We start from the raw sequence: 70591 nt of genomic DNA, 5'->3' as shown, positions 1-70591 counted from the left end.
CGTTATAGTCGACAAGGAAGTCTTTGTCGAAAATATGTCAAATATTGATTGAGTGAGCGACAACAAAAATAATGTTGTTTTTTTGAAAGTCGACAAGAAAATCATTGTCAGTATGCTAAAATATTGAATGATAAGTAACAACCACAATGATGGTGTCAAAGTGATGGTCGACAAATGATGCATTGTCGGAAAAAAAAAATGTGCCAAGAATTCTCACATAAAAGAACAACAAATTTGATGTCGGGAGTATACTTGGAAAGAGATTCATTGTCAAATGTTTAAACACAATGTGATTGGCCTATAGGTTGTGGCAATGTCGTTTCTTCTCTCAGGAAGAAGAAAGAAAGTTGGGATGTTTAGGCGTGATTGGCCTCACATGTGAAATAAACACAGTATAAAGAGATTTAAATGTAAAGGCAGCCTTCTTAAAGTATACTGTGTTATGCTAGAAACCGGATTTCACGATGAAGGCTGGGGCGAAAAAATTGTTGTGGGGATCGTGCCTCTGACCTATTGTCAGGTCCGAAAAAAAAAATCAAATAAGAAAACTCAATCTAATCTAACAAATATTGTTCGAAAGCCAGACGAAAGGAAAACAATGGATGGGATAAATCAAATACTGACCTTAGAGTGCCGAGGGAGAAATAGATAATGGTAATAATAAAGAAGAAGGATCGCAATAACGTCGAACATAAAACCTAAGGTTGTGATACCATGTAAAATTATAAATCCAGCACTATTAGAGATGAATCAAAGGTATATCATTGATTGATTGTTCATGTAATTATAGCTTTACAAAGGAGGAAATTAGCGTAATGGAATAAACAAGAATTAGGAAATCTAATCACAAATAAAGGAAATTAATATATTTATGTGTTATTTTCCAAATGGCCCCCAACTTTGTGACCAGCTTCCTGCCTGACCCCCTACTTTACCAAATATTCTCGTATGGTCCCCTTTTTCCGTTATCTTTAACTGTCCGTTACTCTCTCTCCTCCATCTCATTTTCTCTCTCTGCCAAGTCACCTATCATGCCACATCATCATCTTCTCCGGCAGGGGTTGCCGGTCGGCCAAATTTCCGGCAGGCGACCTTCAAATATTAAAAAAAAACCTTTTTTTTATTTTCTCTCTCCACTCTCTCTCTAGAATGTTTTTTTTCCTCACCCTCTCTCTCTCTAAAAACTCCGGCGAAGGGAGACCTTCGCCGGAGTTCTTCACTAAACAGATTGAGATCTGTTCTCTGTTCTCGGTATGTTCTTCACTAAACAGACCAAGGTCTGTTCTTCAAGAACTCCGACGAAGGTCTCCCTTCGCCGGAGTTTTTAGAGAGAGAGAGGGGGTGAGGAAAAAAAATTTCTAGAGAGAGAAAATAAAAAATAAAATTTAATATTTGAAGGTCGGCGACCCTGCCGGAGAAGATGATGATGTGGCGTGATAGGTGACTTGGCAGAGAGAAAATGAGATGGAGGAGAGAGAGTAACGGACAGTTAAAAATAACGGAAAAAGGGGGCCATACGGGAATATTTGGTAAAGTAAGGGGCCAGGCAGGAAGCTGGTCATAAAGTTGGGGGCCATTTGGGAAATAACCCTATATTTATTTACAAAGAGGGGTTGATGAATTTGGAAGGAGATTTTCCTTGTGTTGGATACTGACGCAGCGGAAATTTCCTAAAAGAATTAGAACTTCATCTAAAACTTTTAAAACCTAGAAAAAGCCTTTAGATCTCCGTCTTAAGACTTGTAGAACCAAAACTAATAAGATTAAACTAAAATACTGAATTTTATTGATCAACGTGAATTGAATGAATAAAACAACTCCTAGATCCCTCTTATATAGACTTAGGGTTTCCTTAACCTAATCAAACTCAAATAACAATTTCTAATAAATAAAATACTACTTTCCTAAACCTAATCAAATTCTAATAACAAATTCTAAATAAATAAAATACTAGAATCTAAAACCTAAAAGGTTTTGTGAAAATATAAACTGCTAAAAATAATAATTCTCTACGAACAAAAATATTATACTACTAAAATAACTAGATTTTAAGATATCCAAGATACTTGGAATATCTCATGAAATCTCCCTGCATTAGTCTCCTCCACTTCAAAGAAACTCGCCTCGAGTTTACTGATTTATTGGAAGGTTGTTTTGAATGGTACACTCATGAGAAAACTTTGTTGTGAATTGTGCATGGGAATCACCAAACTATCAGATTGGACGAGAGACTTTATTAAGTCATAGAAAGTTTTCTGACTATAATCGTGATGTGATTCAAACTCCTTTTTCACTCCAAAAGTAAACTTGTATAGATCATGAGTATAGTGATTGAAAATTACGAACTTCGATAAAGACTTTCTAATAAAACTACTTATCCATCCATGTGAAACAATTTGAGATTCGCAAAATTCTGAGAACGGATCTTCGTATGAAGGAAATTCAACTAGACTAAAGTCTAACTTGCGAAGTTTTTCACCTTCTTTTGAATCAATTTTCTTTAACTCAATTTTCTGAACAATTTTCTTTGACTCAATTTCTTGAACAACTTCTTTTATCTCAATTTCCTAAACCAATTCTTCAGAACCGATTATTTTATTGTGTAAATTGATATTAGGAGACTTATCCTTGAACACAATAACGTCGGATTTTGCTTCATGAACAATATTGTTTGGATCGTCTATGGTGACAATTCGTGGTGGTTGAACATTCTCTAAGGGAGTCATTTTTACCTTTTTAATAGTTAAGTGGGATTGTTCTACCCTTCGAAATCCAAACTTCCTATATTCTCGTTCCTGAGCTTCAATTTGTAGGGCCAAGTTGTACGCATCTTGAATAGTTCATACTGTAACTATCCCCACTTTTTCTTGCAAACTAAATTTTAATCCGCTTAGAAATTGATGGGCCTAAAAGGTTACCCTAAATAGGTCTACACCCGCAAGTGCACGGGTGTCAAGTTGTAATAAATTCCGGTAAGACCGGTTCGTTCCTCAGAGACTAAGTGAAACCTATTCTAAGACTTGGAAATAACACGGTTTTTGGTTTTGATTTTGGTTTTATGATTTTGGTGATAAAATACTAAAGTACTAAAACAAATAAAATAAATGAACTCAAATTGGGGAGAAGTCTAGGATTTTGGAATCTACTCTATAAAATCACTTTTTGGAACAAATACTTAAAATGATTAATTTTCTTTTCCTATAACTCAGAATTTCGGTTAATGAACTAACCTAATTCCGGGGGATGTTTTTGTTAAAACCGATAAATCATAACAATGTAATTGTATTTATTTTGAAAAACAAACCTCTAAACTATTATCTATCAAGTGATAAGTATACACCATCAAAGGATTTAACCTAAGCATGATGTATCAAACCTAAAAGTATAGATAATGAATAGAAAAGCTATTTAACAAACTAAAACAAATTAAACCATGAAGCATAATAAAGAATAATCAATCAAAGATATATCTCTAAAAGATCAAAAATGAGTTTCATCGTAAAATCCTAGATGAGAGATTTAACTATTCATGATCAAAACAAATATGACAAATAAGAGAAGAAAGGGAAGAACAACTAAACTTCTTTTTGCTGATTTCCTGTCTGGCAGCCAAACGCTTCTCTGGAGAAAATAATTTTCCAGCGTCAATGGAAAATGATTTTCCAGCAACACTTCTTGACCAAACGCGGTCTTCTTCTCCAACAGAATATCTCTCTCTACTGTTTATTTCAATCTAGAGATTCAAAACTTTGAATATTCACACTACTCAACTCCCTGTCTCTCTCACAAAGAAGAAAATTGAATAATTGAAGATGAATAATTATATTAAATGAATAATTATAAAACAATCATCTTTCTCTACAAATCACTTTCACTCTCTGTTTCTGTCTCACTTTCTCTCACCCTCTGTTTCTATTATTTCTCTCACAAAAATAAAGAAAGCAGTAGAAGATCATGGTGATTCAGATATATCTCTCTTAATTTCAGTCTATTTTCTCTCAATCTCTATTCTGTTTTCTTTCTCTCACTAAAATAAAAAACAGAAGAGGGAGATGAAGATGATGATGATGGTAATAACTCTCTGTTTTCCTTCTCTTTCTTTCTCTGATTTTTCTAATTTAGTTGAGCTTTTTGACCCCCCAAAGATGAGATACCCCTGATTATAAGATGAACCTCTGTTTTATACTTCCATGGCCGGGTCTCTTTCTCTAGAAATATCTTTCAAAATAAACTTTCCTTTTCTGTTATTTCATGTAATCTCTCTTTCATTACCTCTCTCTCTCTCTAGAATCTGATTTCCTTCTTAGTGAAATAAAGAACATCTCCCACTCTCTTGAAAATATTCTTCCACCATGTATCTCTTTCTCCCTTTACTGTTAAAGATAGAGACTAGCAAGGAAAGGAAAGAGATGGTGATCCTATTTTGCTAATCTTCCCATATAAACCTATGCCTCATTCCATTTTATCTTTCTGCCCAGATTTCTTTCCCTCTTTAATTATGAATAAGATCAAAAAGAATTAAGTAAGAAATCTTACCCAAATATAGTCAATTGACTTGATATCTTTTTGAAAGATTAAGGAAAAGATGCCCATTAATGTGGCTATTCCCGTGAAACTGTTGGGTAGGGGTCCCGTTTTGCTATCACAGTGTACATCAAGAAGAATGGATAGGCTGCCCACTTGCTAGTTGATCCGTGCATGCATGTGACGTCCGTTAGATTCTCTCGGCTTACGGTAATACCACTGCTTGCATTGCAACACATCCGATTTCCACATAATTCCCGAGTGCCTCCCCTTGCAGCCGAACACTGTACCACAATTTTAAATTCCCAGTCTGGATGTGCGCCAAGTGTCACAAAGTCAACGGATTTGGAACAAAACTTTGATCCGCTCTATTTCGCACATCCGGACTCCGATTTGACTTCCGCTTTCGCCTACGGGTCCGTCTTGAACTCTATTTTCACATGAGCACTAATATTGACCAGAATACCCTTGTCATTAAAATGACCAAAATGCCCCTTAAGTATGTCTTTATCACGACGTTTTCGCATCGAACTCCGTAAATGAGACCTGAGAAAGAAAATCAAACAAATCATCAGAGTAACCGCTCGAGATGGACTAACTAACCCGAGTTAAGAGATTCAGATGGGACATTTTCATGTCTCATCAGAAATCGATTTGCTACAACAACTTCATATTCTATAATTTTCTCCATATTATTTCTTTGAGCCAATTTTGAAAACTCCTCATATATAGTACTCACCCACCGAACGCAACCCTTGTCTACAGTTCTGGTAAGTCATAAACAGGTGTTGTTGATAATCAGGGGGTAAGAACCTCTCCCTCAGGTTTTCTTTGATAGACGGCCAATTCTGGATTGGAGCTCTTCCTTGCCCCACTCTTTGACGTTGTAACTGATCCCACCAAACATCAGCACTTCCTTTGAGTCTACAAGCAATAATGTTTACCATATGTTCGCCAAGAACAGTATATGACATATTCACTTGCCGCTCAACCTCATGTAGCCAATCAAGGAACTCTTCGATCGACAAATAACCATTGAAGAGTGGTATTTCTTCCTTGATTTTGTATTCATCGTAATCTCTACGCGGGTATAACTGGTTAGGATAATAGTTACCTTCGTTTTCTTCCTTGCCAGCATATTGTCGAAGTGGTTGCGCTCTGCCTTCGTTTCCGTTAACAGCTTGGTTGTGGGTGAATCCCTCAACACGTTCTCTGTTAATAGGTTGCCTAGGGTTTGTATTGACATTTAGGTTGTTAATCATTTCCATCACTTGGGATAGTTGATGACTCAAACCGTCAATTTTTACCCACATAGCATTGTTACCTCGTTCACCACCGAGGGTTGTGTTTCTAACCTTGTCTTCTGCCATTAAGTCAGGAGAAACCTCGCTCTTGATGCCAACTGACGCAGCGGAAAATTCCGAAAAGAATTAGAACTCCGTCTAAAACTTTTAAAACCTAGAAAAAGCCTTTAGATCTCCGTCTTAAGACTTGTAGAACCAAAACTAATAAGATTAAACTAAAATACTGAATTTTATTGATCAACGTGAATTGAATGAATAAAAGAACTCCTAGATCCCTCTTATATAGACTTAGGGTTTCCTTAACCTAATCAAACTCAAATAACAATTTCTAATAAATAAAATACTACTTTCCTAAACCTAATCAAATTCTAATAACAACTTCTAAATAAATAAAATACTAGAATCTAAAACCTAAAAAGTTTCCTGAAAATATAAAAGGCCAGCGCTTTAGGGAAAGCTAAATAGTTTCCGGGGTGTGAAGACTTGGTCAAAAATTGGTCAATTTTGTTTGACAATTTTATTTTGTAAGTTGTTAGAGGGAAAAATAAAAACATCCACCTCACCTCCCTCCATCTCACCTCTCTCTCCACCTTACATCTTCTCTCTCTCCTCCATCTCATCTCTTCTCTCTGCCCCCTCATCTTCTTGCCACTTCACCGGCAAAGGTCGCCGGCCGGTCAATTTTCCGGTCGGCGACCTTCAAACATAAAAAATAAAAAAGTTTTTTTTATTTCATCTCTCCTCTCTCTAAAAAAAATATATATGTTCATCTCCTCTCTCTCTCTCTCTCTAAACTCCGGCGAAGGGGGTTTCCCTTCGCCAGAGTTCGTCCGGCAGACTTTGAAGGTCTGTTGGAAAGGTCTGTTCCGGCAGATCTGGAAGGTCTGCCGGAACAGACCTTCAAGGTCTGTCCGAGCAATTCTGGAAGGTCTGTCGGAAAAGACCTTCATGGTCTGTTCCAGCAGACCTTCAAGGTCTGCCGGACGAACTCCGGCGAAGGGAAACCCCCTTCGCCGGAGTTTAGAGAGAGAGAGAGGAGATGAAAAAAAAAAATTTTTTTTTTTTTAGAGAGAGAGAAGAGATGAAATAAAAAAAAACTTTTTAAAATTATGCTATAACTCAAATAACTATTACAAAATTATTTTAGACGAAATTACTTAAACACCGTTCAGGATAATTTGGCAAAAAGAATTCCACTATAAGTTGACATTTTTATATGCTTAGGCGACAAACAACCATTTGACTTTGTAAAGCTGTGAAAAGCAATGATTGAGCAGTAATTTGGTTATTTTACCAAAACAGCTAATCATGCTTCTCATCATTAAATTTTTTGTTAATAATTATGTACACCAAGTTCCTATCCAAATTTTGATGATACTCTAAAACGCGGCATTCTCCGGACTCCAGCATGTTAAGATCCTCCTGATTAAATGTTAGAGAGATCTATAAGATACGATTATATTATCAAATGCATACGTGGCTCTATTCTATCAAACATTTGATATCAGTGGTGGTACCTAATTTGGACTAATAATTAAGACCCCATCACGTTTCCTTCTTCTTTTTCTCTCTGATTGGTAATTGGTTTGCTTGTGTTTGAATTCAGCAGGCATATTATTAAAGATTGGAAGGAAGAAGAGAGAGACTAATTAACTAAGTTCTCTCCCTCTCTTCTTAAGATTCTACTTGTTAATCTGATCTAATCTTCATAGAGAGAGAAAGAATAGAGAGAGAGAGAGAGAGAGAAAAACTTAGAGATTGATGGGGAATGCTCTGAGGTTTCTACAAGAGAATTGTTGCAAGCCAGAAGCAGCTCATGGATCACCACAACCATTAGGTCCTCATGGTACAACAGCTCAGGGTGTTCCAGCTCTAGCTCATGATCTCTTTCACTTTGAAATCACCTCTCAGGTTTCTTTTATTCATCAAAAAGTCGATCGCCTTTTTTTAATTAAATTCCATCTCAATTGGTTCATTAAATTAGTAGTGGGTGTTAATCAAATTTGAATTTTTATGAATTTGAAGGTGCCTGAAGGACTTAGTCAACATGTTGTATCATCCAAGAAAGCTCAGGCTAATTGGTACTAGTACTAATTATTTCTTCTTCATTTCCAACTCTTAAATCCCCTTTGTACTACTATAATTAGAAACGCTAGATCCGATTTCTTTCTTCGATTCTTTTTTTTTTTATTATGTTCCATCTTGTTTGTAAATGGAAGGTACAACAAACTATCAGAAGCATGGAAAGAGTCAAAACCATCGCCGAAAACACCTGAAGAAGCATCGAGGCTCATCATTCAGACATTAAAGAGACACAAAAAGGCAGATGTAGAGGTACTTTTCTAAAGAAGTATCGTCATCTTAAATATCTTATGTTAACATTTTAACAAACATTTATTAATTATTTAAGGAGGATTCTGTTTCTATAGGGTCTATTAATCTTCTATGGTCTTCCTCTTCCCCAAAATCTGGTTGAAGTTCCTACCCAAGCTCCTACCGGAGCTCCTCCTCCTCCTCATTCACAACCTGAAGGAGTCAAGTTCGAACTCCATACTTTACCCGTGAGTCAATCTTCTATAACTTTGTTTATAATGCTGAATAATCCTAGAGTCAGGTACCCAAGTTTTATAATGCTTTCCCTCACATTCTCTTTGACAATGCTTTATTAAATTGCTAGATCGATACAAAAGCAGTGGCAGATGGAGATACAGTAACTGTTTACGTTAACGTCACAGACCCTAGGGAAGCACAATGGCTTCCGAAGGCTATACAAGTCGCAGCAGCACAACGCTCAAAGGCACGAGCTGCTAGAGATTATCAAAAGGCAGATGCTTTACATAAGAACATTGTCGATGCTGGTTACAGGTAGGTTCCACCCTCTGTCATAACTTGAGCTCTCATAGACACTTGGTCTCCTCATACTGAACTACAATTGTACTTGCATTCTATGTTATGTCATATAGGGTCATAAGTGGTGAAAATAATGAGGAAATTCTTGCCCGAAAATATCGTATTCGATTAAGGTAATTCTAAGTCTTTTGTGGTTTGATTCATCTTTCCAAATGATGAAAATCCAAATCTTTGTAAGTCTTTTGTGACTGGATTCATCTTTCCAAATGATGAAAACCCAAATCTTTCAATTCTAATAACATTCTTCTTGGGTAAGAAATCAGGGGTATCGATGCGCCAGAGAGTGCAATGCCATTTGGGAAGGAAGCCAAAGAAGAGTTGGTTAAGCTCGTTGTCGGGAAGTGTTTGCTCGTACAAGTTTATGATGAAGATCGTTACGGACGAGTTGTAGGAGATATTTATTGCAATGGAAAATTTATACAGGTACCATTCTCGTAAACAAATTTCATTTTCATCAAATATTCTGAGTTGCAGATAACCTTGATACCTCATTTTTGCTCTCAAATAGGAAGCAATGCTTAAAAAGGGGCTGGCATGGCATTATGCAGCCTATGACAAACGCCCTGAACTTACATCAGTGAGTAACCAGCATCCTCTTGGATTTTTGGTAGTAACCCTTCTCTCTCTTATTTTAACATAAATCTACTTTTCGGTTTAGTGGGAGAATCAAGCTCGAGCCGCTAGGCGTGGACTTTGGGCGTCTTCAAACCCTGAAGAGCCATGGGAATGGAGAAAAAATAGGCGAAATGGTAACTGATATCTTGGCAGATACGAAACTCCGAATCTGAAAAAGTGAAATTCCATTCCCTTGTAAAATTCAGCTTGGTTCAACTAAATAACCACAAGGAGCCAAAGGATAGGAGTTTCCTATTTTTAGCAAAAGGCTTGGTGAGACAGAAAAATGACCAACTATTTCTGTATACTGTATAACAAATGAACCGAAGATTTTTCAAGTGTAATTCTTTTATTTTCTTTCATGTCCTTTCTTTGAGGCTGGTAAATTTTCTTAACCAATTGAACACCCATAGTTTCTTGCACATAAAATTAAGATAGCTGAGAGGAGAAATACACTTTCTTCAATTGATTGGCGAATAACATGCATCTGTTCTGTTTTATGGTAAGAAATAATAGCAACAAAACCCAGTTACCACTAATTGTATACAAATTTACTGTCGAGGTTGCGGATAAGAAGTACCAAAGGAGGGAAAAAAGAACTTGCAGAAAAGTTCAGCAGCCTTGAACTTGTGAGTTTCAGATGAAGATCGTAAATTCGTAAGAGAACTCCGAGCAGCAGATACTGTAAAAGAAGCAAAGGTGAACAAATCAGTTAGTCCACAACATCAGTGTCTTAATCAATTCGAAAATGACATTAATCTTGAAATCCGTATTTCTTTAGAAACAAGAACAGTAATGATTAATTGATTTAGAAAAAGGGTTACAAAAACATCAAATCGATACAACAGTAGTGACTAAGTAATAGTAAAAATTGCCTCCCAATAATGTGTGAAATCTCTACGAGAAAGGAATAGATGCCAATTGCTCTTCTTCTTAGCCCAGAAAAATACAAGAGAAAGAATAGAGGTGACTATGTTCTCCCAATTACTCTCATCTACCTTGACATTCCACAAGTTATAGCCTTCCATGTACTCCACATGATCGAATGTCGGAGTAGAAACCAAAGTTTCATTGCGGTTTGAGTGAATTGGAAAGTCGCCCCAACCCTGCAGCAAGGTCTTGATGTCCCTAGGTGGGATCCTGATGTTAGCAGTCTTCAAGAAGTTCCATACCTTACAGTTCTCCTGACAGTGTAAAAGTCTCGTTGGTTCCCCTTCTTAATTGTATGATAGGCGAAAATACTCGGTAATAACACTCCCAAATGATTCTGTCTTCTTGTATTGAATAACACGCAAAATTACTAGCGTCTTGTTTGCTTGATAGAGCGCAAATAATTGAGAAACAACTCCTCTAGAGTATCTTTGGAGGTCCAAGCATCCTTCCAAACTTAATTCTCTTATCATCTCCTACTTGGAACTTGACAAGTTTGGAGAACTCCTTGTGGCGATTATGGACCCCCCTCCACGGTGCAGCCGTAAGTCTGTCTAACTTAGTATCCCAAGCACACCATTGAAGACTGTATGTTTCGTTGATAATTACTTTCCAAGACCATAATTTTCCGAAGAAAATCTCCATAACCATTTATCAAAAGGGCTTAAATTCATGAGCTGCATATTCTTCATACCTACTCCACCTTGATGAAAAAGGTTTAGAAATTAACTCCAAGCAACCCAATAAATTTTCCTCTCTTCCAACTTGTCATGCGATAGAAAATTTTTCATCTTTTAGTTTCAATAATATGGACCATTGATCTTGGCATGGAGAATAAAGATAGACAGTAGATATGCAAAGCCACTTGCTTTAACGAGCCCAAGCTTACCTCTTCAGAAAGGGACTAACGTTTTCAGGCAGATAGTTTTTTATTGATCCTTTGAACCGCCTGATCCCAATGGGAGTTCAACCGATACACTCACCCTAGCGCAAGACCCCCGAATGTAGATGGGAGATGGTCTACCCAACATCCAAAATGATCAGCCTAAGTATGAACCTCCTTCGCTGCACTTGTAAGGAAGAGTACATCTTTGAGCTTCGAGATTTGAAATGTAGAGGCTTCCAAGAAGAAGAGGGTAGTGTCTGCAAATTGTAGATGAGATATCGTAGTACCATTATCATTCACATTAGAACCATTCAACCATCCTCTCGACTCGGATCTATTGACCACAAAAACTAAGGACTTCACCCACAAATCCATACTTTTTCAAGTGCCTTGAAATGGTTTCAAACCACATAACCACGAACATTGAGTACCTTCCAGTGAAAAATGTATAATGCCTCTGCTACAAGGATAACCTCAAACTAACAATTTCTATGAATTTCCTACGCATTAAATGTAAACAACTACACTTTGAAGTGTAACCTTGTTTTCAAATTTCATGGTTATGAGTTATGACACATTAACTCTGTCATTTCCTCGCCTGTTACCTTAATGATGCTTCTATATAAGAAAACAGAATACATCTTGTTCTTTTGGAATCTCAAATAACAGGGAAATAGGCAAGTTTGTTCTTTCTACTTCTCATTTAAGTTTATTACGGCTAAAGACAAGATGACGGTCTTCTCTATCTTAACAGATTACAATAACAAGGAAATAGGAAGTCAGAGATCCATATTTGCGTGGTAAGAGAGAATTTAGAAGGAAAACCCTCATAGATCATATGCTTAATAAAGAATTACTAGAACAATTTCCAAGGAAATGCAACTTGTATCAGGCAACCGAAAACAAAATATCATCAACTGCAGACCTTCAAACACATTTTAATTCAGGAGATGAGTACTGTTTCAAGATGTTCAGTGTTTAGGGTTTACAAAAGAATGATGTATATGGTCAGTGAGAGAAGGTGTGGGAATGGAAGTTCCAGTGCAGTTTAGAAGCGAAAGAGAAATGCAAGTTGAAAACAGACAACATTGAAACAATATAAGCTTAAAGTTCCACTTACCAACTTCATAAAGAATACCCTATTTCGGTTTGGCCTTTGTCTCGTCTGAATCTGAATCACTTGCATTATAACCTAACCAAAGAAGAATTAACAATAACAGAGTAAACCACTAACACAAAATTCAAAAATGAAGACAAAAGCTGATAAAAATGGAGATGATATTAAAACCCTAACCTGGTATTTTGTAGCTGACCTTCCAAACCGTTGAGCGACTCTTTGAAGCTATTGACATCCAAGCCTTTCCCTGAAAACACCCCAAAACGAAAAGAAAAAGAAAATCTAAAATGCCAAAAACCAGAGTAAAAAGATTTGATCTTTTCTTCATCATTCAAAATGAAAACAGAAAATTGACCTTCTGGGCATCTTTGGTAATTCCATAACCGGCGTGGTACATCTGACCGACGAGGACCTGCATTCCAGTGTCTCCGGCCTTAGCTTCCTTGAGTGTATCATGGAACCACCGTCTTGCACAATCAGAAACCACTTCCGACAAAGGCATACGGTTTTGCCTCTCCATTTTCAACTTCAATTTCTCTGAATCCCCCAAGTTATTGTCTGATTTGGATGTTTCCGGCTTAAAGACTCTGTTTACAGACTTGGGTTTTGGGCGTTTTGAACTTCCTAGACTCTCAGCTAGAACCCTAGATAATTGGTGTAACCTAGTTGAAGATGGAATTGATTTCCCCATAAACAGATGATAATAATAATAATTGTTTGTTTTAGGAACTAGGGCAAGAGAGGAGGATAAGATGATTATCTATTTTCTTCATTTAGGCTAAACCCAAAAGAAAAACCTAGATTTGGAACATGGGTTTCCTAGAAATGGAAGATTAAATCCCTTACTCAGAAACTGAAATAATTGGCAGGAAGGGTTTGTATGAGCTTGCCTTGAAAGATGAATTCGGGACGAAATAACCTCGGGCTTTCTAGATGAAGATCCACAGTTTGGCAGAAGAAAGTAGACCAAACTTTAGCGCCCTGTGGGTCGCCGCAACTTAGCGCTGCTCCATGACATGCGCTGGGCCCCGTTTTAGCTAACTTGCCCCTGGTGCAGCTTAGTACAGGCTTACCTGCGACCAACTTTTTCTATTTAAGGAGAATTTATAGGCAATGTTCAATTTTTTTTAAATGTTATTACCATACAAGTGTACTAAAAGAAAAAGTACATTTTTCCATGTCCTAATTCTATTCTTCTTCCGAGTCTATTTCGCTAACTTGTCTACAGGGGAGTTCATCTCTCTTTTGGTATGTCTGAATAAGACGCTATCAAATCTGCTCTTGATATCCAGAATTCTTCGGATATGTATCAAGGATTGCCGCTGTACTGGATTTCTTTTGTTTTGAATATGATTGATGATGTTTATATTGTCACTTTCTATGATTATTGACCTGTAATTGTGTCCATCCGCCCGCAAGAAGCAATGTTCAAAGTTGTTAAAGGCAATTCCTATTTTGGTTACCTTCATCATCTTCTTCGGGGAGATTTGCCGTTTGGACCCCCTTTCATATAATCCACTTGCTGTTTGGACTCCCTTTTTCCAGAGTTGCATTTTGGACTCCCTTTTGACATAATCATGAGGGTATATTCCATCTAAGAAGTTAGACTTTTGATAATTCCAAAATTAACCTTGTATAATTGATATTGCACTTAGGACCCCCTAGTTTATTTAACCAGATAACCCGATGTTTGCCACGTGTACATAAAATCGACGGTCCAAAATCATTACAAACAAACCCGTTGGGCCAACCCTTCTCTGTTTAATAAGCTGCTCGTCTCTATGAAAGGGAAAGGGGAAAATCTCTGCAACCATCGTGTTACTCCCCATTTTCACGAGCACGGATTGGTGAAAAAATCTTGGTTGAAGATGGTAGATCAATGAAGCATCATCAGGTAATTTTCTTTTTAATGCACTCTCTCTCTCTCTCTCTAAATTTCGGTTTTCTTCTTTGCCCTAAGAAATCAGTGAAAACTCTTTCTCTCTCTATATATGTAAATTTCGTTTTTTCCTCAAGTCAAATGTTTGTATATCTTAATGTTTGTTAATGGGTGAAGATTTCAATTCCTAAGATACCTAGCAAATTATTTATCATTTCGATTAGGTTAGATTTTTGTTTGATCATTTGGCACTTTTTGGTATTATAGAAACCAATTTCCACCAAGATCCAATGCAAAAAAATCCTAAACTGAAAAATGAATCAGCATAAGAGAAGAAAGAAAGAAAGAGTCAAGAATAGAAAACAAACCCAAATCAATCATGAAGATGAGTGAGAAAGTTTATTTGTGATAACTTGAAGGGTTATGATGATTATAGCCAACATGAAAAGGACCAGCTTTAATAGAATGACCAATTTCATTTACTACTATGAGACATGAACTTATCCATCCACATAAACCCATCCATACTATTTTTGCTATCAAAATATGAAAAATTAGGAGTTATCACTTGTAATTACTTTATTTTATTCATTTGTAATTACTTTATTTTATTCATTTGACTTGATTTCTTTCTATCGAAGTATGAAAAATTAGGATTCTTTTACCTCATCTTTATAATTACTAACTTGATTAATATCATTGTCTCTAAAAGGATTTATCACTTGATTTTATTCATTTTACAAGGGTAATTGTTTAATATGTGATCAATTTGGTCATGAATCATTCCATTGCCTGTGGATGTACTCGAGATGCATTAACGGCAATTGCAATGGAATAAGAAAATTGGGGATGTCGGCTAGACCTCATTCATTTGGAAGGAAGTTTTTTTCGTGTCAATTTCCTGATTGTAGTTCATTTCAATGGTTGGATTCTGAAATCGCAAAAACAAATATGCTGGCTTCTTCGTCGGTTACAAGATCTGTATACCAAGAAGGTTGTTACGGTTGTGGGAAAGGTAATCATAAGTTGGAAAATTGTCCATGGAATTTCTCTCCTTGTTATGTCGACGGATGCACCGGCAAAATGAAACTCCTAATATGTAAGAAGATTCCTAACAATGGTATGCCATTTCTGAAATGCCTAAAGTGCGACAAATTCATGTGGATGTCTGATGCACTCTCAATGAAGAACAAATCGAAAGTAGAAGTCAATGTTGAAGATATATGCGAGGAAGTCGTAAAAAAATTGAAATTGCGCTCTCAGTGTTCTTAGTCATGCCCGTTGTAAACTTTAGTTATGTAAGGATTAATAGTTGATGTTAGTTATGTATGTGTAGACGTTAAGTGTGGATGTTATATGTAAAATTAAAATTGCACTCTCGGTGTTCTTAGTCATGCCCGTTGTGAACCTTAGTTATGTAAGGATTAATTGTTGATGTTAGTTATGTATGTGTAGACGTTAAGTGTGGATGTTATATGTAAAATTAAAAGTTATGTAATAGATATATTTTTTCTTGAAATTGTTCTTTTTATCTTTCATTGTTTGTTTAGTTTTCTGGTGAGTGGAACTTGATTCCATGCTACTGTTTTCAGTGAGATGTTTCATTAGTCTTTGCAGTACAGAGACCAACAACGACTTCGAGTTTGGCCAGGCCATTAAGAAAGGGTACATTAGGTTCAAAGTGGAACTTGATTCTCTATCATAATAGGCCCTCACCCAAGTATCCAAGGACTCTCTAACCAAGTATTCATGTGCTTCAGGCTTTAGACTTTTCAACTGATTCATATAGCCTACATGTACATGTTTCCTAAGTGTTTGCCCTGCTTGCCACATGAGACTATGCAACGTGGTATTCCGAAAGTACCTTTTGAAATTGGCATACATATGTCTTAGACAAAATCTTGAATTAGACTTTTCAAACACTACCCTAACCGAATTGACTAAACCCTTCTGCCTGTCACTCATAAATGTCAGCTTCTTAGGATGGTGTGTTAAATGGGGTTTTAAGGCTGTCAGAAAAGTTGTCCAATTCACTTCATTCTCAACACCACAAACCATGATGCCTAATGGATATAACCCTCCTAAAGCATCTATAGCAGTAGCTGCAAGCAGTTGACCGCCATATCTCCCCTTTAAGAAACACCCATCCAATCCTACAATAGGCCTACAAGAGCTGACAAAACCGTCAAGTGAACATTTGAATGCCACACAACAATACTTAAACTGTCCACTAGAGTCAACACCATACTCTGCCACACTTCCAGGGTTTGTCTCGTGTATCTTTGCACACAACTCAGGTATGTATGAAAAAGACTCTTCGAAATTACCCTATATTCTCTCCTTCAGTATATTCACAGCTCTCCAAGCTTTGTAGTAGTTAATTTTTACTTTGTGAATCCTCATCATACCTAGGGCTAAGTTATATGGCCTAAAATGATTAGGGTTTTCTCTGCATCTTGCCTCCATTGCATCCGCACAGAACCTCACTTTGGCACATAGATTGATCCCGTCAGTGAGCTTCTGGCATGTATGCACATTGTGGCAAAACCTCACTTTCATAACCCTGTTTATGGGGTTTTTCCTACAACCATTGACTCTACCGTAAAGTTTCCATTTACACGACACACTCTCTTTTCCTTTCACTTCTCTTGTCTTCCCTTTGCACCCAATAATAAGCTTAAAAGACTTATTTTTCTTCCAGTCTAACAAAACTTTATTGTAGATGGCATATGCTCTAATACACTGTCTCAGATGTCTAGTATTCTCAAATAACATACCTGCTTCAAAACCCTTCCCTTTAACCACGCTTTTAGCTTGAAACTCCCTCCCAATGTCTACTTCCTGCAGTTTCCTTGTTTCATTCTCAAATTGACCATATTCTTTTTCTTCTTCATCGACAACAAGTTCACTTCCATATACATTGGTTTCATTCTCTCCACCTTCATCTGATTCTTCATCTATTTCAATTTCATCATTTTCATCTTCATCCTCTGACACTTGCCCCATCTCTTCATCCTCATTATATCCATCATCATCAAACGCAAACCTAGATTTAAAAAGCAATTCCTCATCCTCGCTTTCATCGTTAGTAGGAATCCCATCTAAATTGAGGCGTGTGTTGTCTTCTGGATCAGGCTCTGGCTCATAAAATTTGGGAATAACTTTTTAAGGATCGACACCATCAAATTCAAATCCTAAATCAAATGAGGGGATACCGGGATAAGCTGGCAAGTTAAAGGAGGGTAATTCCCAATCTCCGCCTAAAAAAATATTTAGAAATATGAAACAAGTAATAATTCATCAAACAAATTAAAAAATAACTTACTGCATACTTAATATACTCACATGAACTTTGAGTAGACATTGGTGGTGGTGTACTAGTCTCCATAGGTGGTAGTTGTATAGACCCTTGCGTATACACCATATTCGTAAGTCCCTCTTTTAGTGTCGACATTTTCCTTCGTAGAATAAGAAAGATCATACAATATATATTCAATATGTAAAAAATCTAATTACCAAAATTATGTAAAACTAGTTTTAAATCCAATAGTGAAAATAACTCAACTTGTAAACCAACCATCATAGGAAGTCGAAATTCAAACTAGAACATGAAAAGACTATCAAGTTATAGTTAAAACCCACTTAGAACTCAAATTTAAGTTAAATGAGGACATGAAAAAGAAACCAAAAATCAAATATCACAGCTAATAACTGAACAAACAATCAAAATCAAGTTCAAATTAAACCTAATAAAAAAACAACCTAGATCTTCTTCCACTCTAGTATAAGAAAGATGATATCAATATATTATTCTATCATGACATTCTATACAACAAAATTAAACCCCCAATTGAAGGTTTCTCCCAATTTTAAGAACCCTAATATTAGAACATACCTAATTCTAAAAAAAATCCCAATTTCAGAAAACCTAAATATTTGAACCTAAAATTGTATGAAGTTCATAACTTGTAGAAAGGTAAAGCAAAAAAACTTACAGTTTAGTAGAACTTGTTATACATATATCCCAATTGATTACTGCAAAAAATAACTCAAAATTTGGAGCCCAATCGATGTCGACAAGAAAAACCCTAAAATTTTATAATGGAAAAGATGAAGGTAGATGGCGAAGATGAAGAACATTAGTAACCACTTACTCGACTGGTTTCCTTCTCCCACTCGTTCTTGCTAACTGCTACAAAGAGAGAATCGAAGAAGATGGAGGAAACTCGGTTTTGGGCTCCCTTCACTCCAAATCGATTTTTAGTGTTTAGATTGGAATCGGGTTCAATCACCTAGGGTTAGACTCGCGGGTCATAATTTAGGGTTAGTTAATATTAAGGTTAAAAAATGGGATGGGTTAGGTAAGTTTGAGGGTAAAATCGTATTTTTCACTTACTTAGGGTAAAATAGTATTTTTCATTTCAAGATTTTTATTGTGCTGTTATATTTAACTATTTTTTTGAAAAAGGGAGTCCAAAATGCAACTCTGGAAAAAGGGAGTCCAAACAGCAAGTGGATTATATGAAAGGGGGTCCAAACAGCAAATCTTCCTCTCCTTCGACCTCTTCTTGTTCTTCTTCTCATTTTCTTCCTTACAATCATCTCTCTATAGGGCGGCGAAGGGGAACCTCCCCTTTGTCGGCACATAGAGAAAGATGGTTGGAAGGAAGAAAAGGAGAACACGAAAAAACAAGAAGGAAGGAGAAGTAGGGGTGGGAGTCGGTGCAGGTCGGGCCGGTCTGGTTCATATCATTTATCTGGTCGGTTGTTCGGGCTTTGGAACTCTCTGTCCATTCGAGTTTTCGGGTTTAATCAGACGTTATTTCAAAAATCTCAGTGTCCAAGTCCGTTAAACTTTTTGGGTTTTTCGTGTATCGGGCGGTCGGGAATCAAATTTTCACTAGAATTTCGAAATATCTCGGTCGAAATAAGAAAAATATATCTATTTCCATGTCTACCAAAATTTCCATCAAAATTGAAATTCAAGTAAAAACGTCTTATATATTACATATGTGTATATATATTATATAGTCAAAATATTTTTTAAAAATATCAAAGTTCATTTAATCTATTTTATAAATCATTTTACGGGGTCACTACCATATTTTGTCACCTTGATCACCACTACTATACAACCGTCACATCCACGGTTCAGCATCATTTCTATGTGTAGTAATATATAATTATGTGTTATATATATATATATATATATATATATATATATATATGTATATATATGTATATATGTTATACATACATGTCGAGCATACATACAATGTAAGTAGGTATTATCGTATAAATGGATGACATTATTAAGCGGGTTATTCAGATAAATATTAACGACTCGAGCTCGGGCGGGATGCCGAGTAGCACTTCAAAAGTCGAGCCCGACCCATTTACTTCACCAAGTCGGTCGGACCAAACCAGCCTTCGAGTTTCGGGTGCCATGGGTTCTTAAGGACTCGGGTACTCGTGACGGGTTTTAGATTCTTTGACTTTTTTCCCAACCCTAAGGAAAAGATGAATTTTTTTCCTTTTTTCTCAGGTCGATAGCAAGAAATTATCAGTCGCCCGACGAGATTATGTCGTAAGAAGCGAAAAAGAAGAGGTGGGTGACAAACATCCTCAAATCTGACCATTGTCTCTTACCATACCTTGTCATCTTACCATACCTTGTCAACTTGTTTTGACCAAGTTTTGAGTAAAAAACATTGCCTTTTAACATATTTGGGCATTGCGTACAAAACTTCCCTTCTAGTTAAAGCTAACTTGTGTCCTATTGTTTGTTATAGGGAAACATAATTATACATTCTAGGGACATTAACCCCACTTTCGTATCAATGTAAATTTAAGATAGGAGAGTGCTAATTACAGCCTTCAACAAAAAAAAAAAGAGTGCTAATTACAGACTTGACACCAGAAGTCTCTGAAACTACAAGTCCAAGGTCACGAGTGCATGACTTTAACTCAGTGATTACAGAACCATAAAAAGAAAAGAGATAAACTCGCTCATAGTCAGACACACTTATGTGTAATTATAAAACAATACCACATCTTTTTTTTAGTATATGAAATGATATATGGTTCATCAAAAAAAATGATATATGTATAATATATAGTCTATGATGCATGCTTATAACATTTTATCCCACACCAAATATTTTGTGGGTAAAATACCAACCTATCTATTATTTAACACATTTTCCTTCCAAATACAAAAATGAATACTATACACAGCTGACTAGAAGAGATTTCCGATTCATCTGCTCAGCTCGATAAGTGAAGGACAAACCGACTTTTAATCTGCTAATGACGATCCTCTTGAAAGCCTTGGCTACTGGTTATTGTTCAAGAATCACTCCAACTGTCCTCATCTTCATCGTCATCACTTCCAGCCAATGCCTAATTTTACATATCAATATTCAAAATTGTGAAATTAGTATATGAACTTTTTAAGCAAAAAAGAGAACCTAATGATCAAAACAAACCTGTCGAATAGCGTTGGCTTTCTCCAAGATAGCCACCACCTTCAAATTTGTTCTGGGACCATGAATACTGGGTCTCGTCGCAACTGCTGGCTTCAAGCTGAAAGACTGGTAAACCCAATAAAAGTTTTTCAGTCAAAACTTACAATAGCTACATGTAATGTTTCAGGGAAAACAAATGAACTGTATAAGAAGAGATTAGTAAGAGATTTCTATGTCATACCTTGTTTCTTATCTGCTCTAGCAATGAATTCCTATCATCTACTTTTGGTTCAGGCTGAGGTAGTACTCGCTCACTAACCTTTCTCAACTGCAAAATCAAACCGCACTCAAATCAGCTCATAACACCACTATGGCTGGCAAGCTTGAAATTGTGAACTAGGCTAACCAGTTACTTACCATGCTTTTGTCATGAGAAGCAACAGCCTCGATGAGAGGGTCTCTAGGTCGGGGGATCTTGGTTCGGCGAATTCCATTTGGCCTTCCATGTTCTGTATCTGCAATTTCTTCTGTATTTAAAGAACCATGTTTTTCGTCTTCTACAGATGGGTTCGTGAATGAGTTTGGATGCTGCACCATTTCTTCCTCTGAAGTCAGAGAAGCATTATTACTGGGTTGTAGAAATTCTCTTCCTGACATCTGGGGACCTTGTAAAGAATTTTCCTCGTCTGTAGTCGGGAGAGGTAAAAATGGGTTTACATATTGTGCTGATCCCCCCTCTAATATTGGAAAACCCTGCCGACCCTCTTTTGCCGTGGCTGGTGATAGTTGCCAGAAAGGATTAAAACCAGGTTGAGGAACTTCTTCTGATGTTACGGAATCGCGTTGACGTTTTCCAGCCCTCTGTTCCATATGAGGTAGAGGTGGGCAAGAGAGCATCTCCTTGTTACTTTCTTGTGGAGCAGTGCTGTGTGAAGATTCTAGTCCTGGTACACTTTTCCGTGAATCCAATGGTTGACTTTCTTTTGCTTCAGGACACAGTGAAGGCCTAACATATGTCTCAGAATTTTCAAGCTTATGATCTCTTGCAAGTAGAGAGAAATTCCCATCTGGTGGTTGGCTGAGAGGGTTTACGGCAATGACATCGGAGTCATCAGAAGTAATGTCATTTGAAGATTCTGGCGGAACAGAACAAAAACTAACTTCATCAGCTGTAACTTCGAGACCTTGTTCTAAAAGAGGTTGAAGTCCTGTGCTAAGATGAATTGATGAAGAAGTGGTCTCTTCCATACTTTCAGAAAGATGACTTTGCAGTTGCTGTTCCATTTCTAACTCTTTGTGACTTTCCCTGGACGTTGGAAGACCATTTGTGCCATCACTTGCATTCAAAATGTTTACAGACGTTTCGGGTAGTGGTGGATTATAGTGGACACCATGGGATAACTCAGGATCCGAAGACTTGCTTGACTCTACATCAGAGAGCTCTTGCGCGTAACCTGTAGGGCTGTCTTTTGATCCGTTTACATCACCTGATCCAATAAGATGACTGTCAATTGAAGCCTCGGTGGATTTAAGCTCATGCTGGTTTGGATCCTCATTGTTATGGCATTCATTTAGTAACCTTACATATGCTCCAGAGGAAGAATCAATTGCTTTATGACCAATAATTATATCCTCATTAGCAACTTCTGTATGAACTGAACCACTTCCTAAAGTAGCGGGCTGTGAGTGAACCTCCACCGAAGCAGACTCTGAAGTACCAGAGTTAATATACCTGGATGAGGAGTCTAGAGAAGCATCATTGTGAGGAAATACTAACTCGTCGCGAGTTCTATTAGGCAATACTACTAGATTATTACTTGATGGTTCTACCCCAGTACAATTAGTGGTATCTGAGGTTGAATTCTGTTCAGCAGATGGCACTTTACATGTTGTCTTTAGAAGTTCCGGCTCATCCTTTACTACTGACAACAGGTCTTCTGACTTTTCTTCAGTTGAAGAAGCAACATATTCTGTTTCCTCACCAATGGAATCACACTTCATACCACTCATACCATCATGTGTGAAAGCCATAGGCAGACATTCAGGTTGTGCTGTGGCTGAAGAAGCTACTGGGTCTTGTTCTTCAAAGCACCGTGCTACAGTTGGCAAAATAACTAAATTTGTTTTGTCAAGTTCATTTGAAAAAATTTCAGCTTTACTATCTTCAGCAACTTTTGTTGGAAGCAGTTTTAGAGAATCATTATCATCATTTTCCTTTCCAGAATCAAGGTCTAAGATATTGTATGGATGCACCAAGGCCTCGCAAGAACCATCAGGATTACCATCATCTAGTACTTCCACAGTCTGCCTTTTCAAAGGGATTTCATCATCTCTCACTTCGGAAGATAGATCTGAGTTTTTAGTTAGACAAGGCATGGCACCAATTAGATCAGATACTTCCAGCTGAGGTGCTTTCATACTTTCTCCTGGACTTACATTAGAGCTGGTATCACAAGATGCTTCCGCAAATTCCAATGAGTACTTGTGACCTGATACTTGTCCGTCGGTATCAGAATGGAGTATCCCCTGTGGAGATGTAGGTATTATAATATCACCAGTATCAGAGTGCTTTCTGGACCACATATCACTAACCACGTCTGATAAAACTTCTGTAGGGGGATGCACTTCAGCTGCTGCATTACTGTCTGATGGTACCTTTTTTGTCAAATTGGTTGAAGTACTGGAATAAGATAAAGAAAACCTATGTTGAGTGAATAAATTGTTTTCGTCATCTGACAAATTAGAATTCTCAGCCGAGTAGGAATCTGGGAGCTGAGTTTGATGCTTACGCCGCCCTTCGTCTGCACATGAGTCCTTACCCATCTCTCCAGTCACCCTGAAGCCTATTTCATTCTTGGGTCTATTCTCAGTCTCTCTTTCCATTTCAGATTCCACTATAGTAAGGGCATCTACATACTTATCTATCTCATTGGGAACACTATCAGAAACTGTACTCGCTTCAGTAGGGGTATCCTCGTCAGCCCCTAGTTCTGTTTTGTCCACCTTATGAAGGGTGGATGGAATAGTCTCCACCTTACTATCAGGAGTTGAATCAGCCAACCTCAAAATTCCTTCCTCCATAACATCCTCATCCAATTCATCAAAAGATTGCTCTACACCCCGTCTAATGAGAGATTGAGCTGCACTTATATCCTTTTCCTCTAATTTATTCTCAGAAATATTGGCAGGAGTCTCATGTATCTCAGAAACTAACTCACCAGAATTATTGGATTCCATCGTCAACCGTAGAGGACTCACAGAACTTTCATAAGGAAACTTGCTCTCAGGTGAAGGAGTACTCGCAAATCTCTCCATGTAGCTTTTCCCAGATTTGGAATCAATCAAGGAGCAATTTGACTGTCTTCTCTTCAACTTCACGCGATGCATGGGGGAATTATTCTCGGTCTGGCTACGATCCATTGACAATAATTGGTGCAATCTGCCAAAATGTGACTGAGTTAGCAACCCAAAAAGGTCATGGGTTTTTAATGCTTTAGAAAAAAATTTGGAGCCTCACTTGGAATGAGTTGGCAGGACAACTTCTGGAGTTTCTCCATTCCTCAGCCGCAGTGCTTTCTTCTGTCAGATAGAAAAAAGCCGATTATTACTGATTAGACATTGTTGTCATGTTCTCTAAGACTCTAGGGTATATGCTTTTATCATCTCCTCTTACAGACGGTTTAAATCTAATATGCCAATTCAGATCAGAGTTGCCCTAGCACTAACTTATCTATCTGGTTTATGAAAAACAGAATTAGAAACAAGGAAGGGAAAGAAGTGTGGGACTACTCCTGGATGAGCTCTAGAGTAAGCAGAACGACTGTGTAGTGATTCATTCCCATCTGGGGTTACGAGTAGGGCGACACCTACCTCAGTTGTGAACTATATCTAACACAGAAGAAAACTTTTTCGAAGCAAAAGAAGTAAATCATATCAGTCATCAAGGATATAATTGATTTGATATCTCATCTTGCTGATACATTATAAGGTCCTCTAAATTCGAAGTTAAGACCCTTTTTAGCTTATCATTATGGAATGAGCAAGTGGTTGCCTGTTAACTTATTTACAGTACCTAGCGATTCTAGCCTCATGAAAAGGCCTAGCCGTCCGGAAAATCAAATTATAAACTACAACTTAAAGTAGAACCCCTACTCTCCTCAGATTACTATAAACAGAATAGCCCCTCAAGTCAGATGAAAAGTTTGTGTGTACAAATTCACAAAGAAGCAAAATCAACATAATGTTGTTTCTCTTCTTGCTTTTCTAAAGGCTATTACCTTGATTTTACGAGCTTTATTTTCTCTCTGATTTTCAGTTTGTATAGTATTAGGAGAGGTGCTCTCTTGTTTGAAAAATGAAGGATCACTGTATCTCTTTAAACATGCCCCAGCACCCGCAACATCAAACCTGTGAGGGAGTAACAAAAGCTTAAGAGTTGGTTGATGTAAATTTGATTCCCAAGTTTAAAACCTCAACTAATCATACTTGTCAAGCAGAAATAATCGAGGTGGACCTCGACATTCTTCATAAGAGTCCATAACAAATCGAGGAAGATCTCCTCGAGCGACCAGATTCTGGTCCATTCGAAGATTAGGGCGCCAGTCAACACCTGCAAATGCAAGTAAACAAGATGTCCATTAATACAATTCAACATCTGAGGATTACTTAAATTTTAAGATTTCCTATTCTTGGATGCTTTTTTCCGTTAGGTTTACCCAATGCTAAAATGCCACGACAACCCTAAGCAACTGCAAAAGGTAGTCTAGAGAAGAAATAAATAAATAACTTAAAAAATATATCAATGGGTCACGGGGAGCTATTCACTACCAAAGCAAATGAATGACAGATTAATTAAGCTTCAAGACGATAGAGATGCACATAAAAGTACAACATTTTAGAGGTTACTGGTTATCTCATCAATCATGAATTAAATTACACAATCAACCATTAATTTGAAGCACATGAAGCATATGCCTTCTACTAGTTCATGAAATCAGCATGTACAAAAGGCATTTCTACTAATTCACGAGAGAACACAAACCTGAATTGTAAAGAAATTCTGAATGACTAGTTCGTGAGAGCAATGCCTTCTCAACTGATGGAAACTCTCCCTCTATTTGTTGGAGACGATTCATGAGTCGGTGGCCTCTAGCAGAAGTCGCCATCACTTCTTCATGAAGGTCATGAAATAACTCCGACGCAAATCTATTGGATAATATGAACTCAATCAGACTCATTAGATTGTCGTTCGGTGAAACATACAAATACAGAAACTTTATTATTAACTTCCAAACTATATTAAGATAGGCCAACAAGAAATAGTCACAAAAACTATTCGCTTTAAAAGAATAACCGAATCGTCCTATATACATAATCTAAGCATAGATATCTCATTTGAGCCATAGCCATTCAAATTCTATAAGAGACAAGGAAATATTATTTCTCCAAAATCCCCAAATCAAAGTGAGATTCCAAGAAGAAAAAAAAACTCTCAACTCAAGTTCTATTTAAAGCTCAAACCCCAAGCTTCCATTAAGTCAAATTTAAGGAAAACCCCAAACTCCAGAAATCATTGATCAACATAATTCCAACTTTTAAAATGGAATCCTGTAAACACAGATAAATACACCCAAATAGAACCATGAAAAAAAAATTGCAGTCAAACGGGGACATTCATTTACATGTCAGACTGCAAAGATCTATAATATTCCACTTCTGTTATAATAATATTGCCAAAGATGTATGGGATTATGAATTCAAACCCTAATTTCCCTCAAACTTCACTTTTGACACCATAATTAAGAGATGACAACTTTGAGGGGCAAAAAGGATGAAGAATATGAGAGAGAGTAGACATACTCAGCAAGGTCTCCCAACTGACGCAAGACGCCAACAAGACCAGCCATGGCGACGCCTTCAAGAAGCGCTTCAGGATCATCTTTATCGGCAGCTTTGAAAAGCTCCGGATCGGCTAAAGTATACTCGTTTCTTATCTCGTACCTAGTCAATGGCATTTCTTCTCACAGAGAAATGATGATAAAAAATCATCCAAGTGCTTTCCAAAATCAAGCTTCTTCTTCCCCAATTCAGTGATCCTTCGCCATTAAAGCTCTCAAAATTTTGGAAGAGAGAGAGAGAGAAAGAAATATGGAGTAGGATTTTTATTGAGTAATGTGAAAATAATGAATGAACATGAATATACGCATTGGCAGAGGGTGGGGTTTTGGTTTCTAATGATAAAATACAATACTTACTCCAATCTCTCAAATATTTTCACCTTATATGTACTTTTAAGTAAATTTTCAATTTTTCTCAAAAAAAAAAAAAAAAAAAAAAGTAAATCTTCAATTTACTGGTATTTTTTTACTCACTCACATTAATGTATAATTATATAAAAAAAAACATTAATGTATATGTATCTAATTTAGAAATATAACTTATTGCTGATAATACGTCCAGACATAAATACGAGTGGATTCCAGTTAAGATATCCCGATCGAGATATCTCGCTCAGAATCCAGTTGAGATTATAAAGAAGCATATATTTATTGATCTATAATTTAGGATTACAAATAATTGTTTGCCATATTCTCTTCTAAAGAAAGTCTAGTATGATCGACTTTGAACATTTTCAACGTAAGTCAATTTGGATATTAAGATGGTTTGTCAATTTCTCAGAAAAAAAAAAAGATGATGTGACACTATTAAATCTTTTGGATTTTACATTGGAGATCCTCTTAAAGATGCTGTTATTGTCTGAATGTATTTTCGTGTGATTTAACTCTGAAGCATCCCTCTGGATGAGAATTAGATAACTAGATTCCACTTACTAAAATTTGCACCATGTGATGTGATTTCCCATACTAAACACCTCTCCCTAGAAATCATCCTTGAGAGCTGAAAAATTAGAGTTCTCCTAAATGGGGTCATGTACATGTGAATCCTCACTTCTTTATTTGTTTAAATTGCATTGCAAGTTGCAGCATTCCAACTAGGTTGCGTTTTTAGAGCTAAATCTCAGCTGGATATTATTGGATCTGACAAAAATAAACAGCATTCATTCTTGTGATCATTATCTTATATATATAGAATTATTTTCCCCAAAAACAAACAGTACCCTTTATGTATATATTTGCCAACCAAAATATCCTCAAATAATATTTTATGTTAGGATTAAGATCAACCATGTGTTTCTTTTAGTATGTTTAGGACCAATACAATATGTAGATTAAAGGTGAAGAATCAGATGAATTTTGATTGTATCTTTAATTAGTGACCTAAATTGAACGCCTGCATCTCTTTACTAGCATGACTTTGTAATTAAGTTTGCAATTGATAGTATGTACTAATTGAAATAAGGATTTTTGTATTTAAGGTCCAAAAATAGGGGGGGTAATGAGTCATATATCCACTCCTAAACCAATAAATAAAATTAAACCAAAATAAATCGAAAATGTAAAATAAGTCCAAAAATTCACTATTTGGTGGGTCCCATGCATCATTCTTGTAATTTTTTCTCATTTTTGCCCTTTCATAAATATTTTTTAACCATTGGTAAACCAAAGGTTTATAATGGTTAAGTTAATACAATTATGGTGGACATTTAATGTTAATCTTTATTTCCAAAAGAATTATTTTACTAAAGCAACCTTCCAAATCAATGGATATTTACCTAAAACTACTTTATCTCTCCCAAAAACTAGTTTCACTTTCTGTACCTCTATGTTCTTTGAATTCAAGAAAATATATTGTTTCCAAAACTTATAGTTGTCTAAATTAACCTACCATTTCAATGGATATTTACCTAAAATGAGATGCTCTCTCCCAAAAAAACGAATTTCTCTCTCTCTAACTCTATGTTCTTTCAACTTCAAGAAAGTATGAATCTGTGATTTGGTTTTTATCTCGACCTCGATCCAATTAAACATCTGTAATTTCGTTTGTAAGGTATGTTTGACTTCAATTAATTTTTAGAATCTAAAAATCCCTACTAACACAATCTGTATTACTATAATCTTCTTCAAAAAATTAATTTATTTTAACAAAAAACTTATTTGTAATATTAATTTTTATCACTTGAATGTTGAAATCTCTATCACAGTTGACAGTTATCTTTTTCTCATAAAAAAGTTTTATAGAGTAAATTTGTTTTCCCTACATTTTGTGTATTTTAATAGCCTTTTTTGTATTATAATAGCAATATGTTGAATGAATTTGTTACAGATGTCGTCAAAACCAAATACCACTTTGTTAGAATCTTATCGATTCTAATAGCATTGTTTACATTCTACTAGCATTTATTGAATGAATTTGTTATAGTAAATTAAAAAGCAATTATCATTTTTCTAGCATTTTATTGTTTGTAATAGCATTTTTTACATTCTATTAGCATCTGTTGAATGAATTTCTTACAGTAGGTTAGAAATCAAACACTATTTTCCTAGCATGATTATACTGCTAGCATATTTTACATTCTATTAGCATCTGTTGAATGAATTTGTTAGAGTAGGTTAATAAGCAAATACTATTTTTCTAGGATCTTATTGATTCTACTAGCATATTTTACATACTACTTGCATTTGATGAATGAATTTGTTAATGTAGTTTAATAAGCAAATACTATTTCGCTAGCATCTTACTGATTATAGTAGCATTTTTTACATTCTAGTAGCATCTGTTGAATGAAGTTGAATAAGGTAGTTTAAAACGCAAGAATATTTAATGCTTTTATATTATTTTCTGCAGCTATTCAATCACTCCATGGATTTTAGTGATGCAAATACTAATGGGTCTTACCTTAAGAATAAAATAACTAAGCCAGAAGCATGGGGTCCAATTTTTACCCACGTCGGTCAAGAGTTTGAGGGTGGGGTTCAAGCCTTCCGAGATGCTATTGGTCATTACTCTATCAGTACGAAAAAAAGTTACAAATTTATAAAGAATGATCGGTATAGGGTTACTGTTGGGTGCCATGGAGATGGATGTCCTTTTAAGGTGCACGGATATGCCCCCATGAGATCTCCTAATATTTTCTTATTAAAGGAGTTCAATTTAAATCACATAGGCTGCACTGATTTTATTCTAAACTCTTCGAAGGCAAAAATATCAAGCAAACTTGTAGGAGGTCTCATAGCCGAAGATCTTAAGATCAACCCTAACAAAAGCACTAAGGATGTAGAATTGTCATTTCTAAAAGACTTCGGACTTAACTTGAGCTACTACTTCTCTTACAAAGGAAAGAAAAAAGCCTTAAGCACTGTATTTGGGCAAGAAGAGGATTCATATTCTAAATTAGAATGGTATGCTTCGGCTATTAATCGAACTAATCCTGATAGCATAGTTGATCTCGAAGTTGACAGCATAAACCGTCGATTCATCCGCATTTTTATTTGCTTAGGCGCATGTCGAAAAGGTTTTATGCATTGCCGGCCCGTCATATATGTTGATGGCACATTTGCAAAGTCTAAGTTTCAGGGATGCATTCTCGCAGCTGTAGCGAAGGACGGAAACAATGGTATGTTCAGAGAATTCTTTAGAACAATTCGTTTCTGTTACCATTTCATTAATATATTGTAACACTAAGGTGGTTTTTTCAACATTTTACATATATGATAGAGCAACTCTTAAACTCTAATTGAATTAAGTTTATTCTGTTACATAAATTTTTACTTCTATTGATGTTTTCAGGCATGTTTCCTCTTGCTTACGCCGTTGTTGATAGTGAAAATGATCAGAACTGGGAATGGTTTTTCAAAAACCTACACAAAAGTGTTGATCCTAACACCAATTATACATTCATGTCAGATCGACACTCTGGAATACTAAAAGGTGTTAAGGGTGTCTTCCCCAATTCGTTGCATTCGTTTTGTGCGTGGCATTTGAAAAACAACCTGAATCTAAGGGTGAAAATGGGGCTAAGAAGTCGGGGTATTTCCAGTCATTACTATTTAAGGCAGCACGTGCGGTACCTGAGTCAGAATTTCACAAACATATGGCATCGATGGTACATATGGGCGGGACTAATGTGGCTCGATTCTTTGAGTCATTAAACCCTGAAAATTGGGCTGATTCCTTTTTCCCTGGTTCACGTTACGGTGCAATTTCATCTCAATTGGCAGAAACCTTCAACAACTGGATACGTGATGACAGGGTTTTACCTATCACAGTTATGTTGGATTCTATCCGTGTTAGAATAATGAAAAGGATGAACAAGAAGAGAATCAAAGCTGAGAAATGGTGTCACTTCCTATGCCCCAAAATCAATATTGAACTTGAATACCGTTTTAATTTGGCTAATTCTTGGGCAATAATCCCTGCTGGCGATCTTGTGTACGAGGTATGCTCATTTCCTACTCATTCTGTCAATCTCATTGATCTCAAATGTAGTTGCGGTAGGTGGTCGATAGATGGTATCCCTTGTCAACATGCCATGTTGTGCATCAAGAATTATGATGGTGATACAACAAGTTTTTTTGATCCAATTTTCACCAAACAAGCGTTCGTCAACACTTATCAATACTATGTCTACCCAATACCAAATTATGACGAGCCAATGGAGTACAATGATGCAACAAGAACACTACCTCCGTTAACAAAGCGAAAACCGGGAAGGCCAAGGACAGTAAGAAGAGAGAGCTCAGGAAACATACCCAAAAAAATGAGGGTCTGCAGCCGGTGTAAAAAACCGGCTTATCACAATAGTGCCTCATGCACGGCAGCTATATGATAACTAAATTAAATTTTGATTATGCAGGTTTACTTAAGCTGCTAGAAACCGAAATATGCTACTTAAGTCTTTTATTTGGTTAGAGAATTTGATCAATGTTAACAGATTATCGTATTTAAACAAGAGGATTCTGCTACTTTCTATTAAATTTTAATAGTTAAGAGATTGTCGTAGTTAAACTCGAATGTATTTTGATGGATGTTTCAATATGTTTTATGCATTTTACTTTTTATATTTCCATAATATGCGTGGAAGTTGGTATTATGATTTGGCTAGACTAACTTACAAATTATCGATAAACTAGAAAAATGCTTGCAGTGTGGGAGAAATTGTGTCAACATTATTTTAATGTTTCTAGCAATTTAGCAATTTTCTTAGTCATATGTTTGCTAATGTTTTGCCATGTTTTTGAACGATACATTATGCTATGTTTTTTAACGATACATTTCTTTCCATAGTTATATATGTTATCAGTGGATCTAGCATTAAGGGTTTGAGTTCATCATGCCTTTGTCGTTTCACGTCTTATACATGATTAGTTTCAGTAGTGTCCGAGAAGTTTTAGTTACATCTTAATCATATATCTATAAACGGAATTCAATCTAAAGTAGGGACTTTTTCGGATCCTCACACTCCTCGTACTGACCTCTGGCTCGATTTCCTCGAGCTGAAGCTTTCTCCTCGGGGTACCGGTGTGGTACCTGCCAAAGAGCATTCGAAGACCTCAAGCAAGCCGTGACAAAAGACCCGGTAAACCTTTTATACGAAATCTAAAATATAATTGTGGTATTATAGAAAATTGAAAAATATAACCAAAACTGCTCAAGATGTTCTTCGAACTTAAAACATAATCATGTTTGCTTCGTTTTTTCACAAAGCCCGTAACAAAATACAAGTTAAATCTTAACTTAAACATTTTTTCTCCATATATTCTTCGAATCATTCAGCAACAACCAAGTTAGTTCACCCCTCTTCCTTCGCGCTTGTTTTGTCCAGTCATCTTTTGACATCCCGTTAGGAAAGTGATTATAGTTCGATTCGATAAAAAGTTCTTCCATGTGCAAAATCACATACAACCCACAATCAGGCCTGTCAAATTTAAACAACAAACCAATTCAACATAATGAACAACTTAGTCTTCCATCAGCAGATTTTAGACCCACAAATTATGCTTTTAGAATCTTCAAAATGCTAGAAAAAACATGGAAATTTCTTATGAAATCATGTTTTGGAAATTATTTGTTTTGAAGAATAACTTACGCTTCTCCTTGTTGCTTATCAGTAGGCTCTATGAGAGTCTTCACCACTAGTTTTGGGTGGGGCTTGAATAGGTCAAGCTCGACAATCGCTTCTGAAATAATGCTAGCCAATCTTGTTGCATTTTCCGTACACCTTTTTGCAGTCTGATGATCAAAGATCATGGAGTTGTAGTGTGTCCATTTCTTACTATCCAAACAATAAACAAGCAGTGTCCAATGTTGACCCAGACCAAGACCTCCTTGGAGCGGAGTACACAGAGGAGCGCATATTTTAAGCATATATCTACTAAAATCCGTCTTCAATTTCTCATGAAGATGCGCTCTGATGTTTGACTCGGAGAATTGAAACTTTATCATAGTCTGTTTAAAATATGGTATTAGTTAGATGCGAAATAAAAATGCTAATTGAAATTGATAAATGCTCCTACCAGTTTTAGAGTTTTTTGTAAAATCAATAAAATTTCATAGGTAATTGAAAGATATTACTCACAAAGAGCTCAGATGACAGGAAAACGACCTCTTTCCGCTCATTCTTCTTGCTGTTCCACAATTTCGATGCATACCAATTTATTATTTGCGCATCACACTCGAAGTTTAGCATGAGCAGGTCGAGTTGCCTTCCAGTAATGTAGCTTTTAGGGTCCTTTGACCAGATGACTGTTCTGCAATATTACAATTGTAGGAGAAAAAACATAAATATACTTCTAAAACTTTCTCACATTTGCTTGTGTTACCAATACTTCAAAAGAAATCATACATATAAGTTTTAGCAAATAACTGTTTTAACAAAAAATTAACCACGTATTTGAGAAGATAATCTTTACCTTTGATTTCCTTTCTTGTTAAATTCGTCAATTAAGGGCAACTCTTTGTCCAACAACGTCTTGTAAACGATACTTTTTTTCCAGTTTCCAAGTTTGTCCAAGGCTTCTACTTTTTTCTTCGGTGACGGTTGGAGATCAACATCAATAGGTTCCTTAACTTCTGCCCGAGTGTTAGCAACCTTTTCACTTGGTTTTCTCATTCTTGGTTGTCCCTTCAACCTCTTAATCATCGAGTTTGGTGATTTTTTTTTTACAACATCACACCCAAGATCAACAATCTCATCTTTATCATCTTGAAAATCACCAACTTCATTATTAGAGTTGAAGGATCTTGCTATATCGGTCACGTCCACAAAGTCATTGGTCATAGTCGTATCAAAATCAAGATTGAACGTCGGTGTAGGTAAAAGTGCAAAGACTTTACGCTCTCCGGATTTCCTTTTATCATAATCCACATTCATTTTTTCTGTACAACAACGTTGACAAAACAAATGCGCTTATAGGTTCAATATAGTAACATTAGGAAATTATAAACCATCTTTGACCCATACCTATCGAATTTGTACTCCTTCCAGAACCAGCTCCACCAATGGAGTTCTTTCCAAAACCCTCTACAACTTCACCTGACCAATGATAAAACAACAATTACAAGTATTTCAATTCCAACCAAAAATTAGTTTTAGAAAAAAAATGTTTTTCTTAGAAAACTTTGAGTATTTATAAAAACTTACTGTTTCCATCAGCACCGACTTGATTTTCCACGTTATCAATATCTCCTACCATATCTTTCTCTATGTCTAAGCATTTGGAAAATAGAAGCCCATATTATTTTACCAAAACTATTTGTAATTTTAAGCTACATCAAGTATATTTAAAGAGTACAAAATACTTACTTTCTCCATCAGCATTTTTTTGTTTTTTTTCATTGTCTTTCTCGCCAACCATTTCTTTATCTACATTTAATTAGTGGACGATAAAAAACCAAATTATTCTACAACTACTATTGGTAATATAATAGAGTATTTATGAATTACAGAATGTAATAGAATTTTTTATACAATTTTACCTTTTTGCGCCTCTGTCTCACTAAAATTCCTACCACCACCATGTCCACCTTCACTATCATCTCTATCCTCGTGTTCTCCATTTCCTTGTTCATCTATTCCCGAAGACATTCCACCTTCAATGTTGCCAAACTTTTTCTTGTAAAGGTCCAATTCTTGACGAAGAATTGTGTTTTCACGAGTTAACCTCTCCACCTCTTCAAGCAAATCTAATTTCTCGTTTATGTTAGCTTCAATCAACACTTTGGGTGTATATTGCAGAATACCCCTTTCTTCATCCGACACATTTTGGGTTGCATCGACAATAATCTACAAAACATCAAAATAGTGAACAATATACTACTAATCATTATACAGCTATAAACGATACAACATATATATTGTTACCAACCTACATGATGTTTCTAACAAAATTTTTAATAGCATAACAAAATCTTTAAAATTCTATAAGAAATATACCTGTTCTGGCCCCAGTAGATTAATGTGTTCCTGAACCCCATTTTTCATAGGTTCCAAAGACCACCTAAGTATCCTTGGTATCTTTCCAGCACCTAGTCTTGTCTCGGGGAAGATAGTCGTGTGCATCGCGAACCAAAACTACATTTAATCATGAAAATGTAATCACATAACAATATTGTTTCTTTTACGTAACCAAATTAATAAAGTTTGGTATTTACCGGAAGTAGAATCAAACATCCCGAGACCTTGCAAGGGTCGTTGGGATATTTGCACATTGAGGACATCATGAAGGAGTGGATTGCCCTAGGCCAAGAAACTCGATTAATCATTCTCATAGTTTGCAAGTTCTGGAAGAAACTTGTGTGCAACGCATAACCTTTTGAACTTGCGAAGAGAAGAGCACATCCAACATACAAAATTAATAACCGGACAAAGTCTAAAGGAGAACCAGTGTGGTTATTGACTTCATTCTTTAAAGCTTTGGCTATAGTAACAGTAGTAAGAGTGCCGGAACCATTAAAATGCTTGACAAAAAAATCTTCCTCTTTCGGTTTGATATCACTATGTCTAGGGAAGGCACTATACTCTTGTCCTTCCATCGGCAACCCTAACAACAACGACACATCCTCAGGAGCAAATTCTAACTCCACTTCTCCAAATATAAATTTCTTTCTATCAGTGTTGAAGTAGCAAAGAAGCTCGAACACTGCCCGATGTGGTTTGACTTGATTTTCCATAATTATCTGACCACTAATTGCGGCTGAATAGAAACGAGCAAAAGGCGTATCGACAACTGCTTTTTTTTTATCTTCGCTCATCAATGGTTCCAGCCCGCGCAACATGTCAACTACCAATTTGACGCTATATCTATACTGCTGGAATTTGTCAATAGAAGGACCATTTTTTTCCTGACCAACAAAATTAAACTTTTCCTGAACCTTCATCTTCCTTTTTTCTGATGCAATGTCCTATCAGATTCATGGAAAATTGAAAAACATTAAATCAGTTTAATTTAAATCATAAAATTCCAACTGATGCACAATATTATTAACCATGAACAACCCAAGAATTTTTAAGGCATTAAGAAAGTTTATGCAAAACCTATAAATTGCTATAAAATAATGAAATTGATTTGGCTAAATTGTAAGTATTCTACTAACATTTATATTAAATCTGTTAGCATCTGTTATGAATAAGAATTTCGGTGGAAAAATCTTACACTTTCAGATTCGGATTGAGCTTCCTCCGCAGAACGACCTATCTTCTTACCTTTGCACTTTGCAGGTGTAACCTCTTTCGCTGTCTTTATCTTTTCAACTTGTTCATCTATCAAAAGTTTCCTTTTTGTCCTTCCGGGTGGGTCGTTTTGCTACATACACAACACAAATAGCATCAGAATATAAAATGCTTAAACATAAAAGTTGTTTTCATACATCTTTGTACAAATCATAAAATGATATCAACTAAATATTATGTTATAAGTTTTGGGAATAAAACATTAATTGAATACTATACCACAACTTCTTTTGATTTCCTCTTCTTTGAAGTAGGTTCTACCGTACTTCCCAATGTCTGTTGTAACATTCTATTTCTTGGACTTTTTCGCACCTCAGGTTTTCGAGTTACATTATCCTTTGAAGCCACCGAATTTCGACAATCCACTTTCCGGTCTTTCTGAAGCTTTAATCTTACCATTTTTCTGAATCTGCAAATTGACTAACAAAAAACATATATACTAGTTAAATTTCAAATATGTGTTAACCAAATTAACATACAAACAATTTTGGGCAGCCACAATTCATGTGTTTCTATAAGAAACTAGAAAATGCTAGTCAAACAAGTCAGGTTTTTTATGAAAATAGTTTTGCGTATTTACCATTAAAAGAGAACCATGATAAACTTCAAAAATGCTAGAAAAAAAAAATAAACTGTTTATACAATCGGATATATTCTGGAACTATTAATCATATACCAACATATAATGTTCTAGGGTTGTCAATCAAGTTTGGGTAGTAATAACCCTTAAATAAAACTTTTTAGAGAAGATGTAGGCATGACTAAACTTTATAAAGTGATTAAGTTCTAGTTGTTATTTGTTCAAATAAATCCACTACAACAACAAACACATTGTAACCCTAAATCATAAGAAAATGACAGGAAAATGAGAGGAAATTAAACAACAACAAATACAATGTAACCCTAGAAATTTCTTGTTGCATGCAACAACAAACTTACTCTTTACTGTGAACTAATTTATGGTTTTGAAAAAAACTTCCATCAATACACTTTGAAACAACTAAACCCTAGCAAATCAAACCCTAATTGCTTTTAAGTTGAAAAAATCATTCAAAATCATAAGAAAACTTGAAGGAACAATCAAAATGATGAAAATCAAAATGCAATTTACTTACTTTTCACTAATGTAGATGATGAACGATAGCAGCAATCGTTTCTCCCTCTCTCCCACTCGAAAATTTCACCCTTTCCACTCGGTTTAGTAGAAAGGGGCGATATTCTCTCTCTCTCTCTCTCTCTTCGTTTGCTTTTGGCAATTCTAATTCAAATATACAAAAAAAAATTTCTTCTGCTAAACGGAAAGGAAACTATTTTTCCGGAAAGGAAAGTGTGTTTTTGAAGAAATCATTTAATGAATCTCTAAATATTATTATGGTATTTTTTTTTTTAGGTTATTTTTTTAACTTAGGATAAGTTAGGTAGTGAAAGAAAATGAGAGGATAGCCATGTAATTTACTTTGAGTGGATTTATTTTCTATTTCAGATTATCTTTGGTCTCTAGACTCATTGACCATGCGATTTTGGACTTAAAACACGTCCCCCGTTGAAATAAGGACCCACTTAAAGAGTTTGTGGGTAGTGTTTGGTGAACGTGCTTCTGAGTAACACAATAAGTGCTTTGTCTCAAGTCATGAAGGAGAAAGAAAGAAAGAGGAGAGAGAGGGAGAGAGAGAGAGGGCTCAAATGTGTTGGATGCTTGGCCTTCAGGCTTCAGATGTAGGCTTCACCAGTTCCTCAACCACCTTAGGTTTTGAAGTTAAAATTGTTGGTCAGGTATAGTATATGCTGCTTATTAGTGGTGGGAAGCCATACCTCCACAACTAGCTTAACCCCTTTTTTTTCTTTTTGTTAATTTATTTGCTCACCAAGACTATAGAGATGGCACCACGCGTTTTTGTAATTAAACAAAACAAAGATTGGTGGTTAAACTAAGATTGGTGGTTAAACAAAGAAGAAATGGGTCAAACCCTAGAATCTCTCTTTCATCAGGACATGAGCACGTCTTTCCTTTTTTTATTTCCTTCAATTACGCAGAGAATCTATCTCCTTTTTTCAATGTTTTAACAACTATATCAAAAAGTGGTAGTATTTGAATTGCAAGTGTAAATAGACAAGGGACTTTCAACAATTTCCACCCACACTAAACCTACCACTAAACACAGATTAACTAGTGTTTTAACTTCACAGAATTAGATAAAGGAAAGCTCTCTCATATCTTCTACCTGTAGAGCTCCATTATTGAACCCTCAAATGTTCGAACACCAGACTAATGAAAGGAAAATGTACTTCGTGTCAGCCAAATCGTGCAAGAAAAATTAATGTCTCTACTTTTAGTTATCTGCAATATCTTTTTGATTTAGATGTCTCTGTGACACTTCAAAACTGTCAAATTCTGTCTCACAAATTTAGGAAGATAAAAATAACGAGTACATAACATAAACAAGAAGTTGTATTTACTTCTTCGCATAAGAGATGGCCATGGGGTTCTGAGGAGTAATCTTGAATCCTTGAAGGGCCTGCATAGCAATCAATGACTGCACATCATCTCCAAACTCTACGAATGCGATTCCAGGCTTGGCTTCAATCATTCGGACTTCTCTGAAACCAGGATACTGTTGGAAAAGTATTTGCAGCATCATACTTGTGGTTTCATAGGGCAGATTTTGGATGAATAGAATGTTGTTGGGAGCTGCATTAGCGTCTTGTTCACCCTCTTTTCCTTGGCGGAAAGAACCCTGTTTACATTAAGATTAATATGACATGTTTCTTCAGCACATATCTCAAGCCTCGCAAAGACAAAATTCACAAAACACAGATGAAGTTGTTCCAATATCATTTTTAGACCAAAATAAATATACATTAAAAAGAATTCAACACGAAAAACATAGGAGGGTCATACAGTTTCAGATAATTAGCAGAAATTATACTATAGAAGAGATGTTCAACAAGGTTCATAGGGTTGACGGTCTCTCTGGGGTCAAAAGGGAGTTGTACACCAAACCAAATAGGAGGAAATCCCTCTAGTTGGCAATAAACTTGTTCAATAAATTCCTTGTAGAGGCGTTGCTTTGATGTTGTCAGAAAATTAGCGCTCGAAGTTATAATATGTTACGTCTTACAAAAATGTAAGAAGAAAGGAGACAAAATCACTAAAAGAAATTGCGGAGATGGAAAGAATCAGTCCTTAAGCCTAGTTATCCTAATCAGCAGATGGCAGGAGGCTAGAAGAGGAGTAACTAGAGAGACTAGATCATAAAAATGTATCGAACTTACAGCAGCTCCTCCATTGTTTTGAGTATTTGCACTATTAGCTGCACCACCAGCTTGTTGCGTATCTTCAGCCTTTCGTTTTCTTTCAGCTGCGAACAGAGATTTATGTTAAATTCAACATTCTGAATCAACAGAAAAGTAGTTGATCATTTATGCTACCAGTTACATCAAGAAATTTAAGACTTTTTTTGCCGAAGTTCAAGCAATAACCATATGAGGTTGTAGTATCAGTATGTCTAAAGTATAAACATGCAGAATATGCATTTATCATTTGTGGCACACTTCCGCTGAACTCCAATTCTAAGAGCGTGATAAACTTGTTTAGGCTTGCTCACAAAACAATGACGCCTAATAGCTAAGTGAACACAATATTATTCAAGAGAAACTTAACAAAAAAAACTGCCACACTTTTGAAGTAACTTCACAATGCAATTTTTCACTATCATCTATGGTTGTAAACTTACTCTACGCAATTTTTCCAAGCATAGCTGCCCAAAGAACAAACTTACTCTTGTTAGAATTCCTCTAGAACCATAGGTTCATAGTGTTTCTAAGGTTCTCTCCATTGTCATCTATGGTCCTAACCTAATAATTGTTCGCAGTCACAGGATCCTCTTTTTTTGTGTTTCATGTTACATTTACACATCATCCTCATCTGAGATATTAACTTGCTCAATCATACTCATTAAAGATGTGAAATCATCAATCTCCCAGTCGTTCAGGTTTCTCTTGGATGAAACTTCCAACTCCCACTTCCTTGGGATCTGTCGAAGTGGTCCTTTACCATTCCTTTCTTCTTACGAGCAATAGCAAATAGGTTTGCTAGTAAGTATCTCAGGGGTGTTGAAGAGCACCAAGTTTGATCATGGTATGTTTATCTAGATTAGCTTTCATGTTATCAATACCCCTCCACACTGAAGAGCCTTAGACATCCTTGGTTTGTTAGTAATTCTCCCACCTGGTTGAATACCATATTTCTCCACTACAATTCTTCTCCAAAAAGCAGTTTTTTCTGGTGTTATTTAGCTAGAAGATCTTCATTCATTGCCTTTATATTTTTTACTCCTAGACCATCCCTCTCCAGAGGTTTGCATACTTTCTCCCAAGAGACCCAATCAATCCTTTTTTCCTTCATTGTTATCCCAATGGAAAATCTAAATCTTGGCATCCCAGAACCTCTTTGACATGTTCGCGCAATGGGAGGCAAGCCACAAACCCACAGTAGATGTGAAGAGGATTAATGGGCAAACTGTAAGGCATTTTTGGATTTCTGGGGGCAATGATAATAAGAAATTAACAATATAACTTTTTGTATTGATGAAGCAGAGTAGCATCTGCTTAAAGCCCTACGGTTATCCATCGTTGGGATACAAATATTCTTTTTCTTAACATTAATTCAAATTGTTTAAGCAACTATATTTTTCAAGAAAAGATTGCAATCATGGAGGGGGGTGAATACATATGACAACATTGCTTCCGCGTTAGCTGTGGCATTAAGCATGAAAGTCACAAAGGTTAACTCTGATTGGGAATGCTCAATACATATTCACTTACCTTTCTCTTCCTGCTTCTTTTTCTTGTCTCTTGGAATGAAGCTCCCATCTTCTTTAGCAACACAATCTGACTTTGTTTTTGCATATTGTATCCGCTGCAACCAGCAAGTCATGCATCATAAACAAACACAAGTTTAAACTCTAAATTTATAAACCTTCCATATTATTCCAATTCAAGTTCAACAAAAGTTTATAAGAAAAGTAAGACAACTATGTCCTTTTAGACATAAACAGTCCCTATGACCAAACTATTTTCATTTCAGAGATATATAGTGTCCGTGACTTACGAGGTCACATTGATCCCATTAGCAAGAGTGCAAAACTTAGCTAGAAGTGCATCACTAAGAAAACCAACATGTACCACTACGGTAAAAAATATTTACAAAGCCAGCAGCAATGTACATAATTAAAAAAGAGAAGGAACAGGGGAAAGTCCACTCTAGTTTCTAGAAATATAAGCAGAAAATTCGCAAACTCACCATTGGTTTGTCATAAAATGGAAAGCTTTGCATTTGCCGAACTGCATTACTAGCAGCTGTAACTTCACTAAAGACAACCCATGCTTGACCTCGAAGCTTGGCTGTCTTCAAGGCAACAACATCCAGAATCCTTCCGTATTGAGAGAATAAAGCGTAAAGGGATCTTCTCAACTCTGGCAAACCAAACGACTAAGAGTGGTCAAATAGGTTGCACTGGTACACTAACATGATACCATAACCATGTATTTTACATATCTCTTGAAGCACATAGTTGTTGACCACTTCAAGTTTAGATGTTTGGAATCCAGAACTTGTGGTAAACCAAAAAAGAAACAAAAGTATATGAAGACTTGAATGATTCATAGGTGATTATCATTCCGTTAGAGAGCATTTTCACACAAATGACAGATGATACTAATCTCAGATTCTCAGTTAACGAAAAGTGGAACCAACAACCCATTCATATTTCATACCACAGTGATACATTACCACTTGCATCTAGAGCGTCTACAAATTGCTTTTTGTCAACAGTTGGAAAAGGTATTACCTATGACTTGTTCACAGACACCACTATCAACAGTTTGAAATGTGAATGGTCACTTTTTTTTTGGATATTGACTATGATAGTCATTACAAAGGCATTGATACATCAATACGATGTGATAAGCACGATAATCACCGAATTTAAACCTTACAGAAACTAAGGGCCTAAAGCCCAACGAAACTACTAGCCTAAAGCCCATCTAACTACTTCATTTATACCCAAGAATCATAACAATGCTTTGGTTTGACTTCCATTTGGCACAGATAGTCCACCGCAATCATATTTTGGTTCCTACAACAATGTTTGGCTAGATTAGGGTTTTAAACTTTCAACAGTTGCCTCCAATGGATAATTACAATACATTTTAACCTGATTCCTTAAAAATGCTATTTTGACAAGAATCATAAAAAGATTTACAAACAAAAATCGGACCCCTATAAGAGCACAGGAAATTATATGAACTACTTGTATCTAGGTAACTCTAGAAAGATTAAGGAAGGTTCTAACAGTTCAAAACCTAGAAATAGTTTCGCCACTACATACGGAAGAGATCTGTAACCCTAGTTTTAGTACTAAGGGAACTAGTAAAAAAGCAAACAAAGTGAGAGACATCGGATAGAAAAGATAAACAGAAAGAGGGTTAGGGTTTAGATGGGAGCTTACCGTCTTTCTTGACCTTTTCGTTGAGATTTTTGATGTAAATGGTCTGATTCGGTGGAATGTCCCCTGAAAGCATGCTTGCTGCTGCTTCTACTACTACTACTGAGACTCGGCCTGAGAAAGAGAGAGAGGAAGGGAATAGAGACTAGAGAGAGAGGGAGGGAACAACTTCCTACCAAAGAGAGCGAACTGTTTTGTTTGCCAAGTCGCGAAGGGTATTTCCGGACCGGTCTCACTCCTCATGTCGCTAACGTTTGAAGTCTGTATTCCTTTGAGGCCCCGTAGAGGGGTGGGAAGGAAGCCCGAAAATCAGACCGATCGGGATGGCTCTAAGAGCATCTCCAATGCAAGACCCAATTTGAAACACCTAAATTGTCACTTGGAATTTTTTTTGTATTTTTCTTTACCAAAAACTCTCCCTAATCCAAAACTCAATTCGAGTCTTAAATTTATGTGACGTCATTTAATATTGAGATTCTCGAAAAGAAACTCAATATAAGAGCATCTCCAATGCAACACTTAATAAAAACTCAACTAATCTAATGTGTCAAGTATGAATTGAGATTCTCTTCCTTAGGCGGCACTATTGAGATCCTCAATTTAAAATACTTCTCAAATGATACACTCAAGCAACTCAACATTTATTTTAGATTTACTCTTAGTTTTTTATTTTGATACGTACATAAAATGATGATGTGGGCTAATTGAGATACTCAAAAGAAAACTCAATCTCAACATTTATTGTTGCCACATCATATTGAGATTCAATTTGAGTGTTGCATTAGAGAGTGTTTTCTGTTAAAAACTCAATTAATCTTAGGTGCCAATTTGAGTTTTTCAAGTTGAATGTTGCATTAGAGATGCTCTAAGAGATTTCACTTGAAGATCTAAATCGTCATATCAACAATTTTTATTTTTTAAATAGAAAAAAATATGTAGTACTACCTGTGTCAAAAGTAATTGATTCGTCTCCTTCCCTTTCTCTTTCAACTTATCTTTAGTTCTTCCCCTTTCTTCTACATCTTCATTCTTTCAAACACATAGTGTAGGTATGCAGTTTATTTCTATAGATTAATATAACTCTATAAATTTCTATCTTTATTGGTTGTTTTTTTGTCAAATAAGAATCTGATTACAATTTAGATCTACGTTCATCAATCTCAAATTGTTTATTTTTCTTCTTTCTTTCAATCAAACAATGAAAACTAAGTTTTACAGGGCCTCCCCATTATTGTTAAAAGGGCACTCTTTTAAAAGCACCTCCCATTTTTGAGTTTTTGCTTATAGGGGCCCCTCATTTAAGAAGCACGCTCTGCAAAACAGTTTGATCTAACGATAAAGTTAACGTCGTTAGGTTACCGTCTTCTTCCTTCTCAATCACCATATTCTTCATCACCTTCCTTCTCATTCATCATCTTCCTTCTCATTCATCTCTGGTTCACCTTCTTCTTCCTTCTCATTCACCTTCTTCTCTCTCTCTCTCCGTGCCTTCTTCCTCCTTCATTTTCATTCATATTCTTCTTCATCTCTAATTCACATTTTTCTTCTTCATCCTTCTCATTCATCGGTTCACCAGTAGCCGATAACATCAATTTATAGTCGATAACTTCTCAAGGAAGAAAACCCAATTTGTTCGTTTAGGGTTTAAGTTTGAGTTTTGATAGTTAAAGTTTAAATTCGGCCAAACCAGGCCCATAGTCTAACTTTAATTCGACATGGTCAGGCTGAACTTAAGTTGTGCTTCTTTTTTAAACTTTCAGGTGTGAATGCGAGCACGTGTCGATGAACCTACCCAAATTCGACTTGATGCTACCGAATTCAACTCCAGTGAGTAGTTTTGTTTAGGGGGTTGAATTCGGTTTGCCCATGTCGATCATGTCTACAACAATTCGGTCTGAGGACAACGAATTTAATTCCAGTACCAAAGATAGGCTATTGGAGTTGAATTTCGGCATGCTCGAACTGAAGTTATCTTACATTTTCGGTCTAGTCTAACCGAAGTTCACACTAAAATTCGGTTGAACCAAGCCGCACAATCCTTCGTGGATCACAAGTTTTTTTTTCCATATAAGCGAAAAATAATTCCTTAAACATGTAATAATGTGTTAGGGAATGTTCATGGACCTCTTTAGGGACGGAATCATGCCGAGAAATTGATTCTTTAGAGTCCTTTGATCTTTTTTTGAAATTTTTTTATTGGTTTACAATAAAGAAGATACCTCTAGATCTCAGAGTTTAGGAACAACAATGTGCTTAGAGACTTGAGTTTGGAGATGAAGATGATTTAGGGTTGAGAAATAAAAATAACTAATGTGGGTGATATAAACTACCAAAGAGGGTTTGTATACCCATTGCAGAGGGGCCTTATAAGCAAACTTGGTCAATGACAATTGACTAAGTTAATGTGTTCGTGGGGGCCTTTAACAGAAACGGGAGGCCCTATAAACCTTCCCTAAAATAACTTCCTGGTTATGTTGATTTGTGAAAATATATAATTTCTCCCTTGATAGTTCACTTTTTCATAAAGGTCGAACTATAAATTTATATGTTCTTGTTGGTTGCTTATTTTAACCAATCTAAAAATAAAAAATTTGAGAAGTTTCATAAATTTCAAGTTATCTTGATTTGTGAAAAATCAAATCGTGGCGTTCTTCTTCATAAATTTCCCATATTTTCATAAAAATCATAGTAATACGGTTTATTCCAAAAATCTTACTATTTTATGTTTCTTCTTTCAATCAATCAATGAAGGATATCAAAATTTTAAGTTTCATAAATTTTTGTTTCTCTTGATTTGTGAAAATGATATAATGAAATTTCTTTGTCTATTGATGTCTCTTGAACCTTTAGGTATTATAAATCCTAAGTTTTTTGTTTCTTTCTTCTTTCAGTCAAACAATTGATATAAAAAACAAGATTAAGTTCCATAAATTTTTATCTCTCTAGATATATAAAAATTAGATTTTAATTTTGATTTGTTATTTTCTATAATTTGTAGTGCATCCAATGTCCATATCTAGTTCAACATCGATGTCAAATAGTTTGACTAGTAGTAGTGGTCTTTTTTCTTACACACAATGCTCATTAGATGAGAAATCAAGTTATATCTCAAACTCTAATGAAATAACACAATGATATCTCAAAAACTGGGTGCCAGAGGTGAGTGGGTCTTGATACTTAGTTTGCGGGCTTACTTGGCACATTAGCCCATTTATCCTAGATTTATAGGGGCGATCTCGATAGATGATTTTGGCCAATATAGACTTCCAACCTTCGCCGTAGTTTAGCGAGTGAGAGAAGTGAGAGAAATTTTTTTTTTTTGGAGAGAGAGAGAATAAAAAAAAAAAATTTAAGGTCGCCGGCCGGAAATTTGGCCGGCGGGCGACTTATGCCGAAGAAGATGATGATGTGGCGTGACTTGGCAGAGAGAGAAAAAGAGATGGAGGAGAGAGAGTAACGAAAGTTAAAGATAACTGAAATAGGGGTCCATATGGGTATTTTTGCTAATTTAGGGGCTAGGCGGGAAGCTGGTCACAAAATTGGGGGCTATTAGGGAAATAACCCAAAAATTTTCATGTGAAAATTGTCATTTCAATTGCTTTAATAACTACATTCAAATTCGATTACAAAATAACTTATTATCTTGTTATGGTCAAATTATTTTGAATTTATTTGTTATACTATATAAATTTTTTTTTACGTTTGGTTATACAAGGGGCCCCAACTAAAGTTTGACATTGAGCCCCCAAATTCTCAGCCACGACTGCCACGACCATATTCTTGGAGCAGCTTATGGCGTGACGTGTGCTAGGATGGCACGTGCGAGCATATAGGCCGGAGAGCCAAAGGCAGGGTCGAAGGGGTCGGAAGCTTCCTTCGGCCATGCACGGAAGGTGTCTGGTGCATTCAAGTCTAAGCCATGAGCGAGTATGCTTAGTTGAAAGATTGATGTTTCCTTGTGGAAATAGGCAAAACAGGAACTTTGCTACTATAGGAAAGGGTGGTCTCCCTTCCTCATATGCATCCTGCATATGCCAAGACTTCGTGGGTGGGACGCTCGCCCATCTTACCAAGTGTGTGAAGGAGTTGAAGGAGATGTCCTTCGACCAAGGTGACAATGCGAACAATTTGTCGGATAGGACAATTGATGTGGAAGATCATCAAGTCCGATTGATTTAGGGATCGTAGAGTTGTAGCTAGAGACCAACTACGATCGTCGAATTACGAAGTAATTCGCGGCTAACTTCGATCGGATCCTACAACGGGTTACACATAAGAGTGACAAATTGATCTAGGATATGACTATTGGGAGTGAGATATAATCATGGGAGTGTCCCATAAACATATCTCATAGGCCTAAAAAGGAATTAGGCAAAGATAGTACAAAAAGGCCAAAAACAGGGTTTTTGGGCCTAGACCGGTTCGGGTACTTCTAGGACTCGGATTGGGCTGAATTTTGGAGGGTTAGTTGCTGATATAATAAACATTATATCTGCCAATTTTAGTGGTGTTTGGACACCTCCTCCTTAGGGAATTGAGAAAATACCAATAGTTGCTATTTTCGACTATTTCCCTAAATCTTATTCTAAAGAGTGTTTTAGGAAACCTAAAAGGAGGTGGATTCTTATTAGGGTTCTATATAAACACTCTTAGGGCAGAGAATAAGGTGTGGAATTTCTCTCTAAGCTTTCTTACTCTACCACATCAAGTAGAGAGGAGAAAGTGAGCTAATTCCCATTAACTATCAATCTAGTCAAAGGAGAAGGTGTTCTTCTTTTCCAACCACCATTGGTGTGCTAGCTATACAACAAGGTGGGAGATCAAATTGATTGCTCGTGTTCCAAGTAGAGGAGCTACACTTGAAGCTCTTGGTCTTCTTCAATCAATTCAACTAGTTCGAGGGAAAAGCGATTAAGGTAATCTACTATCTCCATTAGATTAATTACTAGTTTTGCATGTGATCCTGGGAATACTAGTGTAGACATTAGATGTCATATTTCCGCTATAAACACTAGTAGAAGGGTGTAAATCCCTACAGTGGCGTCAGAGCCTCTTGCCATTAACTAGTTTTTGCTAAGAATCGAACTGATTCATATGCTTGATAGTTTGAAAATTGAGTTTATAAAAGTATTTAAAAGGTGTTATAAAAGGTATTTTTAACTCATAATTTGATAGGATTCAATAAATTTTCAAATTGAGAATCACATTGATGATTAAAAGTGTTTTAAAAGTCTCAATTTGATTGAATTTCAAACTAATCCATGCTTGATTAAATTGATAGTAATGTTTAAAAAGATTTTAAAACATAAAATTTGATTAATTTTGAATTGGATTCAAAGATTTTTCAAAATTGATTTCAAAATTGTTCTTTGAAAAATTTCAAAAACCTAGATTTTGATCCAAAATTGGTTTGATTAAGAGTTGTTTTTAAGTTTTGGAAATTTTTGAAAAACAAAATTTTGGAATTTTAGAATTTTAGAAGTGTTCTAAAAAGAGTAGTTTTGACTTTAGGAAGCTCTCAAAACAAATTTGGAAAAATTTAAAAGTTTCTAAAAGTTTTAAAATTTTTTTTAGAAGTGTTATAAAAGGAATTTCAAATATTTAAGAAAAGTTTTAAAATTGGAAAATAGCAACTTAGAGTTGCATAAGAAAAAAAAAAAATTTTGGAAACTAGGGTTTTGAAAAACCCTAGTGTCCGGCCAGGAAGCTTCCTGGCCGGACCAGAAGCTCCTGGATGCGTCCCCTGGACGCGTCCAGAGCAGCTGCTGAGACGCGTCTTGAAGACGCGACCAGCAGCTGCGATAGAAGCTTCTGGACGCGTCTTTGAGACGCGACCAGCAGCTGCGATAGAAGCTTCTGGACGCGTCTTTGAGACGCGTCCAGAGCAGCTACTAAGGACGCGTCTAAGACGCGACCAGCAGCTGCGAAGGAGCTTCCTGGACGCGTCTAGGACGCGTCCAGAGCACTCGACCAGACGCGTCTTGGAGACGCGTCTGGGAGGTTCTGGGTGTCTCGGACTAGTCCGAGACACCTAGTGCTGGTCCGGTCCAGTACCAGACACGTCTAGGACGCGTCTGGTACATGGACTAGCGTCCTGGCTCCGGCCAGGACGAGACCAGGCCTTGATAGGCCTCGGCCAGGACATGCCGGCCCTATGGGCCGTGCTATGTCCGGACCTTGTCCGAGCCCTTTTTGGGCTTGGGCCGGGACTTGTCTAGGACTTGTCCTGGGCTTTTTCGAGGCTTTTCGGACCACGAAAAGGGACCATCATTCGAGTGGGAGTTTTTGCCAAATTTTTTTCCGATTCCAACCAAATAATTCCAAAATCAATCCGGGCCATCCAATAGCCCAAAACGGATTTCTCTTTAAATTGATTTATGAAATCATTAAGAATCGAACCAATATTTTTTCCGAAATTGACCCGGGCTTTCTCGAGCCCAAAACGGAGTTTTTCTTAAAGATGATTTTAGAAATCATAAAAGATAAAACCGGAAAGCACCACTAGTAGAATTCTTCGAATTTAGACTTAAGGTCCGTAATATGACATGTGATGTCAACAAAAGTATCTCCCAAGATAATCATGCATATATAATTCTTAGCCTTGATATATTATATGATTGCATGTGATGTGAATGCGGGAAACTAGTATGGTCATAGATTTATTTCTTTATTCTTGTTTTAAGCACGGATGGGTGCATGCTTTGTAATTAATTTTAATTTCAAGTTTATACGATCTGCGAATCGTTAGAGTCTTGTAATTAGAGTTTAGGGTCTATGAGTCCATTGAAGAAACTCGAGGATGAAATCCAAAGGCGAGTGGGAGAAATCAATGGAGGTTCAAAGATGGCGATCTAAGACGAACCAAAAGGCGAAACAAGAAGAAAACCAAGGGTGATTAGATCTTCTAGGTTAGGGGCCATACTAGGATCCATGTCTGCTTGATTTACTTTCTCGCGCGCATTTACTTACTTATTTACGTTTTATGTCGTGGATGTTAGTTAGGCTAAATAGTTCACTATAACAAACGCCAGACTAGCGTAAAAGTCCCCAAAAGTAATCTTGAGTAATCGCCTATCGAGATTAAGACACTCGTTGCGCCCTTGTTCGAGGAAGGTGGGTCGGCCTTCGCAGAGTACCTCCTCTACCTTGGGACAATGCGGGTAGGTCTATAGAAGAGGCCTACACGTCTAAATGGTTCTACTCAACGAGATCAGCAAGAGAGTCTTGGATACTCGAGGCAAAAGGATAGATTAGTCATTCATTAATGAAATCTATCAACCAAGAGTCATAAGGTATGATCAGTGAAGTAGTTCGCTCACCCGGAACGACGGAGTCAAAGGGTAGGGCCTTCTTCCGCTTTACTTCGAAGAACTGGGGTCTTGGAATCACTTATTCAATCGGGGACGATTTTATATTGAATAATGTGGGAAAACTAATGTTTTTCAAAAACGATAACGAGTTTTAAAACTTTGCCATTACTTTATGTAGTTTTAAAGATGACACAAGGAAACAAGTTCGACCTTGGAACATACCTAAGGAAGGTGTTAAACGAAAACATCCATGAAGGAAGGAATCGGGAGATACTTCAAATATTGGATGGAGAGTTTAAAAACAAGCTAAATGTCTCAGACTATCCATTTTTGGATTTTTTGACTGCTAAGGAAATAGAGCATCAAGAGGATGATCAAAAGAGGGCAGAACCAGAATCAATGACTCTTCGATTGTTATCAGCCATGGAGGCTACTCTTAACGAGAAACCTCTGAACATGGAAGTCCCCTCCATCACTCCGAAAACTGAGGATTCAATCCGAAGCAAAGCGAGAGTGGAGAGGTTTGATACAACCAGTAAATTATTGCGTCTGCGCCTCGAGAAAGGAAAACCAGTAGGTCCTCATGTTCGGCAAATGATAGAACTCTTTGCTAAACTAGAAGAGCTGGGTTCTCCTGTTAGCCAATCGGCGGCTAATGACATGATCCTCTATTCACTTCATGAAGGGTTCAATCTATTTAAGATGGAATATGCGATGAATGGATGGAACAAGCCTTTAGAGGAACTTGATGCAATGCTTCAGGCAGCAGAACGACTAACAATGGACTTGGAGCCAAAGAATAAGATTCTTGTGGCTCAAGAGAACAAGAGGCAAAAGAAACCCGCGTTAAAAGGAAAAGGCAAACGTATTGCTAAACCTCAAAACAAAGGTATTCAATCTACGTCAAGATGTTTCTACTGCAGTGGCATAGGCCACTGGAAAAGAAACTGCCCTAAGTTCTTGAAGGACAAAAAGAATGGAACAGTGGCTTCCAATTCAGGTATAAACAGTTAACTTATCAAATACTGAAAAATTCCCAAACCTTGGTATATGATACCTAAAATTGCCCTTTCATTGTGAATGTACAGGCGCAGCTGGGAACTGAGTATTTGGCTAAGGAAGACAAGATCCAAGAGGGAGCAGAAGCCTCGACTGCTAAGGATGCTGAAAGGGATCGAAGTCTACTTTAGGCACTATTCTAGATTAATCGTTTTCTAGTTTTTTAACATCATCTCTGTACTAAGTATTATGGAGAATCAATAAAGAACTTTATTTCTAAATTGAGATGTTAATAAGTGCTAAATTTAACAAACTATACCAAAAGATTCTAAAATTGGTCAAAAACCTATAAGATAGGTTCATCCCAATCGGAAAGGAATGAGGACAACAAGTCCACTATAACCAAAACATGAATCAAACTGACAAGAAAGAAAGCCTTGAGTCAAAAACAGAGATTGATCTTCAAACGTACTTCTAACCTATCCATATTTGGAGTGTCCAAAAGGATTAAGATGAAGAACACGAATCAAACTCTATCCTCCAAAATCTATTTAGTCTAGACATAGCTTCTCACAAAACTACCAAAATTCCGTCTAACAGCTAAGCTTGTAAAAGCATTACAAAACTAGCTAATATCTGACGCAATTTCTTTTAAAAGAAATTTGGGCTTCTTCCATAACTAATCAAGAGAACAAAGTGTTTGTTGCTCATGATAGTATTCTTCTAATAATTAGTACACCTAGTAGTCTGGGAGAAAACACTAATTATTAAAAGAATAAGTGGGAGAAAAGTGCAAGTCGATTTAATTCGATCATGAGAAAAATCATGGAGGGTCATGAAGAACAATCATGAAACTTGTACAAGTCTATTAAATTCGACCAAGAGCAACAAACTGCGGCTCCTTGGAAAAGGAAAGGTTAAAGACATGATCTTATAAACCTACCGCACAAAAGCGAATGTCATTCGCCGGAGAACTCTCAAAACAAGTGAAAGTGTCTCTAAAGGAATATCTTAAAGTAATTGAGAAAATTCCAAATTGTTGTTCAAAAGCCCTAAAAGGTCAAATCTCAAAGACACAGAAAATAAAGGTTATTTCTGAAGAGATAAAAGACCTGCGCAGAAACGGAAACTGACTCTAGATTTTGGCTAGAACCCAAAATCATCGTGGAATCCATATCTCGTCAAGACATGAAGCTTGATAATTTAAGTCAACAAAAGACCTAAATTGGTTTTCCAAAATAGAAAACTGAGAAGGATGGAAACATTCGTGTTTCCCGAAACGAGACAAGAAGAATAAAGATTCTTCCAATCAAGTTATGTCCACAAGCATGCTTCAGAAATCTATCGACGGATTAAAAGCACACAAGAGTTAGAATCTTTGATTCAAAAGGCAATCAGAGAAATTTGATTCCTGGAGAATGAAGAAAATCTTGAATCACGAGTTTCAAGAAGGTAAGTGGGAGTAAACAAACCTTCCGGGTCCGTATGCAGAGTACATACAAAAGATTGAGTACGACATAAGGTGTTGTATAACAGTAACGAACTGACTCAATAAAGGACCACACACAAAAGGATAAAATGCCATTTTGGGCATCTGAAGATCTATAAGCATAGATCAAAAGGATGATAGGACTAGAGAGACTCAGTACGCTGAGATGCTTGAGATCCGAAACAGAAAATCTAAGACTCGGAAAGTCTAAAAGAATTTCGACCCAAAAACTCATGACAGAGGGCGTTGCAAAACTCGGAGTCTAAAAGACACCGATGAGCTAGCACGCAGGAGAGAGACATTTATGTTCGAAATCATAAAGTCAATCATGTTGGACATGATTAGCATTTAAACATCCGAATTCGGATTGGAAAACCGAAACACTACTTAGTACATCCTAGAAGGCTAAAGGATGAAGTAGTACAAAGTTGAACATGTCATCGTAGCAAACTTCCAGACATGGAAGGAAAGTAGGCTAAAAGTGTTTTAAGCCGGGAACTGTTGCAAATACTACACAAAGAATTAAAGGCCTTAACTCTAGTAAAGATTACTAGATATTATCAAGGTTGAAGATAGTAATCTTCAAATTAATTGATAATAAGCAAAGTTTAAAACCGACTACCACGGTAGTCAAACTAAACTGTCACCTAAGACATAGTATGAGATTCATACACAGTCTAAGGCATGAGGTATAAATTTTAAACCTCGACAAGTAAAACTGAGTGGGTAAAAGGAGTTTTACGGAAGAGGCTCAGATTTACAACTCTCGTTATCAGAAATAATAAGAATTATTTCACCAGTCGTCTAAACTTGGTTTAGTGTTTAAACGACAGTCCATCGATAATAAAACGTTCCGAATAGGTTTGTCAGATACGTGATCTGATGAATGAAACCCTATTAAGTGAACTTGAAATATTTATTATCAAAAATCCCTGGTCCAGGTCATTGCATGGACAACAATGACTCACGAAGACTAGCACGGGAGTCGATGGGTTAGCGCAGTTTCATGGGCTATAGGAATAGTATATTCTATTCGACTACGTGGGTGTATAAAAGGTTTATACACTGGATAACCCTCAAATGAGAAGTACATCATTCGTGATGAACGTCAATACTTCTCATAAAGACAATTGGAGAGATTCCTCAAAACATGAGTGCTCCACTCATCTTATGTAAGGAATGCCCGACTTTGGTTCCGTTAAACGCCGCGCCGTAAAAGGAGGTTATAAAGACGGATACTGGGAAGGACAGGATAGACATGAAGTTAAGTGGGAGCGCAAGAATGGATTGTGTCACCCTAATCACATTAGGTACAAAGTGTCTCAAGGCCACTTGATGAGTAGCAACTGAAAATGCGTGGCCGCGCTCAAACGGATTAAAAGTTAATCGTTTGTCTTTTACAGTTGTACTCGGATATCAAGAAAGTCTGAATGACGTGACGTATCAGATGGGATACTAAATTGACACGGGAATCGAGGCATTGCACTTGTTCTAAGTCCAAGTGGGAGTCTGAAGGAGTTGAAGGAGATGTCCTTCGACCAAGGTGACAATGCGAACAATTTGTCGGATAGGACAATTGATGTGGAAGATCATCAAGTCCGATTGATTTAGGGATCGTAGAGTTGTAGCTAGAGACCAACTACGATCGTCGAATTACGAAGTAATTCGCGGCTAACTTCGATCGGATCCTACAACGGGTTACACATAAGAGTGACAAATTGATCTAGGATATGACTAGTGGGAGTGAGATATAATCATGGGAGTGTCCCATAAACATATCTCATAGGCCTAAAAAGGAATTAGGCAAAGATAGTACAAAAAGGCCAAAAACAGGGTTTTTGGGCCTAGACCGGTTCGGGTACTTCTAGGACTCGGATTGGGCTGAATTTTGGAGGGTTAGTTGCTGATATAATAAACATTATATCTGCCAATTTTCGTGGTGTTTGGACACCTCCTCCTTAGGGAATTGAGAAAATACCAATAGTTGCTATTTTCGACTATTTCCCTAAATCTTATTCTAAAGAGTGTTTTAGGAAACCTAAAAGGAGGTGGATTCTTATTAGGGTTCTATATAAAAACACTCTTAGGGCAGAGAATAAGGTGTGGAATTTCTCTCTAAGCTTTCTTACTCTACCACATCAAGTAGAGAGGAGAAAGTGAGCTAATTCCCATTAACTATCAATCTAGTCAAAGAAGAAGGTGTTCTTCTTTTCCAACCACCATTGGTGTGCTAGCTATACAACAAGGTGGGAGATCAAATTGATTGCTCGTGTCCCAAGTAGAGGAGCTACACTTGAAGCTCTTGGTCTTCTTCAATCAATTCAACTAGTTCGAGGGAAAAGCGATTAAGGTAATCTACTATCTCCATTAGATTAATTACTAGTTTTGCATGTGATCCTGGGAATACTAGTGTAGACATTAGATGTCATATTTCCGCTATAAACACTAGTAGAAGGGTGTAAATCCCTACAGTGTGCACGAAAGTGAGCATGTCTATGACGCAACCCATAGAGCTGACCTAGAATATGTCAGAGGGCATGATGCACGGGTTCCCTTGTCATAGGAGATGACATGGGACAGTACCTGGAGATAGGATACTTCGGGTTCCTTTGGAAGCTAGGTTGCATGTTCTCATGCCGTGTCAGGGCGTGCTACGTGTTATCCTATTCCATAAAGAGGATTGAGCTATTCATGGTGCCAGACCTTGATGTGCTATGTTGGGCATACGAAGCTAAGGTAGCTTATGACATGACGAATGCTCCTATGCCTAATGTCCGGATGGAAGCTGTGATGTATAGGTGTCGGATGCTTGAGACTAGATGGCAAGATCCGCATATGTGGCTTGGTGTGCTCTGCACTACTGTTGGTATCCTTTATAATGGCGAGAGTCCAGGACTCAAGAAAGCGTTGTACTGGACGGCACGAGCTATGCTCGTATGTTGGGACACTATGGTGTCATGCCGCATTATTGGCGAGACCAAGATGACTTGATAGTCGATATGCTCCGAGAAGTTCGGCAAGGCTGCTATGTACTATGAGGGAGTGCATGGCGCCACATGGTTCGTCATGATTTGATATTCCACACTATTGGCCCGTGTGTTTTGACCGTATTATGCCGGGTCGACCTAACGGTCCGTGACAATTGGTATCAGAGCCTGAAGGAACAGGCTAGAGTTTTGCGCTCTAACCCCATTGGTAATAGGTATCAGAGCCTATGAGATAGGCAAATGAGTATATTGTTCTGGTCCCAGTGATAATTGAATTCAGAGCTTAGAAGCTCAGGAGATGTGTTCCAAGAGCCTATGTGGTGGTAAATGGATGTGTGTTTGGAGCTTGTATGGGAAAGAAAGATGAGATATCCCTCAGAGCATGTGGTATGTTAGGAGGTATGCTTCCAGAGCCTGAATGGCAGGTTCAAGGGATGGTTCTCTGATTCCATGATAGTTGGTGTCTATGCTCCAAGAGTGAGACGAAGAGTTTAGTTATTCTTGCACTGTGGTATGTTGGAGCGTGTACGAAGAGCTACGTCGAGAGCATGGTTTCCAAGAGAAGGCTTTCAGAATGAGACGCATTCAGATAGTATTGTCTCTGAAGCTATTATGCAGAATGGGATCTTTGTCAAGGGATGCATGGTGCATAAGGCGACGAGAGTTCCGATGGAAGGAGTGGCCCGTGTGCAAGGAAGCTACAGAGGTACCTATCTTTGGATCCTATGTTTCTTTGAGTACGAAGGACATATGCCGAGTTGAGATGGAACCGTATTGGCACAAGGAATCATGTGCGCATTAGGTACATCATATGTTAGAATCCTTTGAGAGGAAGAACACGTGCTAGAATGGAGTTAAGATGCACATTGGTTGTCGTATGCAAGCTTTGGTGCAGAGTTCAATATGGCAGCTATGTTTGGTATGATGATATATATAGTCCTTTGGATGGACAACATGTTTGGTATGGAAGCTTACCAAGATGACAAGTAGAGTTAGGCTAAGAGCTTTTGTTAAGAAAATCTGAGGAACCTTGTTGGATTGGAAACCAAGAGTGGAGCCATGTTGATCCAAGTAACAAATTAAGTGTTGGAGCAAGGTATGGCAACAACGTGTTGAAGGATACTCTCTGATGCTTAAGTCGAAGGTAGCATCGAGTGACTTGTGATGCTGTGAGTTCAAGCTTCTTACAGAAGACATGGGTCAAGAGTAAGATAGATGGACATTGGACATTGTCGGGCAAGTTGGTTCTAGATCAAGTTGTGCTTATGTGGTATGTGCACGATGGAGTTCGGCACGGTATGGTGTGAGCGCATTTTGAGTTCCAAAGAGAATGGACTCACTTGAGATGAGACATGTATATGCTAGCACGGGGATGTTTGGTATGTTGCATGAGTGCTATAAGCCGATACCAACATCGAACCTTATGGACATATTGGCGTGAAATCTAGAAGACAGATTCACGAGACCAAGTACAAAATTGATGGTAGTCGGAACCGAGTTCAAACCGTCAGGTAATACGAGGGTTGTTGTATCTGAAGTGGATCGGCCCATGTTTGAGTTATACTTTGGAGGTAAGTTGGAGAATTCATGCCTACAGTGTGCAACGAGTACATAGTGACAGAGGAGAGTCAAACTCACATTATGGGATTTCAGGATGGTGTGTCGTGGTGAAATTAATCATTGTTCAAGTGTAGGGATAGTTGGGACTGAGCTCATTTCGTCAGAAACATATGAAGACGTCGAGTTTGAAATTGAGTTGTAAGTCGTATGGTGATGCATAACATGTGTTGGAACTTATGAAGTGGTACATTCATATGTGTTCGAGAAAGACACGAGCCTACCAAAATGCTCGAGTTAAGGAGCATCGCCAATGATTCAATGGCAAGTGTGTGTCTTGATGTAGTCGGAGGACGTTCCCAAGAGTATGCCATGAGTGGATGGTTTGGTACCATGTAGTATCTCACGAGGAGAAGCTACCTTACTCGCTAGAGTGGACATCTGAGGCAACACAATAATTCCCCAAGGTAGGGACGATATGGATGATGCTTGGCGCACGAGGCGCAGGGTAGAGGAACACAAGCAGAGGCTTGGTTTGAGTGCACAGAGGTAGGGGTGGGAATCGGGCGGGCGCGGACGGGCTCGGGCAACAATGAGCCGGACTCGGGTGGATCGGGCTCGGATAAGCCGAGCCCGCGGTAGGGAGTCGGGCGGATCGGGTCGGACAAAAAATGCCATATTGGTGCCCGTAGCCCGACCGAGCCCGGCTGCCCGAGCGGGTTCCAACGGGCTCGGGTTATTTTATTATATTCAAAAAAAAAAAAATTATCTTATATATATTTATTTTATATAAATAAAATTTTATATAAAAACAAATAGTTACTCAATGCCCAACCACTTTGCGTGAGGAAAGTGAAAGAGATACTTGAGATATTTGAAAGATGGATATAAATAACTTTTCTCCAAGTACTTTTTCTCTTGTCCCAAAGGTGTGGGACTAAAACATGATCCATCACAAAACAAGAATTGAAGATCACTTTTTTTGCCTCCATTCATCTATTTAGTCCCACACCTCTCATATTCTCTCATCTTTTCATCTATTTATTCTCACACCTCTCTATTTCATTGTTCCAACATATTAGGACTTGAATCACTCTCACCACCATCATCATCTTGCCAAGTTTTATCTTTCTTATTTTTATATAAATCTTCAATCACTTTCAATTTTTCATCCAACCAAGTCAAATCTATATTCTTACTCTTCTCATCAATACCCAAACTAGTATTACTACTACTATGATGCATTTTAATCACAAGGTGCAAAAAAAAGAAGGCTCATGACTAAAGTATTTGGGTGCCTAACTATATATATAACAATCTATGTGACAAAAGAATTATATGCTCATTCCTTACAACAATTCTATAGAGAATGTGACATTTTTGTGAACATGGACCACTCCCCACCTCTATAAGAAGACCCCAACTCTTCTATATTCTCCATAAATCAACACAAACACTCACCATTGAACGAAAAACCATTACAAACACAAACAAGAAACAGTCTTATATTTGTGTTATTACCACTACTCGACAAACAAAGAAAGATGAAAATGATGAACAACTCAAGTACTCAACAATGGGAGGATCGAAGAGAAAGATTACAAGAGAGCTTAGGAGAGTTCTTAGGGAACAAAGAGGAAGACTCTATATCATAAGAAGTGTCAAACCATTCGAAATATCTATCCAAATATTTTTGTGTTGAAAAATAAAACACATCAAAGTTAGGAGAAAAAAAACATGGTCATAGAGACCATTTGTTATAGTCAATTACTATTGACCATGCCCCATAGTTAGTGAAGGTCACAAGAAGGCCAACATCACACAACAAACTTTAAGCAAACTTCATAATGTTAGTCCAACACCTTTGAGTTAGAGATAAAAGAAGCAAAGGGGAGAGGTTACAAGTTCTCCCTCTTTGATGTTCAATTCTAAAGCTTTCAGTCTTTAGTACCACATTGATGGTCTTATAGATAGAGATGCAAGAATAAAGGTTATAAATAACTCCTTCATTTTCCTTTCTCAAAAGACTTTTAAAGGCTAAAATCATTAACTCATAACTTGAGATACTTTCAATAATCATATAATAAAATGTATAAATGGTCATGTTTGGGTTTATTCTTTTTAAAAGTTGTACAAATTTATCTTTATTCTATCTTCTGACATTAGACCCGATTAATAATTTTCTTCTTTTATTTAAAATAAGAGATTCACTTCACTTCCACTTAAGTATCTATAGGTGATGTAAGACTAATAAATAAAATAGACTTGATGTTTCGAGTGAACCTTATTTTCTATTTAATAAGAGTCTCAAATACATGTTCTAACTGTAAATAGGTGATGTGGGACTAATAAAGTTAAGAGATTTTTGTTGTTCTCTTTGGCGATTAGTCCCACATTGTACATCTAGAGAAGAATTCATATGGGATTGTGATGATATGAATCAAACCACACTTCTTGGATTGCAAGCAAGTTAAACCTATTTAGTCACACATTGTTGGGGGTGAAGATGAAGGAGAAAAGGGAATGGTTATATATAACCTCTTAAACACTCTATAATACAAGCCTCTTCAAGGCCAAAGTTTATGTAAGTTCCATCTCTTAAGTCCCTCACTATTGGGTCAAAGATATGGGTATGTAAGTTCCATCTCTTAAGTCCCTCACTATTGGTTCAAAGATATGGGAGCAAGGCTCTTTCATGGCCAAAAGATTTTACCCCTTGGATCAATTTAAAACATAATCTTTATATGTTTGATCGGGCGGGTTTCGGGCATCGAAACTCGGGCGGGTATATCGGACGGGTATAACGGGCCGGGACTCGGATTTGAGGTTATGTCCGAATCCCGACCCTATAAGGCCGATTCATAGGGCCGGGTTAGCCCGGTTCGGGTTGGCTACGGGCAGCGGTCTCTAACGGTCCGGGCCGAACGGGCCGGACCCGGGGGTCTCGGACCGTTTCCCCAGCCCTACACAGAGGTGCAGGCACAAAGGTGCAACGAGGGCAAGGGTCGTCGAGAGAAGGGGCGACATTGCAGGGTCAAGTGGTATCCACTCACGGGTGAAAGCTAGATGCTCAGGTACTAGAGTGCACTTTAAGTGAGAAACCAGAGGGCGGAACGAGGGTCTCAACGGAAAAGCAACCCAGGGAGTCAGAACTTGGAGTACAGAGGTACGAGGGTCTGATCCAGTGGGAAGTGACATTGAAGATGAGTTGTTTTGCAATGGCAACAGTGCAAGCACATGGCAAGACGTACCGTAGTAAGAGGTGTCGCGTGCGGTACCGTCGAGATGCTAACTCGGGGTTGCCGATGCATAAATTGTCCAGACGTTGACTAACGTCAAAGAGTCAAGAACAAACCTAAAGTCCAACGGGTCAACCCGACTTAAGGTGAACAGAATGGCTAAACCCCCAACTCACCCTCGGCACAATCAGATCTGCACTGGGATCTCCAAAGGAATGAGGGGGTCCACGTAGGCTAGGCCATTGTCTCACACCCTAAACTGGGGAGGCAGAAACAAGCTGCAGGCTTACCGGCTCAGTCCTAGAATCTTCTTAAAGATCTCAGTCGGCTACAGATCTTAAGTGTTTAAGTAAGTTTGGACTTCAAAGAGTCCCACGGGAGGAAACATCTCCTAAAGATCTATCACCTCGGCAGGATACCTACGAAGGATTCTTGAACTTAGGAACTTCTATTTATCCTAGATACGAGATAACTACAAGGGAAACCCTAACCACGAACAGTGAGAAACTTCCTTAAACGGTGGATCATCACTGCCCAATCTAGACCGTCTAAACACAGTCGGTCTACTTAAGCCTATAAAAGGGCCCCCATTGTCCTCTACAGGACACAAACTTTTCTCCCACTGGACAAGCTTTCTTCACTCACTCACACACGATCTCTCAAACTAGAGAGACCCCCTATTCATAAAAACGCCCCCAAAAGGATCAATCAATATTCATTCTTTTACTGCAAAGAGCAACCTGACTGTCTTGAACGTCGGACGGGTTTTCGAACACTTTCCAGGTTTTCCCCCCAAGAGTCAAGGAGCAGGAGCAAGGAACCAAAGCAGGAGCGAGGAGCCGGAGCAGGAACCAGGAACCAGGAACCAGGAACCAGGAACCACAACCAACTTAACAGAATCTTTAACCTTAACGAACGTTGTCATGCATCAAGTCCCTTTTTCATGTTGATATAACGGAAGGCCATTTTTTGACATCAGCATTTGGCGCTAGAAAGAGGGCATCTTCCAGCATACATCATCAATTCGGTAACCCGAATTCTCTCTTTCACTTTCAAAACTAACCGTTTTTCCTTAGCCCTTCAGGCAATCATGTCGTCGGACGACCGCACCCTTCGAGGGTATGAGCCTAGAACGCCCATTGCGGACTAACTCCTGGCTGAAATCAAACAACTAGAAGTATATCGATTACAGAAAGAGCAAGAGATAAGGCAGCTGCAGGAAAGGCTCCGAATGGCCGGAACAACCCGGAAAAAAGTAATGACGGAGGAAAGAGTCGGGGTGGTCAAAAGTCGGACCCAAAAGTTTTTCTCCACACCCAGAGGCACTTTCCCGCATGAAAAAACTACTAGACAAGTAACTCCGATGACGTTGAAATACCCAGCTTCAACCGTCGAAGCACCCAGCCTAAGCCGAGTACTCTGAAACGGCTGAGAGCCGATCTCAAGCACACGAGCAGCCCGACCCACGCCACGATATTAACGCGGCATATGTCAGGGCTGATACAAAAACTTGACGACGTGTCAGAAACCCTGATGGAAGAACTCGAGGGAAAGAAAGAGTTCGATCAAAATAAGGAACATTAGAACAAAGAAGTAGGGCACCCTCCAAGCCATGAGGACAAAGGGCTCCTGAACGAGGAAGGATCCGAGCAGCATCCAGAAGCGATAGGTAACATATGTACCATATCCAGGGGTCGACCTTCGACGGAAATGCGGAAAACAAGCAGCGCATGTACGCCAGCCAGACTGAAACTTTGCCAGCCTCACTCACTAAGTCCAACATGGAAGCGCCACCAATCCGCCACCAATCATGTTTACGGACGATGATCTAAGGGGAGTAATCACCCCTCACTCCGATCCGCTCATAATAACCACCGTGGTGGCTAGCTGGAACGTATTTTGGTCGACACAGGGAGCTCAACCGAGGTCATGAGCAGAACATGCTTCCAAAAATTCGGGGTAAGTCCTCAATGTCTCAAACCTTACAGGTCTTGTTTGACTGGATTCGACGACAACCAAGTCGAGACCGATGGGATCGTGTCACTACCTATGCTGATCGGAGATGGAGTGGCGAAGAAAACTATGATGCTAAACTTCACCATAGTTAGTAAGCTACACGCATACAATATCATCATAGGAAGAAACTTCCTAAGACAGTCGGGGGCCATTCTAGTCCCGGGAACGATTCTGGTGGGAACAGTTTGGGGGAACCAAGAGACAACTCAAAGATGGCTACCTGATCTCGACCCAGAACTGCAGACAAGAGATGATCTCCCCAGTCACTGCTGGTGAGGAGGAAGTCTTCTACGACGACGCCACGAACAGACATGCAAGAATAAGACAGGACTCGTCAAGGTACGACGAATAACTTTTACAGTTACTTCTTTTTAATTTCCTCTTATAATAAAGCCGATAGGCTGGAGTGTAGCGCTACAAGATACAATATTTCTTAATAAATAATACTTTTTCAAAAACAAGTATTATGCAAGCAGAAGTCCTAGTTAACCTAGTCGTGCTCAAGCCGACGAAACAACTATGGTAGCTCAAGCCACGACTAGGGGCCCAAAGAGAAGACCTAGTTAACCTAGTTGTGCTCAAGCCGACGAAACAACCCTAATAGCCCAAGCCACGATCAGGGGCCCAAGGATAAGTTCTAGTTAACCTAGTCGTGTTCAAGCCGACGAAACATCCCTGGTAGCTCAAGCCACAACCAGAGCCTAAGGAGAAGTCCTAGTTAAACTAGTCGAGCTCCAGCCGACGAAATAGCCTTGGTAGCCCAAGACACGACCAGGGGCCTAAGGAGAAGTCCTAGTTAAACTAGTCGAGCTCAAGCCGATAAAAAAACCCTGGTAGCCCAAGCCACAACCAGGGGCCTAAGGAGCAGTCCTAGTGAAGCTAGTCGCGCTCAAGCCGACGAGACAGCCCTGGTAGCCCAAGCCACGACCAAGAGCCTAAGGAGAATTCCTAGTGAAACTAGTCGCACTCAAACTGACGAAACAACCCTGGTAGCGCATGTCACGATCAGGGGCCTAAGGAAAAGTCCTAATGAAACTAGTCGCGCTTAAGCTGACGAAACATCTCTGGTAGCTCAAGCCACGACCAGGGGCCCAAGGAGAAGTCCTAGTTAAACTAGTCGTGCTCAAGCCGACGAAAACAACCCTGGTAGTGAAAGCCACGATCAGGGGCCCAAGGAGAAGTCCTTGTTAAACTAGTTGTGCTTAAGCCGACGAAAAACAACCCTGGTAACAAAAGCCACGACCAGGGGCCCAAAGAGAAGTCTTAGTTAAACTAGTCGTGCTAAATCCGACGGAATAGCCTTGGTATCGAAAGCCACGACCAGGGGCCCAAGGGGAAGTCCTAGTTAAACTGTGACGCTGTTCCAAAATATATTATACAGGGCTAATTTGGTTTCTATTTTACAGAGGGAGTTAGTAAGACTAGGGCATGATAGAATAGGTCTAACATCATTTGTTTTGTTGCTGGGACAATCATTCGGAGGATGCGTAGTTAGTTAGGAAAACCGCATTAGTAAGTTAGGATTACACTGACCGGCAACCGACTTCTCTTGGTCAAAACTCTCATACATTTTCAGGAACAAAGAAAAAGCAATCGATGATTCAAGACAAAGTAAGGACATCAATATAATTACAGCCAAAAACATTTACTTAAAGAACAAAGTGCTTGCTATACAGAAGAAGCGGAAGAAGAAGAAGAAGAAGAAGAAGAAGAAGAAGAAGAAGAAGAAGAAAAAGATGGAGAAGAAAGAAGAATTACATCGAGGGAGATTAATTTCACAGAGGTGGTAGCAACCCCAACCACGAGCCTACCATTCACCAGACGAACCAGATACCCCATCACTTCGAAAATCACCGGTCGACCGTCATTCAAGACTTTCCTCTGAGTAAAATGCAGGGGATAGAAAGGGCCAGCATCAAGAATCATCTCTAGATTCACAAAAACGATTAGGTCCATAGTCCGATAGACTTTGATAAAACCTTCGCCCTCGACTTCAATACAATAACTACGAATGTAGAGATTGTCAGCAATGAGAACCAGACGGAAGGTGATTCTAAGATTGTCTCTCTAGGAAGAATCCTCTGAACCAACAAAGCGGGCATAGAAGAGATGATAAAGTCATCCTTTCATCCACAATATATATAGGCGAGAAAGTCGAAGTGAACAGGTGCAATGGCCGAGAAGGCCTTTATGGCGGCAAGGGATCAAAAAGAATAAATCGGCGCGAGAAAAAATAAAGAAACACAAAAGTCATTAAAAGCAAGACCAAAAGAAGTGATGATCGAATTTTTTATTCATCTCCAACAAACGTCTATTACAAAAGAAATTACAGATGAAGACACAAAAGTCGGCATAGGCGTTTGGATTTATTACAGAAGAAATTACAGAAGGAAAGAAAGCAGATCAGTACCCCGAAAGGCCTGAATATAAGAAAAAGATAGAAGAAACATAAAAAAAAACTAAAAAGAAAATGAGCAGAGGGCCCAGACTGTGGGGAATGAGTCAGAAAAGCCACAAGATCATCAGACCTCGAGATCACCTTCCAAAAAGCTGCCCCAGGAAGGGGACAACCATGGAGAGAAGCTCCCCTCCGCTTGCATCACCATCCTTTCAGAAAACGAAGCAAGAGACGACACCGAGAGTTGCACCTCCCTAGTGGAACATCTCAAAATGGCACGTAAGGTTATCACAACCATTATGAAAAAGTCCACCCATTATCACAGTCATTATGAAAAACATCTCTCAAGGAAGCACCAAGTATGAACTCGAACATGGGCCCCATCTTGAAAACTTCTAACAAATAGGAGCTAAAGAAAAATATTCAAAAGATATTAAAGGAGCAATATAGGAAAAAGGTTAAGTGTTGAAGACAACTCAAAGGCGAAAGGAGGATATTTATAGTGGAAGAAGAAGACCAAGATGTTCTCTCAACAAATGAGAGAACTGTAGGGAATTACATGTCTCTAAGACTACCTTAATCATCTAACTAGTGTTGGTAGCAAAATCTCAAACATCTAGTGTTTAGCACTAACTTATCCAGGATCATATACATGAACTAACAATGAACTAGAAGGGAAGAAGGATACCTTATTCGCTTTCCCACGAACTAAATCCTGACCAGTATTCGGAAGATAAAGAGCTTCAAGTGTAGCTCCTCTACTTGAGACACCGAATGAATAACTTGAACTCCCGTCTTTCCATCAGCTAGGACCTTCTTGAAGGTTGAGATGAAGAACACCTTCTTTTAGATTTGATAGATAAAATGGGAAGCTTTTCTCTAACATCTCCTTCTCTCTCTGAGATGTATGAGAGAGATGATTTTCTTCTGAGAAAATTCTATACCTTTTCTGAACTCTAAGTTGGTCCTTATATAGGTCTTACCTTAGTAGAGTTCTACTCAAATAAGGAATCCTAAAAGTCCCTTAGAAAAGATAAGCATAAGTTCGAGTTTTTCTAACTGGGATTCCTAATTAGGGACAAAACCCTAATTAGGGTTTCCCCTTAATGGGACCGGCCAGACTAGCCCTTAATGGGCTTAGTCTGCCCCGCCCACACCCCTTTTATGACCGTCCAGGGCTCTCCTCTTAAGGGGTTCCTTTGTTGGCCCAAAAGTGGGTTTTGCTCTTTTTCCGGGCCTCCTTTTCGAGCCCGATTCTTTTCTATCTTTTAAGCACTAGAAGACTGGATCATATCCATCTATATGCTACTTCCCATCAGTCTATTCTTGATATTAAAGTTACCATTCTTATATGTAACTCGTTGTAGGATCCGGTCTATGTTAGCCGCGGATAACCTAAGTGATCCAACAGTCGTAAGCGGCTTCTAGCTAAGCATTACGACTCCTAAATGAACCGGATTGATTGATCTTCAAAATAAGGTCATCATTATCCTATGAGCTAAATCGTACGCATTGTCATCTTGGTCGAGGGACATTCATTCGGAAGGATATGCCTTTAGACCTTAAGGACATATATCCTTCAGTCTCCCACTTGTACTTAGAACAAGTGCAATGCTCAATTCCCATGTCTTTTCATATCTCATATGATACGTCATACTTATCAAACTTTCTTAATCGGGGGTACAAACTGTCAAATCAAATGATTAACTCTTAATCCATTTGAGCACGACCATGCATTTTTTCAGTTGTCATTCCTCAAGTGGCCTAGAGATACTTTATCCAAACTTTCGTTAGGTAGACAAATTCCATTATTGTACTCCCACTCAGCTTCATGTCTATCCTATTTCACCCAACCTCCGTTTTTATAACCTCCTTATACGGCGCGGCGTTTGACGGGACCACGACTCGACATTCCTTACATAAGATGAGTGAGTACTCATGTTTTGAGGAATCTCTCCAATTTGCTAAATGAGAGTTGTGACGTGCATATCTTCAACTTTTGAAGCACTCTCACTTGGTGAGTTTCCAGTGTATCTTATACACCCATGAAATTGACTTGAATACTCTTATTCCCATTACACAAGAAACAACGCTATCTTGTCAATCACTCATGCTAGTCTTCTTAAGTCATTGTTTTCCAACCAATGACTTGGACTAGGGATACTATAATGGAATGCTTCCATGTTCACTTAGCAGGGTTTCTTTCATTAGATCACGCATTTAATAAACCAACCTGGAACATTCCAATATTTTTAGACTGTCGTCTAAATTCTAAACCACAATTTAGATGACGAAATAAACTAATTTTATTTCGGATAACAAGAGTTTGTTAAAGTGAGTTCCCACATAAACTCCTTTACGTGCTCAATTTTCCAAGTCTCTTTAGGGTTGTCTTCATGACCCTAATTTTTTAAATTCGTACATCTTTCATGTTTGATCTAAGGTGACAGTTTAGTTGTGGATTCACTCCACGTTTTGTTTCACTTTGCCTAGTTATTGTCATGCTGAAGAACACCTTCATCAGCTTTTACAATAATATCAGTTCCTAAAATTGAGACTAAAACTTTATAAGTCGTAATTGTTCTTTCTTTACTAGTAGAGTTTGCAACGACTCCCACTGTGAAAAACCCCTTTTTCACCTAGTTGTCCTTCCTAAAAGATTCTTATCTTTATGTTTGGAAGATTGTTCTTTATGACCTTCTTCAACTTTAACTTTCAGAGACTCTCTCTTAGATGCTCCAAGTATCTTAGGACTTTCTCTGTTATTTATGGGTGATGACATCAAATACTTCAGGTATTTCTAGATGTGCGGGTGAATATCGATCATCTTCATAATCGATCTCATGTCTCGTGACATAAGTGTCTCCCTCATGTGTGCTTTTGCTCATCAGAACTTCCAAATTCCGAGTCTTGCTTTAGCAGTGATCCATGAGCAATGGGTAGAATTTCTCTCTAAGAGTATTTCTAGTGAAGTCCTTTTTAAAACTTCTTTCGAACGGCGTGTTAGGATGGCATGCGACGTGTGCTAGGATGGCGCGCGCGAGCATATAGGCTGGAGAGCAAAGACGGTCGAAGCGGCCATAAGCTTCCTTGGGCCATGCAAGGAAGGTGTCTGGTGCATTCCTCATATGCTTCGTTGAAAGATTGATGTTTCCTTGTGGAAATAGGTAAAACAGGAACTTTGCTACTATAGGACGGGTTGGTCTCCCTTCCTCATATGCATCTTGCATATGCCAAGACCTCGTGGATGCGACGTTCGCCCATCTTAGCAAGTGTGCACGAAAGTGAGCATCTCTATGACGAAACCCATAGAGCCGACCTAGCGTATGCCAAAGGGCATGATGCATGGATTCACTTATCATAGGAGCCTACATGAGACAGTACCTAGATATAGTATACTGCGGTTCCTTTGGAAGCTAGGTTGCATGTTCTCATGCCGCGTCAAGGCGTGCTACGTGTTATCCTATTACATAAGGAGGATTGAGCTATTCAAGGGGTCAGACCTTGATGTTCTATGTTGGACATACGGAGCTAAGGTAGCTTATGGCATGACGGATGCTCCTCTGCCTAATGTCCGGATGGAAGCCGAGATGTATAGGCGACGGTTACTTTTCTTTTTCTCACGAGAAAACAATTTTCACATGTAAGGTGTCTAGGTCCGTGGTGGGCCTAGAAGGTTACCCTAAATAGGTCACCACCCGCAAGTGCACGGGTGTCAAGTTGTAATAATATCCGGTAAGACCGGTTCGTTCCTCAGAGACTAAGTCGAATTTTGATTCTAATCTTAAAACTATTAGGTTTTCAAGGAATGGTTTTGATAATATTTTTCAAATAATAAAAAGATAAACAATAGTTAAAATCGAAATAATTCTAAGGTGATATTCAGATAAAGGGAACCTAGGGTTTTCGAATCCGTTTTCCTATCAATTCTAAGGACAAATTAATTTTGGTTTAATTCGATTGTTCTTTGTATAACTCAGGTTTTCAGTCCATGAACGGTCTGAAAACCCGGAAGGTTTTATCGTTAAAAATGGTAAAAAAAACTTTAATAAATTGTCGAAAAATTGATTAGTACGACTTCATCTAAACCCTAGATATAAAATTAGTTCTTCATGATAAAGGATTGAAGCTTAAATATATGGAAAAAGAAAAGAAAATTAGAAAAGTTGGGTTTCTTACAAAATTTCCCAGCCAAACAGAGCCTTAGGGAAGTAATTTCCTTCTGATTTTCCAGGTTTCAGCCAAACAGAGCTTTAGGGAAAGGATTTCTTCTGTTTTTTCAGAAATCTGCCAAACGCACCCTCCGGGAAAACGATTTTCTCGTCTTCCCGGAAATATTTTCCTTGAGAGAAAATAGTTTTCTCACCTTCTTCAATTCTGTTTCTCTCACTATTGTTTCTGTTTCTTCTTCCTTTATTACTCTAATCTCTCTCTCTATATTCTCTCTCACTAGAAACAGTAGCTAAACAGAGAAGAAAAGAAGAAAAATCGAAATCGATAATATGAAATTCAATGAAGATAGTTCTCTGTTTTTTGTCTATTCCAATATTTCCCAAAACAACTCTCTATTCTTCTCTTCTCTCTCTCTCTCTGTAATTTCTTCTCTCACTAAAGAAAATTACAATCAATAGAAGAAGAAAGAAAAGATAGAAGATGATGATGATCGGTTTTTCTCTCACTAAAACTCTCTCAATCTCTCTGTAATTCCTCTCTCTCTCACAAATAACAGGAACTATAATAGAAAAGATGAAAGAATGATGATGATGTTCTCGGTTCTTTTGGTAGTGAGAAGATAGCTCTGTTCCGAGATGATCCCTCCATTCTCTCTCTCTACTGTTATATAACCGAGTATCTCCTCCCTTCTCTGTTTAGAAAATCTTTCCTTCTCTAAAGAGAAACTTTCCTTTCTTCTCCCTTATTCACTTTCCTTCTTTATCTCTTATCCTATCTTCTCAATTTCTTTCCATTCCTGTTTCAAATTTTCGAAAAATCTCCTTTTCAAGAAGATAACCAGCTCTCGGTTATAAAAGGAAGAAAAAGATGATGACGTCAGCTGACGTCATCGAGTCGGGTCGAGTCGGGTCGGGTCGGGTCGAGTCGGATCACACATATAGCCACGTGTCCCTCTTGACTTCTAGCATACCAAATTTGACCCGCACTTTGACTTGCTCTAATTTATTCATCCGGACTCCGATTTGACTTCCGTTTTCGCCTACGGGTTCACCTTGGACTCTACTTTCCATCCGAGCACTAATACTGGTCATGAAATCAGAATCACAAAATGACCAAAATACCCCTGACATCAATTTCTCCCGATTTCATCTGTTTTTCACCCTGAACTCCGTAAAAGACACCTGAGAAAGAAAACCAAGCAAATCATCAGAGTAACAGCTCGAACTGGACTAACTAACCGGAGTTAAGAGAGTCAAATGAGACATTTTCACGTCTCATCAGTCCGACCCCTACCTATACTATGCTTAAAGAGGTTAACAAAATTGGGGCCCTATGGAAAAGAGAAATCTATCTAATTTTTAACTTTTCGGTGTATTTGCTTGTCTTAAAAAGAGTTCAATATCTATATGAGTATATCTGTGGAAAATAAAATAGTCTTCATCTAAATTGGAGTTAGAACCACGTTTTGAATTGGTCAGACTTGTTTCCTTAATTTCAACCGGGACATACTTAGAATTTACAAGAAAAAAAACTTATTCCGATATAATACTTAATTTTCTAATCTAATGTTTTTAATTAAGATATATATTTTTCCTAGAATTGTTGTTCGTATCTTATTTAATTCCAATAAAATAGCAAAATTATAGTTTCTTTGTAA

At 37.7% G+C, this 70591-nt stretch overlaps 6 protein-coding genes across 7 annotated transcripts; 2 read left to right on the top strand and 4 right to left on the bottom strand.

Moving 5' to 3' along the window:
• The first annotated feature begins 7394 nt into the window (after positions 1-7394).
• LOC147557787 (putative 38.1 kDa protein) lies at positions 7395-9715 on the top strand. The gene is made up of 9 exons (XM_086659372.1): positions 7395-7739; positions 7854-7909; positions 8048-8162; positions 8258-8389; positions 8506-8693; positions 8792-8851; positions 9002-9161; positions 9247-9315; positions 9397-9715. The coding sequence occupies exons 1-9, from the start codon at positions 7590-7592 to the stop codon at positions 9493-9495; spliced, it is 1029 nt and encodes a 342-aa protein (XP_086515498.1). The 5' UTR covers positions 7395-7589; the 3' UTR covers positions 9496-9715.
• Positions 9716-9792: 77 nt separating this feature from the next.
• LOC147557786 (uncharacterized) lies at positions 9793-13359 on the bottom strand. Of its 2 annotated transcripts, none has more exons than XM_086659374.1 (4): positions 12642-13359; positions 12464-12533; positions 12290-12361; positions 9793-11426 (listed from the first exon to the last, which is right to left on the bottom strand). In XM_086659374.1, exons 1-3 carry the CDS (start codon positions 12975-12977, stop codon positions 12309-12311), a joined length of 459 nt encoding a protein of 152 aa, XP_086515500.1. In that variant the 5' UTR covers positions 12978-13359; the 3' UTR covers positions 9793-11426; positions 12290-12308. The 2 variants fall into 2 exon arrangements, with proteins under 2 accessions (XP_086515500.1, XP_086515499.1); XM_086659373.1 differs by having other exon boundaries at positions 9793-10035.
• A 6818-nt stretch (positions 13360-20177) lies between these two features.
• SCAR2 (SCAR homolog 2) lies at positions 20178-26985 on the bottom strand. The gene is made up of 9 exons (XM_086659371.1): positions 26492-26985; positions 25674-25837; positions 25118-25241; positions 24910-25039; positions 24150-24211; positions 21050-24071; positions 20874-20960; positions 20654-20758; positions 20178-20567 (listed from the first exon to the last, which is right to left on the bottom strand). Exons 1-9 carry the CDS (start codon positions 26644-26646, stop codon positions 20514-20516), a joined length of 3903 nt encoding a protein of 1300 aa, XP_086515497.1. The 5' UTR covers positions 26647-26985; the 3' UTR covers positions 20178-20513.
• Positions 26986-29380: 2395 nt separating this feature from the next.
• On the top strand, positions 29381-31403 carry LOC147557784 (uncharacterized). The gene is made up of 4 exons (XM_086658938.1): positions 29381-30146; positions 30320-30534; positions 30585-30968; positions 31386-31403. Exons 1-4 carry the CDS (start codon positions 29393-29395, stop codon positions 31401-31403), a joined length of 1371 nt encoding a protein of 456 aa, XP_086515064.1. The 5' UTR covers positions 29381-29392.
• Positions 31404-32125: 722 nt separating this feature from the next.
• On the bottom strand, positions 32126-37525 carry LOC147557783 (uncharacterized). Its single transcript, XM_086664299.1, has 13 exons — positions 37376-37525; positions 36480-36680; positions 36184-36333; positions 35183-35932; positions 34965-35102; positions 34508-34814; positions 34335-34394; positions 34173-34238; positions 33993-34064; positions 33442-33907; positions 33108-33279; positions 32619-32977; positions 32126-32447 (listed from the first exon to the last, which is right to left on the bottom strand). The coding sequence occupies exons 2-13, from the start codon at positions 36657-36659 to the stop codon at positions 32267-32269; spliced, it is 2901 nt and encodes a 966-aa protein (XP_086520425.1). The 5' UTR covers positions 36660-36680; positions 37376-37525; the 3' UTR covers positions 32126-32266.
• Positions 37526-38564: 1039 nt separating this feature from the next.
• On the bottom strand, positions 38565-43131 carry LOC147557782 (U2 small nuclear ribonucleoprotein B''-like). Its single transcript, XM_086659370.1, has 5 exons — positions 42770-43131; positions 41563-41735; positions 41085-41178; positions 39534-39619; positions 38565-38995 (listed from the first exon to the last, which is right to left on the bottom strand). The coding sequence occupies exons 1-5, from the start codon at positions 42840-42842 to the stop codon at positions 38714-38716; spliced, it is 708 nt and encodes a 235-aa protein (XP_086515496.1). The 5' UTR covers positions 42843-43131; the 3' UTR covers positions 38565-38713.
• Between the last annotated feature and the right edge of the window lie 27460 nt (positions 43132-70591).

The sequence above is a fragment of the Eschscholzia californica genome, unplaced genomic scaffold (assembly GCF_041429995.1).
Source record: "Eschscholzia californica isolate CP2 unplaced genomic scaffold, dmEscCali1.0.p SCAF_2, whole genome shotgun sequence".
Taxonomy (NCBI): Eukaryota; Viridiplantae; Streptophyta; class Magnoliopsida; order Ranunculales; family Papaveraceae; genus Eschscholzia; species Eschscholzia californica.
Note: the sequence above shows the minus strand (reverse complement) of the source record. Positions and strands in the feature narration are given on the sequence as shown.

Excerpts from the sequence above, each read along its gene's own strand:
- LOC147557787 (XM_086659372.1), top strand. The coding sequence starts at position 7,590 with ATGGGGAATGCTCTGAGGTTTCTACAAGAGAATTGTTGCAAGCCAGAA. Across the intron at positions 7,910-8,047 it reads AAGAAAGCTCAGGCTAATTG|GTACAACAAACTATCAGAAG; the intron begins GTACTAGTACTA and ends TGTAAATGGAAG. Across the intron at positions 9,162-9,246 it reads GCAATGGAAAATTTATACAG|GAAGCAATGCTTAAAAAGGG; the intron begins GTACCATTCTCG and ends GCTCTCAAATAG.
- LOC147557786 (XM_086659374.1), bottom strand. The coding sequence starts at position 12,977 with ATGGGGAAATCAATTCCATCTTCAACTAGGTTACACCAATTATCTAGG. Across the intron at positions 12,534-12,641 it reads TTACCAAAGATGCCCAGAAG|GGAAAGGCTTGGATGTCAAT; the intron begins GTCAATTTTCTG and ends GGGTGTTTTCAG. Across the intron at positions 12,362-12,463 it reads GGTCAGCTACAAAATACCAG|GTTATAATGCAAGTGATTCA; the intron begins GTTAGGGTTTTA and ends TTCTTTGGTTAG.
- SCAR2 (XM_086659371.1), bottom strand. The coding sequence starts at position 26,646 with ATGCCATTGACTAGGTACGAGATAAGAAACGAGTATACTTTAGCCGAT. Across the intron at positions 25,838-26,491 it reads CAGTTGGGAGACCTTGCTGA|ATTTGCGTCGGAGTTATTTC; the intron begins GTATGTCTACTC and ends ATTATCCAATAG. Across the intron at positions 20,759-20,873 it reads TAGAGCAGATAAGAAACAAG|TCTTTCAGCTTGAAGCCAGC; the intron begins GTATGACATAGA and ends TGGGTTTACCAG.
- LOC147557784 (XM_086658938.1), top strand. The coding sequence starts at position 29,393 with ATGGATTTTAGTGATGCAAATACTAATGGGTCTTACCTTAAGAATAAA. Across the intron at positions 30,147-30,319 it reads AGCGAAGGACGGAAACAATG|GCATGTTTCCTCTTGCTTAC; the intron begins GTATGTTCAGAG and ends TGATGTTTTCAG. Across the intron at positions 30,535-30,584 it reads AAAACAACCTGAATCTAAGG|GCAGCACGTGCGGTACCTGA; the intron begins GTGAAAATGGGG and ends TTACTATTTAAG.
- LOC147557783 (XM_086664299.1), bottom strand. The coding sequence starts at position 36,659 with ATGGTAAGATTAAAGCTTCAGAAAGACCGGAAAGTGGATTGTCGAAAT. Across the intron at positions 34,815-34,964 it reads ATCTACTGGGGCCAGAACAG|ATTATTGTCGATGCAACCCA; the intron begins GTATATTTCTTA and ends GATGTTTTGTAG. Across the intron at positions 34,065-34,172 it reads AGTCGGTGCTGATGGAAACA|GTGAAGTTGTAGAGGGTTTT; the intron begins GTAAGTTTTTAT and ends ATCATTGGTCAG.
- LOC147557782 (XM_086659370.1), bottom strand. The coding sequence starts at position 42,842 with ATGCTTTCAGGGGACATTCCACCGAATCAGACCATTTACATCAAAAAT. Across the intron at positions 41,179-41,562 it reads CATTTTATGACAAACCAATG|CGGATACAATATGCAAAAAC; the intron begins GTGAGTTTGCGA and ends TGCTGGTTGCAG. Across the intron at positions 39,620-41,084 it reads AAAGAAGCAGGAAGAGAAAG|CTGAAAGAAAACGAAAGGCT; the intron begins GTAAGTGAATAT and ends CTCTGTTCGCAG.